Below are 72089 nucleotides of genomic sequence, written 5' to 3' on the forward strand. Positions count from 1 at the left end.
TCTATCAGTGTCCAACAGCCTTCTTCACCTTCAACCCCAACTCTGTCATGTGACGCCTTCAAACAATGCCCACAATATTCCCCTCCCCATCAACTTCCACAAAACTGGTCCTGGGAAAGTACAGATATCTATGGCATCCAACAGCATCTGGTCCACAGTATCACTAGGGAATTTAATAAATCATGAGAAAAGGATCTGACTTCCCTCGATCCCAGAAAACCACCAGGTTGGTTCCCAAGTCCCCATCTCTGTCACATTTGTTTATCACAAGAAGTTTTCAAAGACCTTGCAGTGACCAAAGGGAGCTTCTTGTCAGAGCTTTCATCACATTTCAGGAGTGTCCCATATTTGCTTTCAGTAAGACCTATCTTCCTCTCAAAGTGAATTATTGGCATGTCTTCATTGACAGTAAAACAGGAAAGTATTCATTAAAATCATCCATAAAAGTGGGAATGCAAGCTGGTGCAGCCACTCTGGAAAATAGTATGGAGGTTCCTCAAAAAACTAAAAAACACTACCCTACAACGTACTAATTACACTACTAGGCATTTATCCAAAGGGTACAGGTGTGCTGTTTTGAAGGGACACATGCACCCCCATGTTTATAGCAGCACTATCAATAATACCCCAAGTATGGAAAGAGCCCAAATGTCCATCTATGGATGAATTGATAAAGAAGATGTGGTGTATATATACAATGGAGTATTACTTTGTAATCAAAAAGAATGAAATCTTGCCATTTGCAGCTACATGGATGGAACTGGAGGGTATTATGCTAAGTGAAATTAGTCAGAGAAAGACAAAAGTCCTATGACTTCCTCATAGGAGGACTTTAAGAGAAAACAGATGAACATAGAGAAGGGAAAAAAAATAATATAAAAACAGGGTGGGGGACAAAATATAAGAGACTCAAATAGGGAGAACAGAGCATTACCAGAGGGTTTGTGTGTGGGGGGGGGGATGGGCTAAATAGGTAAGGGGCACTAAGGAATCTACTCCTGAAATCATTGTTGCACTATATGGTAACTAATTTGGATGTAAATTTAAAGAAAATTAATAATACAATTTTAAAAATGTAAAAAAAAAATTAACCATACAAGGCTTTAATGAAAAATTTTACAATAAGCACTTAAAAGATATTAAAAATATATTATTTTCTTAATATATTCCTCCTCTTACACAGAGTGTAAGGGTATAATCCATTCTTTAGAACCAAGCTAACAAAAAGCTTTCCTCTCTGAATAAAAAAACAGTGCCAAAGTAAAATATACTGACAATCACTTTATAAACAAATAAATACTTGGGATGAAATTCAGATACGTTCTAAGGAAAGTAGAATGATCTTATGATTAATTTTTTTCCTGAAGTAAAATTACATTTATGAACAATCCCTTATTATATATATGGAATTTTACTAATTATCTACATTACTTCCTTCTTTTAAAATGTTTATTTATTATTGAGAGCAAGAGAGCACATGGGCAGAGGAAGGACAAAGAGAGGGGACAGATGATCTAAAGCATGGTTCCACCTGACAGCAGAGAGCACTATACTAGGCTCAGATTCACCAACTGTGAGGTCATGAACTGAGCCAGTCCAATGCTCAATTGACCGAGCCACTCAGGTGCCCCTATACCTCATTTCTTATAGGGCACATACACATGTCATATAGAAGTTTTGATTCAAAACAGAGATGCATCTCCTATACAATTAATAGAGAGTGAAACACATATGAAAAAATCACAGGAACTTCCTACAAGATAAAGTTACAAAATGATGCAATTACTAGGAAATAAAGGTAATGATGGAGACTTTATTATAGGTTGTGAAATCTAACTTCTAAAGGTTCTAGCTCCCTTATGGCATTAATATGTAGGAATGCTAGGATACACATAGATACATTAAATTATTTCACCATTGAGCAATGGAACACACGGAGTGGAATTTTCAAATTTTAGTTAATACAAAGACAAATTAACTTTTGATGTGAAAAAAAAAGGATTATATTTTCTCATTTGAGGGACATGTTCTGTGATCTTATGAGATTACTGAGCCTCAATTGTGCACAATTCAGATAAAATCCTCTGGAACTTTGGAAATCCTAAACCAGAAAACATGCGATCTCTGTCTCCAGTGTTCCCAGGACTTCTGCATCAAACCCCAATGTGCCCACCACTACCTTGACACAATTGTCACAAGAAGCAAAACAGAATTTAGAAATGACTTAGCATAGAATTCCTCAGAACTACAGAGAGATCCTCTAGGGCTCTCACAGCAATGGAGAAGCTCTCAGATTATGGAGGTCCTCACCGTGGATATGGCGGACCTTCCCTGGAGCTGAGGGAGAATCCTTGAAGAATCAAAAAGCATGATGTGTTAGTTAGCAGATGTCCCTCTGTGAGAGGGAAAGACATAAAACTCGGCTTCACAAATGAATTTCTATTCAAGGAGAGCTACATGAACAACATTTTAAGATCTACCTTCCTCCTTCACATTTGGACCTCACCTGTGTCATGTGCTTCACTTCCACCTACCTGAGTGTGAGGCTACTGTCTCCTTTCTCTTCACACCCCACAGCTCCTCCTCTTGCTCCAAAACGATGACCAGGTCTGGTTTTGATACAATGAGACCTGTTTATCAGAAGAAAGGAATAGAAATACTGCTGGAGAGTCTACCTTTCAACTCAGTATTGTACTCAGCAGACAAGAGAGAACAATGAAGAATTCTAAAAAATGATTTCCCAAACACTGTTGCCCAAGAAAGAGCCCCTTTAGAACATGCAGGAGGAGCTTTAAATATTCACATCGTGACCTGCCTTCCAAGTGCTACCAACAAAATAAGCAGTAAAAGTTGGAGTTTAAGATGTGGGCCATACTGTCTTCTGCCACTCAATGTTTAGAATTGCCATCAATCTATAGAAATGGTGATGGCATCTTAAAAAAGGGAGGCTGAAGCTGAAAAGGAAACATCCTGAAGATATTTCTCTACATCTACAAATCCCTATTTCTCTCCCTTATTACAGGTATATAAATACCAGTCATACAAAGAGGAAGCTTCCAAGAGAGACTCTTCAAGGGAAGGAACAAAACCTGAGCAGGGTTTGGGAAATGTAGAAGGAGATATCCTCACCCACGAAGAGGAGGTGTCCATAGGTCTCTAATATCACATCCCTGAACAGTTCCCTCTGACTGTGATTCAGGCATCCCCACTCCTCCTGAGAGAATTCGATGGCCACGTCCCTGAAGGTCAGCAGTGTCTGCAATGAAAACCACAGTTATGAAGTGGCCATTGGCAGAGTTCATAATGGTACCTAAGATGCAAGAGGGAGTTAATGTCACCAGCTAGACTCCAAGAGTTGTTCTTCACCGCTTACCTACTTGTACCCACGGACCATACTCCATCATTTTACTTCACCTCTTTTTTCTACCTTATCTTTTACTTCTGGCAAAACACCCTATGGGCACAGTCTCCTGTCATGGAAACAGAAAACATACAACAAAATGTAACGACCGCCCTAAGGAAGAGCTTGGGCAGGCCAACTTTGCGTGTAACCCCCGACTCATACCTATGCAGATGGATGACTGGGTTAACTCATGGAGTGAGGACTGTTACCTTGACCCCCGTGTAATACCAAAATCTACACCCAAGGGGGAGCACAAACCTCATTTACATAACACACAGCCTATGTACAGAAGTGTTTTCTTAAGGCACGTGTGCCACCTTATGCCCAGTTCAGAGAAAATGACATGGCTCCACTTCCTAATTGTCCACCCAAATCTTAAATAAAAGGAAATTATCACGCCCCTCCCTCTTGCTCTGTGCATCTCTCCTTTGGAAGTTATTCCCTCTGATCTGCTTATTGGCTGCAAATCAAGGTTCCTGTATGTGACAACCTCAGGTGCTGCACTTTCTATCTACGACTCTATTACATTTGAGGATTTTAACACACAAACATGTCAAGTATGTGAATCTTGTTTTCATTTTCTGAAAATATAAAGCAGTAAATAGAAGGGTATTTCTGTGACCAAAGTGTGGAGGTAAATACAAACTTCCTTGGGCTTTCTTTCATTTTTTGTCATTTTATCATGTTTTGCTGTTTTCTCCTTTTTTTCTCCACCTGGTGATGAGACCCTTTCAGTGGCAGAACTTCAAGGGGACAGATGACTTTCTAATCACAGAAACTCCCACATGTCATCAACTCTAAAGACAACTGCCTTGCCTTTCCAACTCCTACTAAATTCTCAACTGGCCAACCTTCACTCATTGGTAGGAACCGATTCAGCAGGAAGAAACTACTGAAGAGGAGACCCTCCATCTTTAACAACCTTAAAGATGTAAGGGTGTAATTTGTTCAAGCGGGAAATGTAGCGTCAATTAAATTTCCTTACACCTTGCAGCCAATGATAGGCACCTGAGACATGCAGAATATGCCCTTCCTCAAGGAAATAACTGCATTCATGCCTCAAAGTTTACTTTTTATTAAATACTTGAGACATGCAGAATATGACATTCTTTCATCAATGGGCATCAAGGTAGGTGTAAGGATATTTAATTGACGCTACATTTGTTTTGGCTTTGTTCTCCTCACCAGAAACTACAAGCAAAGAGAAACCCAGAAGAATGAAGTTTCCAGCTAAAATGTGATGGCTTCTGCACATTGCTCAGTAAATCTAAGATCCTTAGCAAAGATAGGGGGGAAAAGGATGAACGTTATAAGGGAGAGATCTGGCAGAGAGAACCAGGCCAGTTAAAGAAGTGAACACGAAGTATAAGGAAACAAACTGCTATCAGTGCCTAAGACACACCAAAGGACACATGATCCCTGGTGTGTTCTGTTGGCCCCCAAACAGTGAATCTGATTGTCAGTCTAATTATGAGAGAATACAGTGGATTTATATAAACTTCAATCACATATACTTTCAGTAGAGGCTGCTTTGAGGCAAACAGGCTTGAGCACCAGGTAGTAGAGGAGTCCACAGGGCCCACCTGGCTGAAGAGAGGCAGGCCCAACAGGTGACCTGCCTTAAAATATCTATAGGCCCTAACGAACTAACAAATGGGTACTTACAACCAGGCAGCATTATCACATGAGGGCAAATTCCAAAAGTCACCATACAAACTCATCTTCCCCCAGCAAAATCAGCCCCAAGTCACTGCCTCAAGGCAGGAGCCTCTCCTCTGCTGTGCTTCCCACCACTCCCTTGAGGTGTATTCATAAATCTAATGTCTTATTCTGCTAGAGGTGAATTCTTTTCACCACTCATGCCCTCAGCTTCCACAGGACCAGTGACCCATATTTGGAAGCCCCCATCTGAATGGGAGAAGCACCACATTTAGACGGCTGTTTCCCTGTCCTGTATGTCTAGTATATTTTAAACAGAGTTTCTTTTTCACATTTTAAAAACCAAGACTTCCCACCTCCCCCCCCCCCCCCCCCCCACCCTGGTTTTTAACTTTCCAAGTTGTTCTGGGCCTTGTATCAAGGCTGTGTATTTTCTATTTATTTTTTAGTGCAAAAAGTTGGTTTCATTATGGCATAAGGAGAGGACCTGTGGGCACCAAGAGCCACAATGGGGTTATGAAGAGTGGCTGGTTATATACTATGGAGCTGGGGGAGGGAAAGGCAAAAGGGAGACTCTCATATGCTAAAGAGGACTCCTGAGATACTGGGGGCCTTGTATTTTTCATTTTCTTAATCGTGCTCTACAGACAGGTACTAAATGGGGAACTAAAGGGGAACGGTTCTTCTCGACTGAAATCCCACCACCAGACCCCATCAGCAACTGGAATCTTGGACTCAACAACTTCCCTTTTGGATCTGTCCTAAAGGGAGTGTTTCCAATACTTGCAGGACTTTACCTCAAAGTGACAAGTGTTGATGTCCTAGTGAAAGCCTTGTTTGAGAGCATAGAGTAGATTCCTGCATATAGGGGAGAAGAGTTCTAAAGACCCAACCTTGAGTATCGTTCCTGAGAAGGTTGTAAAGCTTTGGTGAAAACATAAGGCAGAAACACCACACACAGAAAAACCAACATTTGCAATTTATAAATGCATGGAATTTTAGGGGGAAAAGATGACACGGACTTCGACCTGGAACACCAGGCTTACCTGAGAGCTGGCCATTTCTACTTCTTTCCCCTAGTCCTCTAGACTTCTTTCTCAGAAGGTATCGGTGGAGAAATCACAGCTGCATCAGGAGAAAATGCCCTTAAAGGCACCAACAGAACGTCTTCACCAGAAAAGTGCTCACTGGTAGGCGGGACTTTGAAATGCAGGAGGACCAAACTTCCTAGTTTTTTGTGTCAGGAGTTTTTCAGAAACGGAGACTACGTACTTGGAGCCCAACCTCTGAGTTTTCCTTCTATAGTTTCAGTGGCTTCTACTCCCACAGACACCTATAAATTCTGCTACAGCAGAACTGTAGGAAACTATAGGAACAGTGTGCTGGGTGGACCTAATCCTCCCACACTCATGTAGAGGAGACTTTGTTACCTCTCCTTGAGCAAAAGCCTGCACTCAAATCTCATAAATTAATGGGAAGCCTTGCCGACTGACTCTGGCCTCATGGAGAATCACCTGGAGCACTGAATTAAGTCGACACTGTTGTTTCAATCCACACCAATTGACAGAATCTGAGGAGGGGGGCAACAGCATGGGTGGGTTTTGAAACTCCACACGGGATCCCTTTGGGAACCATTTGGGGAAGTAAGGAAGGCTATGGTTATTATCCAGGTTTAAACCTATTTCTTCTCCAGTGATCAGAGTTTCTGGACATTGGAAAAAAGAGACTTACAAATTTAAGAGCCAAACACACCTTCAGCTCTTTAGCCAGCCTTTTCCATGTCTTCCTAATTCCCAATGACAGAGCTCCAAGGAACCACAGGCATCTTCCTAGTCCCCCCTGTCAATTGGCTTGGAGAAACTACTCTGTGCCTTGGGCATAAACCTGTCTTTGTCCTTATTGACATTTGGGCTACACTCTTAGTGCTCAAACCCAGTGCTACCAGCAGCCCCTGCCTCAGAGAACTAAAACAGTTAAAAAAAAAAACCATGGGTCTCCCATAAATAGCAATGGGTCCCAGTCTATGAACTTATTTTTTGTATCTAGGCCTGTTGAGCATTACACACCCATTTATCCTTAGTTCACTTGCCCCAATTCATTTACTAGACTGAGATTTCTTTGGAAAATGTCATGCCAGAAGTTCTTTTTGCCACCAAGGGAAAATATCTAGAATTTGACAGTAGTAACCATATTTGGAAAGAAGGGGAAATAAATGACATTTCAACATGTTTTCTAAGCTCTGTCTCTGATGGCACTTTAGCTGAGATTAGTGGAACTGATCATTTAGTCCTATTGGATGAGCTACCAACCTTCTTGTGAGGAAGATGTTCAACTGATATTGGCACAATCCACAGTGCATCACTCATCAAGTTTCAAATAGGTCCTTCAAAATCTCTGCCCCGAATTACTCCATGAATATGGAAACCCAACAGGACATCAAGAACATAAGAGAGGAATACAAGGCTTAGGCCCTAGATCAATGGTCACACTCAAGCCATCTTGGGCCAGAGCTGCATCGAAGGCCAGGACTTTGGACCATGGCAGCCATGGGGGGCAGGGGCTGGAGAGCACAGGGTGGAGGTCCTGGGGGATAGGAGGTTCCTGGGAAGGAAAGTCCTGGCAAGGGAAGGGGATACCAGTCCCTGTATGACCCCTATTGTACCTGTGAGAAAACCCAAAGGCTGAGGATGGAAGTTTGATTAGGACCCTTGAGCAATAAATAACATTGATATCTATCTATATCTTTTGTTCCCAACATTCATGCACTAGTGATGTCTATTCCCATTGAAAACAGATTTTTCCTTGAAACACCCATGCAGTCCTTTTCAATATAGTCCATTTGATAAGGAGAGCCAGTATCTTTTTACCTTCTCTTGGGAGGAAAGGCAATACACCTGGTCAGTAATCCTCAGGGTTCCACAGAGGGTCCATCCTGTATGTGACAACCTTAAAGACTATATTGGATGATAGGAAGTTTTCTGCAGTGTCTCCCATGTTATAGTATGTACATAATTTCATTCTCTGCTCCCCTTCTGAAGGTTCTTTGCATGACACCAGTATACACCTGTGAAAACGTGTGGCTTTAAAGAGACATAAAGTGCCCAAAGAAAAATTGCAGTTTGCTCAAAACCAGCCTAGATATTCAAGGCATCTGCTGTCAGAACAAGGACTACATTTCAAGACATCCTGAAAATCAAAAACCTAAAACTAAGTACCAATTTTGAGACTCTCTGGGACTGTTTGGTCATTTCTGAAGTTTGATTCCAAAATTCTCTCATATAGTTGAAAGTGCATATGCTTTATTTAAACAGGACAAACCTTACCCTATTATTTGAAAAGAGGGATGACAGAGTAATTGAGACTTGAATGCAAAGTCTAAATCTATATAAGCTTCTCAAAGTCAACACCCATAAATCAAATAACACAGTTAACAAATGGGCAAAAGACATGAATAGACCGTTTTTGAGAGAAGATAGCCAGAATGCTAACAGACGCATGTAAAGATGATCAACATCTCTCATCATCACAGCAACACAAATCAAAACACTGATGAGGTATCACTTCCCACCTGTCAGAATGGGTAAAATTAACAACACGAGAAACCACAGGTGTTGGTGAGGATGAAGAGAAGGGAAATCCTGTTGCACTGTAGGTGGGAAAGCAAAGTGGTGCAGCAGCCATTCAGGAGAACAGTATGAGGTTTTAAAATAACTAAAAATGGAATTAGAGGTGCTTGGGTGCCTCAGTTGGTGGAGGGTCTAACTCTTGATTTTGCTCAGGTCTTGATCTCAGAGGCATGGGTCAAGCCCCACATGGGGCTCCAAAGTGAGTATGGAGCCTCTCTTCCTCTCTCTGCTACTCCCACACTCACACTTGCTCACAATATCCCTCAAAAAAATAAACATTAAAAACAAAGAAAAACTTTGTGTCAGTCCATGGTGGCCAAAATAGGAAACTTGTATGATTTAACTCTTCCTAAATTTCTTAAGACGTTTTTTTGCAGACTCGGCACATCATCTATACTGAATGATGATCCTTATACGTCAGATGTTTTGCTTTTAGCACTCATTGATGGTTTCAGCTGTGCATGCACAAGCTGAGGGACCAAGCTACTGATAGGAAAAGTATCACAAGTAGATAGTCTCCTGAAATAGCTACCAAACATCCTTGTCCTAGGGAGTGTCCTTTATACCCGGTAACTTTTTATACCCTGTATTCCATCATTACAATTTTTCTCTTTTTCAGTAGGGCACCTGGAAGCAAGTAAACAACTGGGGCTTAATCAAGGCATTTCCCCCAACTGTCAGGACATTTATCTTGAGAGACAATCACTATGTGTTCAGGCTCTTCTCTGTAGCCTGGAGAAATTACAAAACCTCCCCATCTCATGAGGAAAATATAGTCTGTTGTTCTTCCTGTCAGTGATTTATATATTCATGCCTCCAAGAGTGTTATGTTCAATTACACATCAGTGACCTTGTAAGTAATACTGTGAATAAAGTAATCTATTCTAGGGATGCCTGGGTGGCACAAGTCAGTTAAGCCTCAGAGTCTTGATCTTGGCTAAGGTCCTGTTTTCATGGTTTAAGTTCCAGCCCCACATCAGGCTATGTGCTGATGGTGTGGAGCCTGCTTGGGATTCTGTCTTCCCTTCCCTGTCTCCTCCCCCTCTTTGCTCTTTCTCTCTCTCTCTCTCTCTTTCTCTGTCTCTCTCTCTGTCTCTCTCTCTCTCTCTCTCTCACACACACACACACACACACACACACTGAATAAATTAATTAAAATAAACAAAAATGTAATCTATTCTAGTAATAAATAATAAATTACAGGCATAAAGTAAAACCTTTTATAATTATCCTATAAACAGCTGTTCAATTATGTTGTTAATGGTCCCAGAAATAAGGCCAGAATCTCATCAGTAATATAACAGTTTGTCCTGTAATATTGAAGAAATACTTTAAATTATCTTTGAATGCATAACTTTCAATATGAGAGATTATAGTTGCCCAGCATTTATCTGGGCATGGGGTTTGAAGACTGTTGCACAAAGACACTTTAAGTGTCCTTCAAGAAATACGGTTAAGGGAAACTGTTTCTGAATTTTAATGTGACTGACCACAGGTGAAGGTGTAGGGAAAGCTGGGTTTTAGGGAATGCAGGCATTCAAGACCAAGTGTTGAACATTGTGCCTTGTGTCCTAGGAGAAATGTTGACGTCTTGACAGAAGAAATACTTAAGGAAATCCATTAGCATGATTAAGTGTTTTCAGTTATAATTGTAATAGTGAACTGCCTAGGACAGAAGAAAATGCAGGTGATGTGTCAGCTGATACATATAAAAAGAATGGTGGTAGGTAGTCAGTAATGAATAGACATTTCCAGTCTGAGGAACTGAAATGGATAGATGTGCTGAAGTTCACTTGGTCTGTATTGAGCTTTGATGTCAATTGACTCTTTTGAAAATAAACAGGTTACAAGGATTGTGTTTGCCAGTCTCAGTTTTATTAAAAATGTTCACTTACTTGAGAGAGAGAGAAAGAGAGGAAGAGAGAGGGAGCGAGCGAGAGAGAGAGAGAGAGAGAGAGAGAGCAAGTGAGAACCAGGGAGGGGCAGAGAGAGAGGGACAAAGAGAATCCCAAACAGGCTCTGTGCTGTCAGAGCAGAGCCTGATGTGGGGCTTGATCTCACAATCCCTGATCTCACAAACAAAATCAAGAGATGCTCAACCAACTGAGCCACCCAGTCTCATGTCAATTTCTTAGTTCAGCCTGAACAACCGGAAAGGGACAGGAATTCTGACACCCCCAAAAGGGGATAGGACATTCTTGCTCCATGGGAGTTTCAGGAGCCAACCCATTCATCACCCTGCTTTCCATTTCTGAACATCTAGAAGTCAGTCAAGTTTTGAAAAGTAACTATACATAGACTTTGTGAAATGGAAAGAGGACCCAGCAGTGCCTTCAACTGTCTCTCTTTTGACCTTCGTCTGTACTTTCTAGCTGATTCCATTCTTCTTTCTAGGTCAGCATTTAGCTCAGGAAGAAGCCCCAGCAGGTAAAGCATCCCAGGATGGGAAAGGAAACTACCCCCTCCAGCACCAGGCACTGCCCTGAGCCAGCAGGACCCCACATGCCTCACAGCAATGCAGTGATTGGCCTGACCTTCATCACCTGCATGTACCACCACCCATCCTCCTACATTTTCTTTATATAAACCTGGAAGGATTTTCAGCAGGTTGGGGACAGTGTTTGAGATGTTAGTTACCTGTCTTCTCAGTGTTGGCCTCCGTGAAGAAAATCTCGTTTTATCACCATTCATCTTGCCGGTGTTCTTGCTGGCTCCGGGGGTCCCACACAGACCAGGTTTGGCCACTTGCCACTGACGAAATCCAAAGGCAGAGAGATGAGAGGTGGCGAAACACGAGAGGAAGTTATTTCAGGGAGGCTGACACTGCAAAGATGGCTGAATAATATCTCAAGGCCTGTCTCCAAAGTGCTGGATACACTTCCAGGTTTATGGAAGGGAAAAGGGGAGAGGTGGGTGGAGGGGCAAAAGGAGTCAGTATCAGCAGGTAGACAGTGAAGTCTGTCATTGTCCTGGAGTCAATCCAGGGTGGGGTCTTTCTGGCTCAGGGCAGTCCTTGAGGCTTAAGGGGTAGTTCCAGTTCCCCTGAGGGATACTTTGTCCTCAGGGTCTTCCTCCTGGGCCAGGAGACAAGCTGGAAGGAACCCAGTGAGGAAGTTTGAGGTCAAAATTGAGGCAGCAAAAGTCCTCTGTCTTGCCCTTGGATTTGGTCAGCCATGAGTGGCAGAACTGGGTCTGTCTGGGGCCACTGGAACCAGGTGCTCCTGCACCCTTGGGTCTTGCTTACAAAGTCATTACCACAATCTATCCAATAAACATATCCCTCATCTCTCATAGTTAAGATTGTGTGTGTACGTGTCTGTGCCGAGAACACTTACAATAGCCTCTCTTAGCAAATCTTAAGGGTATAATACACTAGTATTAACCATACTCACTGAGCTGTAAACATTCACTGCTTACACATCCTGCATTATTAGTGCTTTTTGCCACTTGACCAACATCTAAACATTTCCCCCATTCTCAGCCCCTGGCAACAAACATGCTAATCTTAATAAATAATTTGCCTTTTTAAAGATTTGCATGTATGTGATTTCATACAGTATATATTTTTCTGTGTGTGGCTTATTTAACTTAACAAAATATCTTCTAGCAACCTCTAAGTTGCTGGAAATGGAAAAATGTCCTTCTTTTCTGAGGCTGATACATATACCAAGAATAAATTAGATGAGGGACCTCTACTAGGAAGGAGTTAATAGCAGAGACAAACCTTTAATTTTTATTTATTGTAAGTTTTATTGATTTATTTTGAGAGAGAGAGAGAGATTGAGAGAGAGAGAGAACGAGCAGGGTTGGAGCAGATAGGGAGACAGGGGATCTGAAGTGGGCCCTGTGCTGACAGCAGAGAGCCCGATGTGGGGCTCAAACTAACCAACTGTGAGTTCATGACCGAAGCCAAGGAGGGACACTTAACTGACTGAGCCATTCAGGTGACCCCAGCGATGAACATTTTATAGAGTTATCTGCCTGGCAGGGCAAACATATGTTTGATAAACATTTGCTCTTTCCTTTTTCTTTGAATGCACTTCCTACTTTTTGAGATGTAAATCCCTATCCCCTCCTCCTTAATTCAAAATGGTATATAAGTATCAACTGCCTGACTTTGAGTCTCATCATCTTTAAGTTTCTCATAACTAAGAAATTATTTTTTTTTGTCTTGTGACCATGCCTTATATCAGTTTAATTGATAGGCTGGCCAAAGAATAGAGAACAGATGAAGGAAAATGTTTTATTCTTGTACACATTCATTCTGCTGTTAAAAACGACCTCTGTTCTTCAGAGCTAAAATATAATGGGAAGACAGAGTTTGGGCAAAAGAGGAATAATAGCTTTATTGTTTTGTCAGGCAGAAGAGGCTGAAGTAGGTTAAAGCCTTCAACCTTGCAAGCCCACCCAGAAGAGGCTGGGGTGGGGGGCGTTTATAGGGAAATAACGATCCATAGATTTTGACAGGAATTGTGTTTGTGTTGCCAGCCTTTGTCATCATATTTCCAGTGTGGGCCTTGGTTCCTTAAAGAAAAAAAAAAGGGGGCGGGGCGTAAGAAGGGATAAGGAGGGGTTTCTACAAGAGAAAAAAAAAACCCAACAGCAAGGCTTGCTGTTGGTTTCATGCCACCATTTTGTTCAACTTGATGTTTCTAAGGGGCTTCAGTTTCAGGCAACAGGACAAACGAAGTTAGACCACTTTATATTTTACTATGACAAACCAGTCAATATTTTCTAGGATGGCTACAATAAAGACAACAGGATAACACCAAATTTCAGTGAAAATAATGAAAAATTAGAAATCTCATATATTGCTGTAAGGAGTTTGAAAATACATTCACTTGGGAAAACTGTTTGGCAGCGACTTGCAAAAATAAGCTTTGCTACTGAAGGGGAGGGTTTTATCCTTCCAAAATGTGTCTTTTTGGCCTAAGGATTACTTTAAAGGAACAGACAAAGGAAAAGCTGTGGACCCAGTAGAGGTTTGCTTTTGAAAGAGCCATTTGCTTTTATAAAGAAAAGCTTCATTTGTGAGGGTGCCTCCCTCTTTTGCAGGGGAAAGAGGAAGAATGTGTAAATCTCCAGAAACTCTGGTCAGTGGAGAAGGCATGGATTTAAATCTGGAAAACGACCATAGCCATGATACTCTGTCTGGTCACCTCCCCAAAACCTTCCCAATAGGATCACTTGTGGAATTTCAAAAAATGATCAGATCTGGTGCCCTCCCCCTCAGATTCTGTCAATTGGGGTTTGTTGAAACGATGATGTTTTAGTTAAGTGCTCCAGATGATTCTAAGTGAAGCCAGGAAGAAGCACGAAGATTTCCCATTAATTTAAGAGAGGTGAGTGCACGCTTTGACTCTAGGAGAGGTACCAGAGTCTGCTCTATGGGAGCTGCAGAGGATCAGGTCCATGTAACAAACTGTGCCAATGCTGTAGCAGCATTTGTGGGGGTCTGTGGGAGGAGAAGTCCTGTGACAACAAGGAAGGAAAATTCAGAGATTATTCTCCAAATTGGAGCTCAAAGGTTTTGAATAGCTCCTGATACAAAGAACTAGGAGGTTGGGCCTTTTCTGCATTACAAAGTGCTGCCTGCAGGCGATCAGTTTACAGGTGGAGAGGCTGTGTTCCTGGCTTGGAAGACATTTTCTCCTGATACAGCTGTGAGATCTCCAGCAAAATCTTCGGAGAAGAAATCTAGGGGACCAGATGAAAGAAGAAATGGCCAGTTCACAGGTAAACTGTGCGTCCGAGGTCAGAGCCCGTGCCCTCTTTTTCTCTTGAAAGTCCATGCTAACTGAAATTGCAAGTGTTGGTTTTTCTAGTTCTGAGATTTCTGATCTATTTTTTCACCTAATTTTTAATCTTTTCCGATGATACTCAAGATGAGGTTTGTAGAACACTCTTCCATTGCATCGCTGAGCCTTCTCCCCCTTCTCCAACTCCAAATTAAAGTTATGCAAGTATTGAAAATATTCCCTTTGTGAACCAACTACAGGGGAAGGCGTTGAGTCCAAGATTCCTATTGCTGATGGGTCTGGTCCTGGGTTAGCACTCAAGGAGAATAATTCCCATTAGGTCAGATCTGGATGCTTTATCACCTCTCTGGAGACCAGGAGGAAGAAAGTGCACAAATACACAGGATGGATATGAGGCCCAGATTAACTCCAAAATTGTCTGATAAAAAGAAGACTTTTGCTCTTTAGAATGTAAAAAAGATACCCCATTTTCAGCTTATTTCGTTACAATTGATTTCATTACTGCTGATATGAAATGCTTTAACTTGGCTTTGTGCTCTCTGCTAGATTTCTCCTCTATAACGTTCACATTTCCCTTCTCATTTGTAAGGGTTTTAGGTATATTTCCTGAGTGATGTGCAGAAACCATCCCATTTCAACTGAAAACCTCTTCTGAGTTTCTCTTTGCCTGTAGTTATTGATGAAAGGAACAGAGGCAAAAGAAATACCGATAGGATTAAATTTTCTTACAGCTTGCCACCCATTGATAAACACTAGATATAGGCAGAGTATGACATTGCTCAAGGAATTCACAATTGCCTTCATGTGAATGCTTTGCTAGAGGCAGAAGGGAAGCTTAGCTTGAGGAGAGTCAGACTGGCAGTATTCTGTCTTCTTGACTATCTGGAAATGCTTTAGAAACTTCTTTTATCTCTATGCCTCCAACTTAAAGCATATCATCAGTGTCTCCTCACAATCCTACTGCAGCCCTTGGTGCCACAATTCCTCTCTCTGTGCTTTCATGAAAACAGCTTTTTTGACCAAAGAGGGCTCCAGAATCCTTTCTTGACCCTTTCTCCCAACCCACATCCCAGCAGTTTCCACTGGACAATGAAGGCCCTCACCTTTGTGTAATAGAGATATTGACTTCTGGGAATGGAGGTTCTAAATCACTCAGACCTCCATCCTGTAGATTGTTAGTTTACTCCACGCTCTTGATGCAAATCTATTCATCTATTTACTTTGTCTTTTCAGAACAAGGAAAGAAGAATCCCATAGTTTACATGCTTGCACCTTAGAATACTGAAGTAGAATAGAACAGAAATGAGGATTGAAACAAAAGCTTTTAGTGAAACAGCATATGGTGAGATCATCAAGCACAATGGTCAAGAAACTATTCAGATGTTGGATGATGCAAGACAGTTTATTGGAGTAGCACAGAGTCTGGACCTGTGGGCAGAGAGAGCTATACTGTGGCTTCATGAAACTTATATGTCCTGGGGAGGAGGGTACATGCACGCAGTATTAGATCACAAATATTCCTTTGAATTTTTTTTAAGTTTATTTACTTATTTTGAGAAGTAGATAGTGCACATGAGGGGGGAATAGGGAAAAATGGGGAGAGAAAGAGAATCCCAAGCAGACTCCACACTGTAGCAGCACGGAGCCCTATTCAGGGTTCGACTCAAACTATGAGATCATGACCTGAGCCAGAACCAAGAGCTGGAGGCTTAACCCATTGAACCACTCAGGTCCCCTTTCCTTTGAATTTCTAACTGTAACACTGTTTCTGGAGGATTTCTCTGGTGATTACCGTTCACTTCAATGTTAGTTATTGAGACATGTATAGGCAGTCAGGAGACCCCTTCAGAATGTAGCAAGCAGCAGTTACTGGATGCTTATTAAAACCATGCAGGCTGTAGGTCAATCTTCTGGGCTAAAGGTGAACATTTTTCTGTTTGTATCCCTCATCATACTAGACTCAAATAATAGCTGTTTTATGTATATCATTCAACGTGTTGGTGTGAATAAAAGACCTAAGCATCAGTATCCAAAACTAGATTTATGAGTTTAATGTCACTGAAAATGTTTCTTAGTTACCATGACCATTTTCTACTCTTCATTTTTTTTTTTTTTTTGGTTTATTTATTTTGTGTATGAGTGAGAGTGAGATCGAGAGAACACAAATGGATAAGGGGCAGAGAGAGAGAGAGAGAGAGAGAGACACAATTCAAGCTCCCTGTTATCATTGCCAAGTCCAATGTAGGGCTCAAACTCAGGAGACTTGAGATTACAACCTGAGCCAAAATCGAGAGTCATATGATTAACTACCTGAGCCACCCAGGTGGCCGTCCACTCTATCACTTTTATTGTGTATGTAACTACTTTATAAATGTATGGATATGTGCATGAAGTGTAAAAAGATCAACTTTGTGGGGACACATTCTTGTTTCCATCATTCTTTTCAGCTTTGACACCTGGTATGAACATTGCTTTAGGATCCCATCTGGATATCAGCCAGTGTGCCATTTTAGATCAACTCTAGGTCAGAGAACCTGGGTTAAAACCTAGTCTCTTCCATGTACTGGATGCTTGACACAATACTCAGAGAAATAGAAGAATAACGTGTTTGCTCTCATAGGTGATAATTCTTTATAATTATCATTTATTTTCCATTAATATATGAAAAATGGGTAGGTTCCTTCTACTAAGTAGGAAGTGCTCAGAAAGGCTTGTTGTTGCCTATTTTGCTATTCTAGTAGAACCTGTGTTTGTTATAAAACCCATTTAGTTCCAAGTATTCCAAGAGTTCTTGCCTTTGAGTTCTTGCTCTTTGTTATTTAAAGATCTATTCCCTGGCCAATAGGCTAATACCTTGTTAGAAATGCAGAATCTAGGGACACTTGGATGCCTCAGTCAGTTAAGCATCTGACTCTTGATTTCAGCTCAGGTCATTAGCTCATGATTCCTGAGATGCACCTCCAAGTCAGACTCTGCACTGACAGTGGGGACCCTGCTTGGGATTCTCTCTCTCCCACTCTGTTGACCATCTCCCCTCTCTGTCTGTCTGTCTTTCAAAATAAGTATATAAACTTAAAAAATAAAAAGCTTTCCAATACACCGTTGTGAAATTGTAATTCATATTAGAATATGCTACGTACATTGTAACACACCTTGACTTTCCATCTAAGAAAGAGACACCAGGTATACTATGTGATGTGAATATAGTATTTAAAAACGTGGATGCCTTTGTTGATGCCTTCATTTTATGAATTCGCTTGAATAAACACAATATTCATACTGGTTCTTACCTCAAAGTTAGAAAATACATGAAAGCATATTATTGTGTTGAAAAAGATCTTTCTGCAGAAAGCAGGAAACCCCTCTAAGTCAGAACCAGTTTTCCTAAAGTACCTGAAGAAACAGGAATTCACTTCTTGGTGAGTCACAGATAGATTCTATACCAGCTGGGGTTGTCACACAAAGGAAATGTGAATTTTAACAATTAAGGAGATCACAGGGAATCACGTCCAAAGCAGAGACCCCGGGAAGGGAATGGTTTCATATATAGTCAGGGTGGAGAATTTGAGGGAGAGCCCATCATCTTATGTAAAGGTGGGGATAAGGTTGCACTTGGGCCTGAAGAAAACAGTTGTATACAGGGGCGCCTGGGTGGCTCAGTTGGCTGAGCATCTGACTTCAGCTCAGGTCATGATCTTGCAGGCTGTGTGCTCGAAATCTTGCGGTTTGTGAGTGCGATCCCTGCATTGGGCTTTGTGCTGACAACTCAAAAGCCTGGAGCCTGCTTCTGATTCTGTGTCTCCCTCTCTGTCCCTCCCGTGCTCATGCTCTGTCTGTCTCTCTCTCAAAAATAAATACACATTCGAATTTTTTCTTTTTTAAAGCAAACACTTCTTTACATACTCTGAATGTTACATAGTAAATGAGGTTTGTGCTTACCCTTGGGTGGAGAGTTTAGTATTATAATGAGGTCATGGTAACAATCCTATTCCCTTGGTTGACACCACTGTCTACCTGCTTAGGAGTGAGTCAGGGGATGAGCTCAGACAGGGTGGGTATAAGCTCTTTCTCAGAGGACATTACCTTTTGTTGTATACCTTCTGTTTCCATCACAGGAGACGATAGCCCTGGGGTGTTGTTGCCTGAAGTAACAGATAAGGTTGAAAGAAGAAGTGAAATAAAATGAGGGCCTAAGGGCAGTGGGTATCAACAAGTAAGCAGTGAAGGTTAGGTCTTGGGGTCCAGCTGGTGACATTAACTCCCTCTTGCATCTTAGGTACCATTATGAATGCTGCCTATGGCTACTTGGTAACTGTGGCATTTGTTGCAGGGACTGCTGACCTTCAGGGATGTGGCCATAGAATTCTCCCAGGACGAGTGGGGATGCCTGAACCAGAGTCAGCGAGAACTGTACAGGGATGTGATGTTAGAGACCTGTGGACACCTCCTCTTCTTGGGTGAGGATAACTCCTTCCAGACTTCCCAAACCACACTCGCGGGTTTGTTCCTTCCTTTGAAGACTGTCTCTTGGAAACATCCTCTTTGCATGACTGGGATTCAGACCCCGGCAGTCAGGGAAAGAAGTAAGGGTTTGTAGATACAGAGAAATATCTTCATGAGGTGTCCTTTTCAGCTGTAGATTCCCCTTCTTTAAGGTTAGGTAAGAGCATCATCATCTATAGATGAGTGGTAATTGTAAACATTGAGTGGCGTAAATTGGTACTGCCCACGTATGCTCCCAACTGCTACTCATTCCTGTAGTGGTAGTACTTGAAAGTGAGGTCATGATGTGAACACTGGAAATTCCTGTTGAGTGTACTAAAGGGGCTGTTGGGCCACAGCATTTGGGAAATCATTTTCTAGAATTCTGCACTGTCCTCTCTTGTGTACTGAGCACAATATTGGGTTGAAAGGTAGAATCTGAGAAATAGTTACATTCCTTTTTTTTCTGATAACCAAGTGTCACTGTGTCAAATCCAGACCTGGTCATTTTTTTGGAACAAAAGAGGGAGCTCTGGAATGTGAAGAGAAAGAAGACTGTAGCCTCACCCCTAGGTTGCTGGGCATGAATGAAAAAGATGACAAAGGTGAAATGTAAACAGGGTGAAGCTAGACCTTAAAATGTGGTTGGAGTAGCTCTCCTTGAATGGAAATTAGTTTGAGAAGCCTAGTATTATGTCTGTCCCTCTCATGGCAGGACATCAGCTATCCAACACATCATGCTCTTACATTCTCTAAGGATTCTTTCTTCAGTTCCAGTGATGGTCCATCATCTCCACAGTGAGTGCCAGGAGACTCCCCTTGGAGCTTGAGGGTCTCCAAAGTCTGAGAGCTTCACCATTGCGTTGAAGAGCCTGGGGAATTCTCCATATTTCTGAGACATTCTATCCTAAACCATTGCCAATTTCTGTTTTGCCTCCTGTGAGACGGGTGTCAGGGTAGTGGTGGACATACTGTGTTTGGTGCCCACATCGCAGGAACACTGGGGACAGGGATCACGTGATTTCTGGTTTATGCTTTCCAATGCTACTGGGGCTTTAATTCTTTTCTTAAATTTTTATGTTAGTTTATTTTTGAGCGAGAGAGAGAGAGAGAGGAAGGCAGAGCCATTGTGGGGGAGGGGCAGAGAGAGAGGGGCACAGAATCAGAAGCAGGCTCCAGGCTCTGAGCTGTCACCACAGAGCCTGACGTGGGGTTCAAACTCACAGATCATGAGATCATGACCTGAGCTGAAGTCGGATGCTCAACCAACTGAGCCAGCCAGGCGCCCCACTGAGGCTTTCATCTTCATCGTACAACACTGAGATTGAGTACTTTCATCAGATAAAAAAGCACTTTCTAAAATGAGAAAATCTCATCCTCTGTTTCACTTCAGAAGTTCATTTTTCTTATGAACGATAAGAAATTTCCACTCTATGTGTTCCATTCCTCAATGGTGAACTAGTCTATGTGTATTCTCGCATTCCTACCAACATTAATGCCACAGGGGAACTAGAACATTGAGAACTTAGAACTCACAATCTGTAATGAAGTCTCAATGGTTACATTATTTCTTAGTAACTTCATCATTTCCAACTTTTTTTCTTGTATAATAGCAAATTCCTGTGTCTTTGTCATAAACGTTTTTACTTTCTGAGGGTTCTTCATGAGATTCATTTCTGATTCATTAGATCGAAATTCTGACATGGCATGCACCTCATGAGGTATGAGGTAGATCATTTGGGTTGACCTGTTGGTCGTGCAGAGTTTTCCTGATATCATTTAGTTACGTGTTCCCTCTTCTTCCTCCAGGAGTCTCTCTAAGATGATCATTTGAATTGTTTGCCATGCTTTATTGGCTTGATATTTGAATAAAATGGATATTTTCATGTTGGCATGTAGACACTGATTACATATTTGTTCTGGACGTTTATTTCACAGCTGTCATATGTGTCCTTTGAAGAATGTTAGGCACTTGATCCCAATGTGACCCATTACAGGTTCCTTATTTCCTGTGTGCTCTATGCTGGATCCCTCCACTAGAAGGTGGATATATTTTCTCTGTTATCATTAACTATCTTTACAGGAAGATGTACACAATCATCTCATTTATTCTGGAAGCTTCCTCCTTCATTTCACTTTGTTGTCTGATTTGGAAAATGAAGGATTTCTTTTATGTGTGCTGTAGGAATTGCTGTTTGAAGTAGAGATTGTGAATCAGGGCTCAGTCCTGTAAATTTCCATTGTATTCTGCCTGTGTGACCCATAGATACTCTTCCTTACCTCTTTTCTGTTGCTCCAGAAAAAGAAAATATGCATCATATATGTTCAAATGCCTTCAAATTGTAAAATGTAATCCAGCACAAAAGAGAGTTGAGACCTAGACTTTCAATGCTATAAAAGACTCAAAAACAATACCTATTTCTATTTGTGAGTGTGTATGTTTGTGGTGTTAGCAAGTCACAAAACCCTTCTCCCCCAATAGGTGTATAAGCTTTAGTCATCGAAAACATTTCTTAGTTTTAAGGAGAGTAAACATTTTATTCTATCAATTTTATTCTTTTGTATTCAATTTGTAATATTCGTATTTTATGTGGTATCCTCACTTTTCGCTTTATGTTACTTAGTTTGGTGGTTTTATCGTATTTGCGTTACCATTGTCATGTTGAAACTTTCTGTGAACCTTCTTATAGGATTATCTCTTTATAATGGTTGGTGTGTTTCTCTTAGATGAATTAAGTCAGATAATCTGGATAAAGACACATACTATACTATTACTGCAATATTGCCACATATTCTTATGAAAAACAATACTATTGTTCTTATAAGTTACTGGGATCGGTGAGTGAATTTATGCAAAACAGTTAGAATGGTCTGTACTGTGTAGTAAGTGTTCAAGGAGAATGGTTGTTTCTGTTCCATGATATGAGGAGTAGTAATTTGCTCATTATTCTTCAAGTTCAAAGTCCTCCGTGATTTCTTCTTTTTTTTTTTTTTTTGTTTCTTCTTGCAATATAGAAGTGTGGCTCTTGAAGTGAGGATGTTGGCATGAGTTTTAGGCTTGTGAGAAATGTAGAAACTCAGGCCCCACCTAAAAATCCAAATCAGAATGTGAGTTTTAAGAAGATGCTCTGTTTTCATACACATTGACATTGAAGTGCACGTGTAGGTCACCATCACTTTTTCCTTATTCTATGTCTCTGTTTTCTTCTGTAGTACATTATTTTGATAAGTGATTTTATAGTATGTTGTAAATCAGGAAGTGTTGTGCCACCAGAGTACTCTATGTTTCAAGATTATTGTGGGTATATATTATCCTGCAATACCCATGTGAATGTTCCATTTGGTTGTGATCTTTCTGCCAAAAATGTCATTGGGAATTTGATGGAGGTCGCAAGAAATCAGTAGATCACTTAGAGTGTACTGACAGTTGAATAATTTTAAGTATTCCCATGTAAGAACATGGATGTGTTTTCACTTCTTTCGATTCTTCACAATATTTTATAGTTTTCATTTCACTAGTTTTGACCTCTAGCATTATTATAAGTCTTAAGAAGTTTATTCTTTGTGAAAATAATGTAACTGTAATTGTATTTTTGGGGGAATTGTTCTTTGTTGTGTATAAGGAATGAATTTTTGTGTGTTGGGTTTGTAATCTCCAATTTTATAAAATTTGTGTGAGTTTGAATAAGTTTTTCAAAATGAGGAATCTTCAGGGGCACCTGGGTGACTCCATTGGTGGAGTTTCTGACTGTTGATTTTGGCTCAGGTCATGATCCCAAGGTCATGGGATCAAGCCCTGCCTCAGACTTCACACCGCATGGAGCTTGCTTGAGAGTCTTGGCCTCCTTGTGCCCCTCTCCCTAGTTGCACAAACTCTCTTTCTCCAATAAAATAATTAAAAATAAAAAAAAATAGGGATTCTTCAGAGAAAAAGAAGATAGTATTGTGACAACTAGGAGTACCCTACCCTCATCACATCCCACACACACATCTAGATAACCACTAAGGCATCCTAAGTATCCCAAAAAGCAACCTTAAGACTGAAAGAGGAACTACTCAGCTAATGAGAGAGAAGAGGCACATCGAAGATTGTAGGAAGTATAGAGATTTGGTTGGGGGAGCAACAGATTATAGTGCTGCTGAAAGCAGGAGCTGTGGTTCTGGAGTAAGGTAGGAGAGTGGAGCCCAAAGGAGAACGCACAAGGAGAACATTTCCCTAGTGTCATTGTCTTGGAAAATGAGAAGGCCTGCATTTTTTGTGTTCTTGCAAGCAGTGTGGCTTCAAGCCTCGAGTTTTCAAGATCAGCAAGCCTGGCTGAGAAAGATTCTAGAGGGCTCTGCACTGCTCCTGAACAGAAGGTAGGCCCACAACCTGAGGGTAGACAGCATGGAAACAGCAATGTGAAGAGCACTTGGGGCACACATGAGTGAGATTATTTGATATCCTAGGGGCCCTTCAATGAGGTGCATGATGGCAACAAATGAGCTGGCTGGTTCTATTTCCTTCCCATCCTCCTCAGCAGGAACACAGAGCACCCTGAGAGAAAGGGCACAGTGGGGACACTGGCTGTCTGCCTTGCTTACAACAAGCCTGAAGCCCCTATCCTCTGGTGGGACTGCCCTTCTCAGTCAAGCCTGACTCAATCCCAGCAAGGCTGTCCCCTCCCCAAGAGATTTGCTTAAGCTGTTTCCCACACCTCATGTGACCACACAGTTCTGTAGAGCCTCAGTTCTGGTGGAGGTGATGTCAGGTCTCATCTCACAAGCAGCCCATAGCATAACTAGTTAAAATTCAATCCATTGAGGACAGGGTCCAAACCCTGGAAAGGAGAGCCTCGGCAGACCACTGGCCAGAACGATAGAGCAGGAGACATAACTGGATGTTTTAACATACAGAGGGTGCCAGAGACTTAGACAAAATGCCAAGATGGAAGATTTTATCCATAATGAAAGAACAAGTTATGGCCACAGCCAGAGTTCTAAGTGAAACCTTTGTCAGTAACATTCTCAATAGTAAACCGAAGGAACTACATTATGGATGCTCACTGGGCTTGTAAAAGACAACAGCAGTGAGGCTCTTAACACAGAGACAAGAGGCTTAACAAAGGATGAGAGATGCAGAATGCAATAAATGAGATGAGAAACACATTGATTCAATGAACAGCAGGTTGGAGGAATTAGAGCAGCAAATTAGTGACCTTGAAAACAAAATAATGGAAAATAGTGAAGCTTAAGGTGGATAGAGTGACAGACAGAGAGAGGAGACTTAGGCACATGTAATAGACTTAGGAAATCGGGCTCCATCAAAAGTGATAACATTTATATTACAGGGGTCACAGAAGACGATGAGAAAGGGGGTTAGAGAAGTTATTTAAGGGAATAATAGCAGAAAGCATCCCTAATCAGTTGAAGGAAACAGACCTGCAGACTCAGGAGGCACAGAATTCCATTGAAATCACCAAAAGGAGGCCAGCACCAAGACATCTTGGAATCAAGTTTGCAAACGATGAGAATGACAAAATCTTAAAAGCAGCAACGTGGAAGAAGTATTTCACCTACCATGAACAAACCATAAGGTCAGCTCAAGATTTCTCAATAGAAACTTGGCAAGCCTGATGGGGGGACAAGGTAGATTCAAAATGCTGAATGGGGAAAATATGCAGCTAGGAATACTGTATCCCGGAAGATTATCATCCAGACTAAAGGGGAGAGAAAGCGATTTCTAGTCAAACAGAAACTAAAGGAGTTTGTGGCCACTGGAAAAGCCCTCCAAAACATGTTCAAGGATAGTCTTGAAATGCAGAGGAGTCAAAGGGGCTCAGACTCACAAAGTGTCAGATCAGGAGCCACTTGAAAACCAAGAGTCAGACAATTAACCGACTGAGCCCACCAAGCGCCCCCAATTTGGTCTCCTTTTATGTATTTTTTCTTGCCTAATTGTGAAGAGTCCCAGTACTGTGTGGAATGAAAGTGGGAGAGTGACTTCATTACCTTGTTTCTGATCCTATAGGAGGAGCTTTTGGTCTCTGCATTGAGTATGTTAGATTTCAGCTTTTCACACATACATGATCTCTATTAGGTTGAGTAAGTTTCCTTTGATTTCTCCTTTATTGAGTATCTTTAATCGTGAAGTGGTGTCCAATATGCTCACTTCCTGTCCTGTATCAATTGAGATTATCCTCTCTTTGTGATCTTTAGTCTGTAATGTGCAGTCCCAACTCAATAGTTTGCCATATGGTGAAACGTCCTTGAATTTCAGGAAGAATTCCCACTTGATTATGTTGTAAAATGGTAAAATGTGATTTTGATTCAGTTTGGTTTTTGTTTATTTGCTTTGAGAGGGAGAAGGAGGAAGAGGAGAATGGGAGGGGCAGAGAGTGAGGAGGAAAGAGGATCCTAAGCAGGTTTCGCAGTCTGCAATGAGCTGGACATGGGGCCTGATCTCCCAACTGAGATCATGACGTGAGCTGAGGTCAAGAGTTGGGTGCTTAACTGACTTAGGCACCTAGGCTCCCCTATTTGCTTATTTTTATGGTGGACTTTGCATGAATATTCCCCACAGATAGTAATTCATATTCTTGTATACTTGTCACATCTTCCTTTGGCTTTGATAACCTGTTAATGCTCATATGGTCAAGTGGTTTCATAATCTCCCTTCTCTTCCCTCCCTGGAAATGTTTGGGGAGATTTCTAGTACGTTGTCATGTGTGTCTATGAATGATCCTGTGAATTCATGTGGCACAGGACTTCCTTGTTGGGAGTTTATTTATTACAGTTTTAATCTACTTAGTAGTTGTAGATCTGTTGACTTTATTCTTTTTTTCTTTTTTTTGAGTGTGAGAGAGTCAGTGAGTGGGGGAGCATCAGAGGGAGAGAGAGAGAGAATCTTAAGCAGACTTCTTGCTTAGGGCAGAGCCTGATATGGGGGTCCATCACATGACCCTAAGATCATGACCTGAGTCAAAATCAAGAGTTGGACACTCAACCAATTAAGCCAACCAGGTTTCCCTTTCATCATGTTTTTTAATCCATGATGATGTCACGTAGGTTATACCTTTTTTGAAATAGGTACTTTTATATATTTTTTGGATACATATTTGTTAGCATGTTATTATCCTTTTTCCCAATTATAATTACTTTTATTTCTGTGATATCACATGTACTCTGTCTTGTTTTACTTCTTCACTTCTGATTTTAGGTGAACTTCAATTTTTCATCCTTAGTTGATGGTGGTATAGGTCTGTAAAATTTTTGGGTTATTTGTAAAAACAAACTCGTCCTGTTGTTTTATTCCTACTTTTTCTATATCGTATTTTCATCATTTCTGTTTGAGTTTTAAATTAAATGTCCTTCTAAATTTTGGATCATAAAGTACTTTCCTGATTCTTGTGGCATAGGAATGTGATTTGTGCTACACCATTAAACAACTACAGAAGGATCTATTAGGCTATGTCTTCAGCATGTTGTGTGTAAGTTTCTGTGTCAAGGAAGAATGAAGTCCTGATGAATCCTTCTCAACCATCTTCCTGACGTTCTCTGATTTGAAGGTTGTATATTAGAAGTTGTCAGTACATTCATGTGAGAGTAGTAATTGGAATGATGTTCCTTTTTTTGTTATTTGCTATCTTTCAGCTATATCTTCACATGGCACCCAGAACCTCCTGCCAAAACCATGCATAGAAACCTCTTCACAAAATATGTCACTGGGTACAGGGAAACATCATGCCTTTGAGAATTTACACTTAATGATAAACTGGGACAGTAGTAGAAAGAATGAAGTGCATCAGAAATTTCATGAAGGACGTGGTCCAATTGAGAGGACTGCCCATAACAAGAACTTCACAGCCACAATCAGTGAAGGACATAAAACATCTTGGAAAACCGCCCTTTTTACATCCACTATTTGTGCAAAGCAGTGTGCATCTGTAAGCAGAAGTTCCAATCAAACATGCAAACATACATATTTGTGCAACGAAAATTTGGAACATTTGGAAAGTTACCTCGTCCACGCTGAAAACAATGCTTTGAACCATTGTGAAAGTGGGATTGGATTGACCTTTCAGTCAAATAGTTCTAAAACTCAAAGATTCAAAAATGAAGATGAAAGGCCTAGGACGTCTCAATTTGGGAGGTGCTTCACAGAGGAGGTGACCCTACAACATTACCAGTGCATTTTCATTGGAGATACACTGGCTCAATACAGTGGATCTGAGACACAGTCTAACCAGGGATCCCATGTTATCAAATGTCTGAGGACTCCTCTGCAAGAAAACCATTTTGAATCTAATAAAGATGAGGAAGTCTTTTACCCAAACTCCAAATGTACCAATAGTAATAGTACACAGAGGGGAGAAATTACTTCTAAATATGATGAATGTGGGAAAGCACTGAAGCAGTCCTTCAGTATTGCTGATCATCAAAGGATTCGTGTGGGGGAGAACCCATACACAGGTAACGAATCTGGAAACATGTTTAGTCAATCATTAAGTCTAAATACCTGTAAGACAAGTGGTACTGGAGAGAAAAGGTACATTTGCACGGAATGTGGCAAAACCTTTGACAGGCACTCAACACTATCTCAACATCAGCAAACACATACTGCAAAGAAAATTGACAAATGTGAAGAAGGTGGTCAAACCATTAAGGATGGGTCATCACTTCACGCACACAGTCAAATCCATACTGCACAGAAACCTTACAAATGTCAAGAATGTGGCAAGGCCTTTAACCAGCAATCATCCCTTACTCAGCATCACAGAATCCACACTGGAGAGAAACCTCACAAATGTCAAGAATGTGGCAAGGTCTTTAGCCAGCAATCATCCCTTAGTCAACATCACAGAACGCATACTGGAAAGAAACCTCACAAATGTCAAGAATGTGGTAAGTCCTTTAAATGGCACTCATACCTTAATCAACATCACAGAATTCATACTGGAGAGAAACCTTACCAATGTCAAGAATGTGGCAAGGCCTTTAGCCAGCAATCATCCCTTACTCAGCATCACAGAATGCATACTGGAGAGAAACCTTACAAATGTCAAGAATGTGGCAAGGCCTTTAGCCGGCAGTCATCCCTGAGTAAGCATCATAGAGTGCATACTGGAGAGAAACCTTACCAATGTCAAGAATGTGGCAAGGTCTTTAGCCAGCAATCGTGCCTTAGACAGCATCACAGAATGCATACTGGAGAGAAACCTCACAAATGTCAAGAGTGTGGCAAGGCCTTTAGCCAGCAATCATCCCTTATTCAACATCATAGAATGCATACTGGACAGAAACCTTACCAATGTCAAGAATGTGGAAAAGCCTTTACCCGTTCCTCACTACTCACTCAACATCACAGAATTCATACCGGAGAGAAACCTCACAAATGTCAAGACTGTGGCAAGGCCTTTAGTGAATACTCAACCCTGACTCGGCATCACAGAATCCATACCGGGGAGAAACCTTACCAATGTCAAGAATGTGGCAAGTCCTTTATCCAAAACTCACACCTTAGTAAACATCACAGAACTCATACTGGAGAAAAACCTTACAAATGTCAAATGTGGCTAGGCCTTTAAGGTGTATTCACAGTTTACTTGACATGAGAGAATTCATGCCAGAGAGAAACCATACAAATGTCAAGAATGTGGCAAGGCCTTGAGTGAGTACTCAATCCTTACTCGACATCACAGAATTCATACCAGACAGAAATCTTACCAATGTAACAAATGCAGCAAAACCTTGTTTTCTGTTCTAGCCTTATTCTGCATCACAGAATCCATACCTGAGGGAAACCTTACAAATGTCAAGAATGTGGCAAGGCCTTTAGGTTGCAGTCACCCTTATTGACCATCACAGAATTCATACTGGAGAGAAAGCTTACCATATAAGGCATGTGGCAAGGCCTTTACCAAACACTCAAAACTTACTCGACATGACAAAATTCATACTTGAGAGATCCTTACCAATGCAACGAATGTGCAAAAGGTTTTAATCACCAATCACCCTTTATTCAATATCACACAAATCATCTTGGAGCAAACGTTTAAGACAGAGTTTAAGACTGTGAGAGAACTTCTTTTTATTTTTATTTATTTATTTTTTTTATTTTTAAAAAATTTTTTCTTAGAATGAGTAGGAGGGAGCAGAGAGAGAGACACGCAGTATCAAAAGTAGGTTCCAGGCTTCGAGCTGTCAGCATAGATAGCTCGGAGCCTGAGGCAGTGTTCGAACCCACAAGTCGTGATATCATGACCTGAGGTGAAGTTGGATGCTTCACCGACTGAGCTACCCAGGAGCCCCAAGACTGTGAGAGAACTTTTAAGGACTGCTTAATGCTACTCCACATCACAGAATCCACACTGAAGATTAACGATTCACAAGTAAACTATGTGGCAAGAGTTTAACCAATGCTGATCCCTGATTTCTTGTCAGAGAATGTGTTATAGAGACGATTTTACACATAGAAAGAATCTGGGAAGCCCTTTAATGGTGCTTAAGCCTCATTCCACACCACCAACTTCATACTTGAGAGAAACTTTAGAATTGTAGAGAATGTGGTGAAACGTTTCACATGGCTCAAGCCTTACTCACCATCACATTGTTCATACATAGGAGGAACATTGCAAATGTGATGAATGTGGCAAACCCCTAGGTGGAAGTCCTAGCTTATTCAACATCATAGTTCCCATATCAGAGGAAATCTCTAAATGTAAAGAGAATGACAAAGCTTTCATCTGGAATTCAAATGTTTAGTCAATATCTCCAAATGCATGTTGAGTTGAAACCATACAAACCTAATGCATGAGGAAAGCCCTTCTTCATAAATACGCCATTTGGAAAACAGCAGAGAGTACCAAAAGGAAAGTAAGTTGAAAGAAGTATTTAAAAATATATTTAACTGAACATAACATGTCAACACGTGTTACCGGATTCACAGCAGAAAGCAATAAGTCAGTGTGCTCAGACATTATATCAAAATACTTATTATGAGGAATAATACAAAGTTAAACATTTAGATAATGTATACGCTATTATGCTTTAAATGATAAAAGGGATGGAGTTTTGCATAGGTATAATCTCAATGTTTTTACATTAACCTTTTTAAGATTTGTGACTAGTAAACATCAATATACTTCTTATTCTCAAATCACTTCAGGAAATTCATTTATTCCTAGTGGGTGTTTGAATGTATGTGGCTGAGTGTTGCTACATCAGTGATATGAGTTCCCTTCTTTCTTAGGTGGGACTCATACATATGTAATTTTCCATGGAAGGTGAAGGAGAAGAGTTGAATAAAATCTAAATGGAGATACTTTCTGTGCCTCTAACCTTGCTGTAATTATCATGAAAGAGGTGTTCAGGACACCATTGTCCATTTATTTCAACTAAAAGTGTGTATTACAAATAACATGTTGTACTAATTGGTCTTTAAGGAAAAAGAGGGTCAGTCCACTCAAAAATGTGAAGCAGCTTCATGATAGCAATAGCTACAAGTACAGAATATCGACTGATATGATTGAAAGGAAGAAATCTTCACAGATATCAGAAAGAGAATAGCAAAACCTTCCTAAAATGGCTAGGATTCTACATTCACATTTTTGAAGAGTCAACTCAGGCCTGGAATAAGTTCAGTAGGCAAAATTAAGCTGTACATAACTTAAAATAGACTGTCATGTCTTCTGAATCCTCATGGTAACCACTGAGCAAAACTGGTAATTGATACCCAAAAGATAAAGAGGAAAGAATCAGGGTTTACTATTCTTGAAACTCATCAGATCACAAAGGTAAAGAGAAGATGGATAAGGATGGGAGGAAGAATTCTAAAGTAGCAAGAAAACCATGAAAAGAATGACAACAGAAACTCCTTGCCTGTATCAATACTTCCTTTAAATATAAAGGGATTAAATTCCCCAATCAAAAGATAGACATTGGCTGAATGGAAAGGAATCCAAGATTCAGTGCTATGCTGCCTTCATGAGACTCACATCAGCTCTCAGAACACACTCAGCCTGAAAGGGCAGATATTCAAAACGATATTGCATACAATCGGAAACCAAACAAAATGGGGTAGCTATGCTTCAGACAAAATAGACTTGAGTGCAAGGACTATAATAAGACATGGCAAGGGTTAGTATTAAACAAAGGGGTCAGTTTGTGCAGGGTTTTTAGTTAATGTTTGGCATTTAGTTTTGTTTGGCAGAAGGCAATAAAGTTTGCTCCCGTTTTGGTTTTGGAGGGCAATAATAGTATGGTTTTTTAACTCATGTACTGACCACATTGAAAAGAAACACCTTTTCCCATAAGTGTTGGTGATGTTTGTGCAGATGCCTGAATTGTAGTTGGTGTAATGTTTCTGAACATCTGTATCTTATGACTCCTCGAAATGGCTACTTGTTTTTCAAAAACCGATTGCTCTGTTTAGAGGGTTGCGGAAAAAAAAAAAAAGAAGGCTAAATGACAAGTTTGATGTGTGTGGGAAAATACTGTTGCAATGAAAATCTTGGTAATTTACTGCAAAAGCAGCCAATAGTTGATCGAAACCAACTTGTACAGGCTAATACATCCTTCCCAGAGTATTCACTTTTTGAACATTGTACTATTATACCTTGCAATTATTTTCACTCACATATTATTTAATTTTCGTTGTTATCTGCTCTTTTAAGCCATCAAGCAAGTTATTTTTTGTTTCAGGCAGGGTACCATAATACCTCACAGTAAGATTTCTGATATTTCTGGGCAGTTGTTTGTGTACATTTGCAATGATGGGTTTTTTATGGATCACCGTGTCAATATAGTGGATTTATTTAAGTTGAGTTCTTTCTGAAATGTGCATCTTCCCATAAGGTAACCTTGCATTTAATTCACTTGGTTCACACTTTTTAGACTACCCTATATGTGACTAAAGTTTTTATACATTCTATGTCTATTTACTACATAGAAGACATTCACTCCTTTAATGTAGGAGAAAGGTAGCTATCCCATGTACTTAGGATTTCTTTGTGTTGCATTACAGCTGTAGGTTTGTATATGTGTGTAGCATTTGTATTGACAAAACATTTAGTTGTGTGTTGCTTTTTGTTCCACGAGTTACATAATACTCTTATTGTGCATTGAATTGTTGTGTTGATTTGGTCACATTTGGATACATACGCATCACTTTTTAAAATCATTTTCTTTTATAGAGATATAGTAAACGTTTATAGTTTTTTGAAATAAATATAAGCTGCTTTGCTAAGAACAAAACTGAAAAAATAAAGGAGTCAATTCCACCAAAGGAAAGAACTTGTATAAATATTTATCCTCCTCCCCCCCCCCCCCCCCATAAAAGCAGCTATGTATGTATACAGCATGTATTAAGATGTGCAGGACTTCAGCACTGCACTTTCAATAATGGATTGAGTATTCAGACACAACATCAATACAGAAACATCAGACTTCAAGGACATTCAGCAGACGGACTTACAACGTTGCATCCAACAGCAACAGAAAACACATTCTTCACACATGCACACGGAACATTCTCCAGTATAGATTATATGTTGGCACACAAAACAAGTCTTAATAAATTTATGACTGAAATCCTATCAAGCATCTTTTCAACCACAATGGCATGAAACTAGAGGTCAGGTAACAGGACAAAACTAGAAAACGCACAAATATGCAAAAACTAAGCAACATACCCCATTATTCATAATAACTAAGACATGAAAATAACTTGTGTCCATAGTCAGTTGCATAGATAATATGCTGCATATATACAATATAGACTGGCTAAAATGAGCAATGCTGCAGTGGTCTCTTATTCTAAGCACACTGAGGAATTACTGTCTCACAGTTCTGGAGGTTCTTAGAAGTCTGAAGGGAGCTGTTGGCAGCTCAAGAATTGAGTCTTTGTTCTTTCTAACTCCTGGGGACTGTCAGCTGTCCTTGGCCTGGCTTGGCTTGTCGATGTATCTCCATCATTGCCTTCATCATCACACCTTGTTCTGTGTGTGTCTTCATTTTTCTTTTCTTATAAGGATACCAGTCATTGGAGTAAAATTGACCCATATCTAGCATGACCTCATTTTAATGTAAAGACATCTGCCAAGAGCTTACTGCCAATAAGGGTACAATTACAGGTACTGAGGGTTAGCACTCAGGCATATTTATTTGACGCACACTATGTAACCCACACTAAGGCTAAAAGGCACTAAGTTGTGAAATGTGACTGAGGGGTTAAGGTGCACTACTGGTTTTAGGTTGGGAGTGGAGTGTAGGCAGGGAGAGTAAGGCTGGGCTATATGTGTTGCAAGAATAAGATGGTAAAAGAAGTCCTAGGAAGGAGGGGAATAATGGATGACAAATTAATTGGCAAATGGAGTGAAGTGACAAGGTTGGGTAGAGAGCATAGAAACTTTTTGCCAATGAAGGATTAAAGAAGATAGGGATGGAAGGGAGATAGTTGCCTGTGACTGGAGTCCTGGGAGTATTCAGTGCTCCAACCAGAGAGAAAGAGTGGAAAGAAAAGATGATGCCTAGGAAACATCATGGGCACAGGGAGTTAGCATGGGTGGGTGGGGACCTTGAGAGCTGGGAGAACGGTGGGCATCAGGAGGCTAGAGGGCTCACGAGAAAGAGTCAGGAAGTGTAGCGTTGGGGATGGTAAGTGCAGGGTCATGAGGAAACTAAAGACTCCTGATAAATGTTGGCTGGCATATGAGAGCAGTGGACATAAAAGACACAAAAAGTGGGCTGATGTATTGGAATGGGGAAGGAAGAAAGAATGGAGAATGTAGTATTTAGGGGCAGTGGAAGGGGAGGAAATTCGGGATGAGGGCTCTGGGATCACGTGAAACGTGCTTTGTTGGTATAGAGGTCTAAATACACCTGATGGCATAGGGCTCCCTGCTGTCATGCAGAGCCAGCTTCAGATCCCCTGCCACTCTCTCCTTTTGCCTCTCTCTTGCTCATGCTCTCCCAAAAGCAAACAAACACGCTATTTTATTTTTTAAAAGAGAAAGAAATACATGTGTCGGGGTTCCTAAGTAGGTGGAGTGTCCAACATCGACACAGGTTTTGATCTAACGGTTCACGAGTTTGAACCCCACATCAGGCTTGCTGCTGTCATGCTGAACCCACTTTAGATCCTCTGTCCCTCTCGCTTTCTTCCCCTCCTCTGCTCACACTTTCTCAAAATTAAATAAACATATACCAATTAAAAGAAAGTTCACCTGGAGGTCTGAGAATAGCAATGAAGAAGACTAGAAGTGTCATTTGCAGGGAAAGAGTCAGGTTACATGGATATCTAGAGACTCCAGGAGTGGAGAGATTGAGGTCACAATGTGGGACACAGAGGAGAAGAGGGGTGGAGCTGGGGGAGATGACAATTGCAGGGTCCCTTTGTACATCATGGATTCATTCTCATTAAGTCTGATTTGCACTTGATTCACAATTGTGAACGGTTTCTAAGTTCAGCCCACGAGACAAAAACCTTACTTCTATAAAACACCCAGTAATCCTTTCAACTGAATAGACAGTAAGGACCACAGTTGAAATCTTGAGTAAACAGTGAGACTCAACACTTTTTCTCTTCTTCGGACATAATACGCATAAGGTGTGCCCATGGAGATCATGTGGAAACCATGGTAACAAAATGGATTCTGCCAACAACCTGAATGGTCTTGGAAGTGACTGCGCTTGTAGAGGTTCCCAAATAGATCCAATGCCTCATGAACCTTGATTTTATTTTATATATTTTTATTTTTTTAATATATGAGATTTATTGTCAAATTGGTTTCCATACAACACCCAGTGCTCATCCTAAAAGATGCCCTCTTCAGTACCCATCACCCACCCTCCCCTCCCTCCCACCCCCCATCAACCCTCAGTTTTGAACCTTGATTTTAACATCAGAGTGCCCTCCACAGAAAGGTGAGACAAGTCCACTGAATTTCAGACTTATTAACGACAGAATTATGTTTTTATAGTTCCTAAATGCATGCAATTGATTGTGGTAGTGGTAGAACACAACTACACCTAGGCATGCCATTAATTGTAAAATGAAAATGATAAAATCATAAAATATTTAAATCAAGTAAAAATCTCCATTAATTACCTACATCAATAATAGATCGATCTTCAAACATAACAGTTTTAGGTTGAGGTGGATCCTGCCTACTATGCAGTTTCACAGTGTATGTAAATTGCATTTGCAATTGTATAATACAAAGACACTAAAATAGTTTGCACTTGGTTCAATGTTTACATAAGTATTGTCACATCGACTTAATCCAATGCTTTCCTTAACCATGCTACATGAAGGTGACATTTTCACACAGGTAAAAATGGATCTACTGCAACACAGAAACACCTCATATCCCAAGGTAATTGTAAAGAAAACCTCCATGTGGAAACATTCTTTTTTATACAACTGCATGGTTGAATGTATCTGTCTTCTGTTATCACACACATCTTGAAATGTGGATGTTTGGTTTGTATATATGTGAATTAATTGGGTGGTTCTGGGACATGGGATTGTTGTACCATAAGAACCATTCTTATAATGGGTGGACAATTGCTAAATCACACTGGCAAATGGATTTAAAAACAAACAAACAAACAAACAAACAAACAAACAAGGTGCCCTAGTGTTTCAGTCAGATGAAAAACTCATTGGAATTTGGAGCCCAGCTCATATTCCCAGGGTTGTGGGATCCAGCCGTGTGTTGGGCCCCACTCTGAGCATGGTGCCTGTTAAGACTTTCTCTATCCTCTGCCACTCTTCCACTGCTTGCACTATCTCTCTCAAAAAACAAAACAAACAAACAAAAAAAAAAACGAAAAAAGAAAAAAGAACAAAAAGAAAAGAAAAACAAAAAACCACAATGACAGCAACAACAAAAAACATAAATCTGGTAGTATCCTACCAAATGTGCTTCCACTGTGAAGTAAATTAAATAGGGAAGCCATAACCTGAGGAGGCTCTAATGCCATGGCAGCCTCTGTAATGAAACCACAACTTAATTCTCAGTTATTGCACTTGAATGGAAAAAAAAAATATGAGCAAATAATTGCAGTCAGTTAGGACTCCCAAAAAGAAGGGAAATGCCTAAGATATATCCAATCAACCACTGCCCTTGCTTTGTTTCCACATGGTCTCTGTAAAAACCTTACTACCATTTCCTACAGATGGAGCATGTCTATTTGCATACAAATAAGAAAGACAAGTTAAATGGTCAAATTAAGTCTTGAAAATTGGAATGTACTTCAGTTCATCTTTTAACTCTACACAGTACCCCTTTTCATTTTGATCGCTTTCCCACATGGCTTGAACACCTTGCCCCCTTGCAACTTGGGCAGAAGACTCAGCATGACACCTTTCCCAGCCTCTCACCATCGTCTTTGCACATGCACCTAGGACACCAGTGTGACTCTGCCCTCCCTTGCCCAGATTTCACCCTTGGGTACCTCCTGCACAGACAGAGTTTCCCCAACAAATGATGCACACGCACACAGAGGATGGTTGGCACCAATAGATCCTCCAGGGCCAAAACCTGCATTCATGTGCTCCTTTGCCCACCATCCCAGGTCTCCAGGCACTAGCCTTGAATCCCATCTCAACCAAGCCCACACACCTGAGTTCACATTTTTGATAAACTGACACCAGAGTCTATGTCCAGACCAGTCCTCCCTCTGAACAATGTTGTAACCACATCCAGATTTTTTCTTCTTCTTCTTTTTAATGTTTATTTATTTTAGAGACAGACAAAGAGTGCACGTGGGTTAGGGGCAGAGAGACAAGGAGACACAGAATCTGAATCAGGCTCCAGACTCTGAGCTGTCAGCACAGAGCCCCAAGCAGCGCCCAAAGCCACAAACTGCTAAATCATGACTTGAGTCAAAGACGGATACTCAACTGACTGAGTCACCCAGACCCCCTTAGCATACCAAGAGTTTTTGATGCCCCCTCCCAATTCTGTCTTTCCTGTTGCCAAAACTTCCCACATGTTCACAGAGAGAATGCAGGTGAAGCCCTCCAGGACCCAGATGAGGCCCTTCCCGCAATGCACAGGACCACACAGAAGGATGGGGAGTGGGATCTGGTTACCCAGGACCACATTGTGTAGTAGAAACTCATAAGCCAACCATCAGTCCCACCTCTCCAGTGGAACTTCTCACGTCCCCAGTTGCCGGTTTCATACTTCAGGCTTAATGTTGTGGGTACACAGCTCAGCTGCCCCAGATTATGAATTGGGAATAGTACCTCTGCCTACATGGGGCCTGAAGACCCTAACAGAGACTGGTCCCTTCAGATTCTGTCAAAAATTACCTCTTACGCCACAAAATTGTTCTCCACAGCTCCACTGCTAGTCTCTGATCCTCCCTTTTGAGAACAGAGTTCCTGACTTTTCTACCTGCTGGGCCGCCCAAGTTGGCATTCATACTTTCCTGACATTCAGACTCACATAGAGGAGAGAAAGGACTTACAGTTTGGGGAGGCAGTTTCATCTTTATGGTTCAAACTTTGCTCCCAAGTTAATATGTTGCATCTCATCTTCTGGTTCTGGGCTGTCCATTGACAGTCACACATTAAAATTGACCAAATACACAAATGCAAATGATTGACCCATCAAATTTTCCTCAGAGCCTCTATTTCAGCCTTCTTTACTATCTCCCACTCTGCTGTGTATACTTGTGCCCTTACCTCCAATATTATTCTTAATATTATTTTTAAGATAATGCAAAAGAAGAGAAACAATCTCTACTCCCAGGAAGGCTCACCCAGCAACCAAACCCTCCTCGATAAATGAACATACCATACTCATTTCCCAGGGTTTTAGAAGGAAGAACTCACATAAAATACGATTACCAACCCAAGGTAAAAAAAATTACCTTAAATTCAAAAACCTGTTTGCTTCTCAAAGAGAATATAAACTCACCCACAAATAGGTAAAGACAAGAATACCATATGACAGCCTACCCAGGATGAAACAACCTTTGACAAATTACCATGAAAAGAAACAAACAGGGTATGTCATATACCAAAAATGTACATTTAATACTGACACAACAAATACACATATAATGTTATTGACAATTGAAATCTGACTGATTCCTATTTGGATTAAAACTGATACAGTCTTCTGGGTGCCTGGGTGACTCAGTTGGTTAAGCATCCCAAGTCAGCTCAGGTCATGATCTTAGAGTGTGTGCGTTTCAGATCCACACCTGCATGCGTGCTGAGAGCTCAGAGTCTGGATCCTGCTTTGGATTCTGTGTCTCCCTCTCTCTCTCAAAAGTAAATAAACAACAACAAAAAAAACCCTACAGTTTCTTCAAAAGCACTCAGTTGAAAATTGTTATCCAAAAGCATAAAAAATAGTTGAAATCTAAAAATACAATTAATTAGTGTAGTGGCTACTATCATTAAAAAGGAAGGTTTATAGAGAGCATTTGACAAATATAGCATCCTTTCTTGATAAAAACCTTCAAGAAAGTACGGATAAAAGGAACATACTTTAACAATCAGAGAGGCCATATATGAAAGGCCCGCAGATAACATCATCCTTACTGCAGAAAATCTGAGAGCTCTCCCCCTAAGGTCAGGAACACAACAGGGATGTCCACTCTCACCACTTGTTCAACATAGTACTGGAAGTCCTAGCCTCAGAAATCAGACCACAAAAAGAAATACAAGCCATCCAAATTGGCATGAAAGAAGTGCAACTATCACTCTTCACAGAAGACATGATATTCTATGTAGAAACCCCAAAGACTCCACAAAAAAACTGCTAGAACAGATACATGAATTCATCAAAGTTGTAAGATATAAAGTCAAAACACAGAAATCATTTGCATGACTATACACCAGTAATGAAGCAGCAGAAGGAGAAACCGAGAAATCGATTCTAGAGCGCAAATGTCCATTGATGGATGAATGGATAAAGAAGATGTGAGGTGTGTACACACACACACACACACACACACACACACACACACACAGTGATGTATTACTCGTCAATCAAAAAGAATGAAATCTTGCCATCTGCAACTACATGGATGGAACTAGAGGGTATTATGCTCAGCGAAATTAGCCAGTCCGAGAAAGGCAAATATCATATGACTTCACTCATATGAGGCATTTAAGATACGAAACAGATGAGCTTAAGGGAAGGGAAGCAAAAATAATATCAAAACAAGGAGGGGGAAAACATAAGAGACTCTTAAATGCAGAGAACAAACTGAGGATTACTGGAGGGGTCGGGTGGGGGCATGGGCTAAAATGGGTAATGTGCATTAGGAAGGACAATTGTTGGGATGAGAACTGGGTTTATCATAGAGTATGAATCACTTGAATCTATTCCTGAAATCATTAGAGCACTATGTGCTAAACTGGATGTAAAATAAAAAATGAACTTAAAAATAAAGAGATAAATTCTATTTAGAAGTACACCAAAAACCGCAATAAACCTAGGAATACACTTAACCAAAGAGGTAAAATATTTGTACTCTAAAACTATAGAAAACTTCTGAATGAATCTGAAAATGACACAAAGAAATGGAAAAGCATTCCATGCTCATAGCTTGGAAGAAAAACTATTCTTCATATGTCTATACTCTGCAAAGCAATCTATGCATTCAATGCAATCCCGAACATAACAACACTGATATTTTTTTCAGAGCTGAAAGAAACCATTCTAAATGTGTATGGAACCAGAAGAAAACATAAATAGCCAAAGTGTTGTTGAAAAAGTAAAGGAAAGCAGGAAGCACCACAATTCTGGACTTCAAGCTATGTTATAAAGCTGTAATCAGCAAGACAGTATGGTATTGGCACAGAAACAGACAAGTAGATGAATGGAACAGAATAGAAAACCCAGAAGGGGACCCACAGCTATATGGTCAACAAATCTTTGACAATGCAGGAAAGAATACTCAAGGCAACAAGACAGTCTCTTCAATAAATGGTGTTGGGAAAACTGGAGAGTGACATGCAGAGAAATGAAAGTAGACCATCTTCTGGGGTACCTGGGTGGCTCTGTTGGTTGGGCATCTGAGTCTGGATTTCAGCTCAGGTCATGATCTCGTCTTTCACGGGTTGTAGCCTGGTAGCCCTGTGTCAGGCTCTGTGATGTTGGCGTGGATGATTCGTTTGGAATCCTGTCTCTCTCCTTCTCACTTTCTTTCCCTCTCACCGCTCCCCCGCTCATGCTCCCTCTCGCTCAAAGTAAATAAATAAACTTAAAAACTGGACCCCTTTCTTATACCATACACAAAGATAAATTCAATACAGAAGAAAGACCTAAATGTGACACAGGAAATAATCAAAGTCCTACAGGAGAACACAGGCAGCAACCTCTTTGACCTCAGCCACAAAACTTACTAGACATGCTGGCAAAGGGAAGGAAGACAAAAGCAAAAATGAAGTATTATGACCTCATCAAGATAAAAAGCTTCTGCACAGTGAAGGAAACAATCAGCAAAACTGAAAGACAACCTAGAGATTAGAAGAAGATACTTGGAAACGACAGCTCAGATAGTGGGCTAGTAACCCAAACCTATACACGTTATCAAAACCAACACTCCAAAAATAAATAACCCAGATAAGAAATGAGAAGACACGAACAGACATTTTTCCAAAGAACCCATCCATAAGGCCAGCAGACAAATGAAAAGATGCTCAACATCACTCATCATCAAGGAAATACAAGTCAAAACCACAGTGAGTTGCCACCTCACACCTGTCAGAATGGCTAAAGTTAACAATTCAGGAAACAACAGATGATGGTGAAGATGCTAAGAAAGGGGAACCCTCTTTCACTGTTGGTATGAATGCATTTGGTGCAGCCAGTTTGGAAACAATATGGAGTTTCCTCAAAAAGGGAAAAATAGAACCCCCCTATGACCCAGCCATTACACTGCTAGGATATACCCAAAGAATACAAAAATAGAGATTCGAAGGAGCACATGCACCCCCATATTTATAGCAGCACTATCAACAATAGCCAAATTATAGAAAGAGCCCAAATATCCATGGAGGGTTGAATGGGTAAACCAGATGTAGTATATATACATAGTGGAATATTACACAGCCATCCAAAAGAAGGACATCTTGCCATCTGCAATGTTGTGCATGGAACTAGAATTAATTAGGATAAGTGAATTCGGTCAGCCAGAGAAAGACAAATGAATTCCCTCATATGTGGAATTTAAGAAACAAAACAGATGAACATAGAGGAAGGAAAAGAAAAGTAAAATACAGTAAGAGCAGAAAAAGAGGCAAATCTTAAAAGGCTCTTAAGTATAGAGAACTGAGAGGTGCTGGGAGGTGGTAGCGGGCTGGGCCAAATGGATAATGGCATTAAGGAAAGGACCTGTAATGAGCACTGGGTGTTGTATGTAAGTGAGGAACCACTGAATCCAACTCCTGAAACCAATACTATACTATATGTTATGTAACTTGAATTTAAATAAAAACATGGAGTAAAAAAAGATATTTTAAAATAAAGCTATTTTCCATTCCCAAAAAAGGAAGCTTTCTTATTGAATCACAAAGCAAGAATAAGGGGAATTGTAACAAAAAATCTGAATAAAACATATACTATTTTAAAAGTATCCTTTCATATAAGTATAGACTGAGACTGTACACTCAAAAAACCCATGCATTTGAGGCACTAGCATATGTTATATGACACGAATTGCTCAGAATGGGGCGCCTGTGTGGCTCATTAGGTAAAGTGTCCAACTCTTGATTTCTGCTCAGGACATGACCTTGTGGTTCTGGGGATTAAGCCCCACAGCAGGCTCCTCACTGAGAGGCTGGAGTCTTCTTGGGATTCTCTCTCCAACACCCTCTCTACCCCTCCCTGCCCTCTCTCTTAAAACAAAGAAACATTAAAGAAATAAATTTCTCAGACAATCCATTATTACTGAGCAATGGGTTGTAATAACTGAGACTGAAATTGGAAGTAAAGAAATGGGTGGTAAGAAAATTTTTATGATAAGCCTTTAAATGACATGAGAGAATTTTTTATTAAGAGATAATCTCACTGTTACACAAAATGCCAAGGGTGTTATTCATACTTTGCAAGCAACAGCAACAACAGTAAGAAATTTCTGCATAAAGAAACACTATGATTGTTGTTAAATATGCTGAGTAATATATATAGAAGACAGTCACAGGAACTTCACGAAATAAAACTAGAATATACTACTTGTTAAGAAATACGGTAAAAAGCAACTTCTGTCGCTTTTGCTGAGGGCAAAATGGAACTTAGAAAATGGCTAGTGTAGAGTTCCTCAGAAAATTGCACAAATTTCCCCAGACCGCCAAGAGACATAGAAAAGTAGACAGATCCTGCCAGAGGCCCTCACTGGTTGTGGAAAGTTCTTTGCCCCTCACTTTGAATATGATGGAAAAGCAGGGGAGAAGAACGAGAATCTCATAGGATGTAAAAGCTAGGTGAGTGTTAGGATTGTCTGTTGGTGACAGAAAGATCAATGAACTGAAGCTTCTTGAAAATCATTTCCATTCAAACCACATGGCAAGGTGCAGTCTCCTCCTTTGGACCGAACCTGTGTCATCTGCTGATTCATTCCCACCAATCTGGATGTAAAACACTTTGTCTTTACATCCCAGGGCTCCATCTTTGCTCCAAAATGGTGACCAAGTATGGTTTAGATAGAACAAAATCCATTTATTTTAAAAATAGGAATATGAGTTGTGTTGGAGAATCTTAAATTTCCAGCCCAGCATTACCCTCGGTAGATAGAGGAGAGAGGGCAATGTAGAATTCTGGAAAATTATTTCCTAAAAAAACTATTACTTGAAGAATTTGAATTGAATGCTTTCATGGCAAGTACAAGTTCTACTGGTATCTGAATTATGACAACAATCCATTTTAAACATTAAGTAGTCACTAGACAGCCTTGTAATAATTCTTTATAAGTTAATACAAAACAATAAATACGAAAATAATTTGAGACCAAATATATAATTCCTTTGGCTTTTATGACAGTATTTTGCCAAACAACCAACAAATGGAAAACAAGCATTTACCAAGGTTATCTGACCTAGAGTTTATTTAACATGATACACAGCTCTGTATGCAGAGAATACCTTAAAGCAATGTTCCCTAGGGGCCGAGGATAGGTTGCCCCAAGATGAGTAACTTTGGCATAAAGGTTTTTTGGGCCAAAGACAACTGATACACTGTAGGCCCAAGAGAATTTTTTTTTTTTTTTTTTTTTTTTTTTTTTTTTTTGGTGTTTAAGTAGATGCCCAATGTGTGGCTTGAACTCACCACCCAGAGACCAGGACCGGAGCAGAGAATGCACACTACAGGTCATATGTGGCCCCAGTCCCAGCTGTGTCAGCCAAAGAATATGCAGCTGAAGCTCAAGAGATAGCAATGTAACCCCACTAGCTTACAAGCAGTTAATCAGCACTACCCTACAGATTGAGCTACCAGATGCACCTAATAAATCCTTAAAGAAAAAGAAGAGAGATAGGTTTGTAATTCAAAGTCTTTTGAGATGGAATACACCTCTGGGGTATCAGGTAAAGTGGCAGCAGAAGTTATCAAGTAACATCTGCTAACATGGCCTCACGGGTCTCCAATCAAGGACATCCAGTTTCTCAGTGATCCTCAACCAAACCATACCCTTGAGCCCTCTAAGCAACAGAAATTGCTAAGAAACAAAATCAAAGTTTCAGGCAGGTTTTTTTTCCTTAGTGTCAGCAGGCTAGGATTATTCTGTTTCTTAGATGTTCTTGAAAAGACTTAATGTTTTCCCAAATATTCAAGAGAAATGTATTGCACCTCTGAGCTCTACACAAGCATGTATGTGCTTTGCTCTTGAATGAAGAATGGTCAGAGTTGAAGATTTATTTTACATATTTATGCCATCTGGACAGCAATGGCCTGAAGAGAAGTCACCAACCTAAACAATATTTGGTATTAAAAATGGACTCAACAAAATTTACTAGGAAATGCTGACATACTTTATATATACAGATTGTTTTTTAAATATATCCCATTATATAGAGAACCAGAAATAATGCATTTATAATGCAAGGAGTTTTTAGGACCCTAATAATTGTGACTCTTTTACATTTGTCGTGATATAGACACATCACAAATGTCACCTGTCCAAAACTTTACGCATCTGGTTTCAACCTACAAATATATATGTCAGGAAAATTGATGTGAAAACAATTGTTCTATATTAAAGGCACACAAAAAAATTTAGAATTAGGTTGTTATGAACACACACAAGGGTAGTTTATTTTTATTTTTATAATTTTTCTAAGTTTGTTTCTTTATTTTGAGAGAGACAAACAGTGCAAGATGGGGAGGGTTTGAGAGGGAGAGAGAGAATCCTAAGCAGGCTCTGTGCTGCCAGTGCCAAGCCCAACTGGGGCTCAAATGCATGAAACTGTGAGTACACGACCAGAAATGAAACCAAGACTCAGACTCTTAACTGACTGAGCCACCCAGCTGCCCCACAAAAGGTTAGCTTAAAATGACAGAACCTATCACAAAGTTACCTTTGAGAAGACTATGAAGGAAAATGTGAAATGTGTCTTGACTATGGTGCTTTCATTTTGGAGTGAGAGAAATAAGGAATCTGGCTGGAAGGACTGTCTTGGTAAAGAACTTTTTTAATTACTTGGTTGTTGTTTCATCATCAACTCATTTTCCTGAGGACTAGTCCTCTTCTGTTTATAGCAGGTTTAAGAATCTGAGATGTTTTCTCCTTCTGGTTCTCTCTGTGTGATGTTTCAGTTGCTTCTTGGCTAGCAATGGGGAAGTGTTGCTGATCTAGCTCTCCTTGTGCAGCCTGTGAGGCTGCATATTACACAATTGACTGGTGTTCAATTAAGACCCTACAAAAAGAAAGATGATTTTCCTTTGTAATAGTCCATGGCCACAATACACTTTACAATCAGGAAAAGCAAAGATTGCAGGTCTGTGGCAGAAATGACTTTTCCTCCTAGAAACTTAACATTCTTCACAGTGTTTCCAACATAAATGCTTGATGCATTCTGTAGATGAGATTCTGACTGAATCCAAAGACAAAGGGCATTAGCTCCATCATTAGACGGGGGCAGAGTCAACACTACCCAATAGCCATCCCACAAGAATTCCCATTCACAACACAAATAATTTAGTTGCACTCTCACAGGAAGGAGAGACGAAAGAGCCCTTTAACATACATAACACTGTGAATTTAGGCTGGCTAAGTCCAGAGAAAACCAAGACACAAAATACAATCAACCGACTCCAGAAAGATACCTGAGGGAACAAGATAATTCACAGGTGAAAATCCTTAAGTAGTGCTGAACATCTAATTGCACTAGGATTCAAAATAAACCATCACAATGGGGAAAAAGGATGGGGAACCACCTTCCAACAATCTGGTGGGACTCGTGTTTAACACACACCGAGGACATGTTTGCAAAAACTAAATAAATAGAAAAGGATCCTAAGGATGATTTCAATGCTCAAGTGGCCTAAGTGAGGTCCCTTGAAATACTTAATCTGTGTACTTATGCAACCCACCTTCAGAGAGCCATCTAATCAGCTAGACAAATGGAGCCGGATACATATTTTGAGTGCTCCTTAGAAGCTTTTAAGGAAAACACTGACAAGATAGTATCCACACAGGTATTAAATAAGGAATCTGCTGAAATAGTGACAAAAACTTTCCTCAAAAATATCAACCCCTGTGGAAGTACTTTCTACTGCCCCAGCATCTTTTTATATGTGAAATGGAATGACAGGAAATGAGGCACTAACGTCAAACCCTGTGTCAGAGAACAAGAATTCTTGTCTCCCCAAAGGTCCTTCTAGCTGGATGAGAAATCCAATGGACATGAGACAGATTGACAGGAGAAAATCAAATTTAATACACATATGTACAGGAAATCCACACAAACATGGAAATTCCAAAGACTGTCTAGCAAGATGAGGTCCAAATATCATGGGGAACTAAGGAAAAAGGGGTGGGGGCCTGAGGCTTTAGAGGAAAGCAGTGCACTTCACGGGGCGATCAGAAGAGCACATACTGGGTAATTAGATGTTTGTCCCACCTTACAGATGGGTCACTGAGGTAACTTTGGCTCTGTTAATAACTCTTTTTCTGGGAAGACTCCCCAATTTAGACTCTTCTGGGTGGTTAAGGGGGAAAAGCTTCTCCTGAACCAGCAGGCTCTCAAGTACCTTCATGTCAAAGTATCTGCATGACAAAGTGGCCATCCTGGGGGTGAGGGGACTGGAAAGGCTGTCCTAAACCCCTTCCATTCCCCCATATGAAACTTCCCTGGAAGCTGCACATATTAAAATTGGCCTACATTGTTTCACGTCACTCATCTAGCATTTTAGTCCTGACGATGGATCTGTTTAGTCAAACTTGTTTTAGGAAGCCACGATGAAGGTGCCTTTTCAAAGTCAGCCCTGTGGTTCATGTAATGTTATTCAATGAGCCATTTCTATGAAAACCAAAGAAGACAACCATGCTTCATGATGAGATCAACTCTTAAGCCAGTTTCTGACTTCTCAGAGTAGCCAGAGGCACAGATGTCTAGATGTCAGACTTGAATCATCTTCAGATACAGTGAGGGCAAGTAGGAGCAACCCGAAGGATCTTCCTGGTTTATAGTTCGAATGCCTCTGGTAATCTTTTCTTTTTTTTTTTTTTTTTTTTTTTGTTAAAATAATGACTACAATTTATTTATTTTTTTTTTATTTTATTTTTTTTTTATTTTTTAATATATGAAATTTACTGTCAAATTGGTTTCCATACAACACCCAGTGCTCATCCCAAAAGGTGCCCTCCTCAATACCCATCACCCACCCTGCCCTCCCTCCCACCCCCCATCAACCCTCTCTGGTAATCTTTTCAGTGGCTCATACAGCCACAGCACAAAGATTCTCTATACATGAGCTATTATGACGATTTCTTTCCATCAAGTACTTATCTGAAGTTTCCAGAGCTTCAGGACAGAAGGCAGTTTTGTCCTCAAATGATTCCAAGACAGAAAAGTAGGAGAAAATAAAAATGTTACTTTAGGGGGTGGCGGGCGCATGGGTGGCCAAGTCCATTAAGTGCCCGAATCTTGATTTTGACTTGGGTCATCACTGCACAGTTGCAGGGATTGAGCCAGCTTTGGGCTTTGCCCTGACTGACAGCAGGGAGACTGCTTGGGATTCTCCCTCTCGCTCTCTCTCTGCCCCTCCCTCACTTGTGCACCCTAACTCTCTCTCTCTCTAATTCAACACAGATTTAATAAAACGTTCTTCTCAGTATTTGTAGCCAGGCATTGGAGGACACAAGAAGAAGTCTGGATCTGGTACAATTTATGATGAATACTATTAAAGTCTAAATCTACAAAGATGTGTTATTGAAACATTTTTGTCTATAATCATTCTCAGTTTACCAAGTAGAGCCAAATTAACAGTAATGGGATTGCAAACTCAGTGTATTTGGAGAAAAAAACTTGACCTCCTTATTTATATAAGTGCAGCCACAATAGAGGTTTGACCGATAGATTCTTTAAAACCAGCTTTCCTGGAATTTTTCATAGGAAGTCACTACATTAAACTTTTAATAGCCTCTCAAGGGCAGAAACGAAGCCAAATACTTGCCATCGGTTTTGCCTGCAACACTTATAGATTTGGGTGACTACTATATTCTTGAGGTCTCCAAAACATCCCAAGACTATTGAACCTATTAGGGAATAAAGTTCTTGATTCACCTGGGAAGGCTTCCAGGGATTCTGTAAGCAAGGAATCATGCTCATACTTCCAAGGGGGCTTGAATGGGTCCATGGAGTCCATCAGAGATCCTTATAGCCATCTCCTCATTTCTGAATCGATTTCGGATTTTCTCAGCTATGACATTCTAGTCAAAGTCTTGGTTACCTAACAGTGTTTCCAACTGCGTCTTGTCATACATAGAAAAAGATACTTATTGAAATTACACAAACACATGTATTGGAATAAACATATAAGAATAGGCACCGAGAGTTTCTGAGATCTGAAAGAACCAGGTAGGGAGAAAAGATTAATGTTTCCATTTGTTTACCAAGTTATATTCTGTGCACTTGCTGAAGTCAGTTAACCTAAGAGGAAAAGTTTCCCCAATCAATAAACAACAAAACACTTCCCAGAGGTTTTTCTTTAACTTCCAGGTAGTTAACATAGAGTGTAACATTAGCTTCATGTGGACTATATACTGACTCAACAATTCCATAGAACACCCAGGTCTCAACTCACAAAGGACCTCATTATTCCCCATCGCTTATTTAACCCATCTGCCTACCCATCTCCACTCTGGTAACCATCAGTTTCCTGTCTATAGTTAAGTGTCTTTTTCTTGGTCTGTCTCTCCCTTTTGTTATTTTTCTTTCCCATTGCTCACTTGTTTTGTTTCTTGATTTCCACATGTGAGTGAAATCATATAGGATTTGTCTTTCTCTGACTCTTTTCAATTAGCATAACACTCTGTAACACCACCCACTCATACAAAAGGCAAGATTTCTGGGGTGCCTGGGTGGCTCAGTTGGCTGAGCTTCAGACTTCAGCTCGGGTCATGGTTTTGCACTTCATGAGTTCATGCCCCGTGTTGGGCTCTGTGCTAACAAACAGCTCAGAGCCTGGAACTTGCTTCAGATTCTTTCTCTCTCTCTCTCTCTCCCCCTCCCCTACTCATGTTGTCTCTCAAAAATAAACAAATGTTAAAAAATGTCAAGGTTTCATACCTTTTTATGCCTACTAACATTCACATACACACTAAACATTTATTCATTTAGTCAGTGAACAGTTGTGCTAGACTGTTGGAATCAGAAAAGCTCACTGCCTGTCACTGTTGAACTGCTGCTCCAACAAATCTGGGCCATGGACAGAGCAAGAGTACAGGACTATACTCATCATGGGGCTGACTGATGACAGGAAGGTCCCTCACAACAATGAATCGTCTTTCTTGAAAGGTCACCCATCTACACTGGATCTCACTTTCATTGGAGTTATATCCTGGGATATTAGTGCTTGAACAACCACAGCACACGTCCCACTGATCCCATTACAGCATCTAGAAATCTTCTTCATCTCCAAAATCTACTGTGCCATGTGACATTTTAAAGCTACGCCCAAAAAAAAAAAAAAAAAATAAAATAAAATAAAATAAAATAAAATAAAATAAAGCTACGCCCAAAACGTTTGCATCATCTAATACCCCTCCTCCATCCACTGCCTCTGATCTAGGCCTGGGAAAACCAGTAATCATTGTCATCTGACAGCTTCTGGGCCTCAGTAAGACAAAGGAATTCAGAGCAATCATGGAGATAAAGGAGGACATCCCCAGTCTTCAGAAATCTACCACTTTTGCCAATTCCTTATCTCCGTGACACTTATTCATCCAATGACACCAGCAAGAGCTTCCTGGGACCCTGGGTGACTAAAGGGAAACACCTCCAGGTACTTCCCTGCATTGGAAAGAGTCCTTCACATTTTCTTTTCATAGGTCTTATCTTTCTCTCTGAGGATGATGGCTTCATCATGTTTTACTTCTATTCCCATCCCACATTCCAGCGCTACAGGTCTGAATATCCACAGCCTTACATCTCTCTCATCTCAACTAAGCAGCTAGTGAGGACACTCTCACCACAACACAGGCACAGAAGAATGTTTGTCATGTCTACAAATCTGGCACCAAAAATGAACAAACATAGCACAGGAGATATGGAGACAACTGGAAAATAAAACAAGTAGAAATTATGTTTCTATATGCATTCTCAGTTGTGCAACCTGGGACAGGTGTTTCCACCACACGCAGAATCCACTATGCTAACTCTTTACCTTGTATATTTTCTATGTCTCATCTGGGGCTACATTATCACTACTATTGGAATTTGTTTCTCCTACTTATGGGGTATCTATTACACACCCAGTACTAGCATATGTGCATGTTTGCTTCATATGCACATGAAAACAACACCCACCCCCCCCATGACGGGGGCACATAGCTGTCTTAGCTGTCACGGAGGCATGCTTTAGACCCCCTCCCTAAGCCCAGATTTCACCATTCAGACTAAAACAGGTTTAAGCAACCTCTGTGCCTTCTGTAGTGGACACAGAGGGGAAAGCACTGGAAGAAATTAGACCCGGTTGCTCACAAAGGCAGATTAAAAACATCTTATCAAAAGTTACATTATCTTGTGAGTCTGTAGGGTGTTGTCTAGGGAATGTACTAGTGAGAGGGGCTGGTGTCAGTCAAGGCCCTGTAAAACTCCTGGCTAGGGGCACCTGGCTGGCTCAGTAGGTTAAGCATGTGGCTCTTGATTCCATAGTTAATGGGTCTGAAGCCTGTGTCTGCCCGTGGGCTGACAGCACAGCCTGCTTGGGATTCCCTCCCTACTACATTGCCCCTCCCATGCTTATACTCTCTGTCTTTCAGAATAAATAAATAAACTTAAAAACATATGTACTGGCTGTGCAAAATGAATGCCAAATAGGGTTTCATGGAGTACCTTGAGTAAAACGTCAACAGTAACCCTGTAGAATCTATGATATATCCATAATAATATCACAATATTCACAAAGAGGAGTAATACTCAAAGATGAGTATCATGGATAAACGAGGGGAAAAATAATGACACATTATGTAAATCCTAAGGCCGCGGAGAAAACGGATTACTGGGTATGTTATGCCGTTGTGTTAGGAAATGAGTTATAGATTCCATCAGTTAACCTACAAGCTCAAATACAAGAGGATGGGCTAACATTGCTGGGGGGATCCCAGTTCATTCACTACACATCCATGTTAACACATTAAAAACCATTATGTTTTATTAATTAAAATATATTAAGTTCACACAGACCAATTTATGCATTTCAAATCCACTCAACTCAACAAATCGTTGTTCAAAATATAGAATACAAGTGCTAAAAAAGCATTCATTTGTTGACGTAATGACATGGAAATAGTGATTTCCATAAGTGTCAGGCCAGAGACAAGTGTTGAGAGATGTGGATGTACAATTTATGCCATTTGGGGGAAGAGTTAGCTAGGCTCTGGCTGCCATCTATGAAGATGTCTTCATTGCAGCCACATCAACTCATGTGCTCTAACTATTGCTGTTATAAAGATCTATCAGTTCACTGGACTGCCACCTCTTTTGCCTTTAAGACCTTATCGTAAAACATTTTCTTTCTAATATTCAGGAAGTTTTTAGAGTTAATAAATGGACAATGGTGTTCTCAACACCTGTCTCATGACAACTTACATCAGTGGTATAACCACAAACAGCATCTCCATTTAGATTTGTTTCAGATGTGCATCATACTGTCCTTTATCACTGTGGAAAATTAGACATGCCCGCGTCCCGTCTAATGAAGAAGGGCATCTCATACCTTTGATGCGACAACAGTCAGCCACATGGTTTCACACACCCACTAGGAATAAATGAATATTCTGAAGTGATTTGAGAGTAGGAATACATTAATATTTGCTACTTACAAATCCCAAATAGGGTCAATGTAAAAAAAAACCACACATTTTGAAATTAAGTATACCTATGCAAAAACCTATCCCCTAGATCTTTTGAACCAGAATAGCATATATGTTTTCCAAGTGTCTAACTCTGTATTATTCCTTAAGTATTTTGAAGCAATGTCTGAATAGAGTGACTGGTGTACTCCTTTCTACTTGATTTCTGTGACATTGACATTTGATGTTCAATGAAATAGTTTTGTAAATCTACCTTTCCAGTTACTTTCTTATATGCATCTCTTGTGTTTCCTAAAGTGTATATTTAAAGTGATGGTCTTTGTTCATTCATTAAATTTCTAGGGTTTGCATCTAGGGTGCCTTTTGTGATATCGAGCACAGATTGAATTCCAGGTAAAGGCATGGCCACTTTCCATTTCACACTTTGCCTCCTATGTGGTAACTAGATTGTGGAGTAAGTTGTGACTTGCAGGGAGAGCTTGCACATTCTTTACATTTGCATGGCTACTCTCCAATAGGAATTCTCTGATGTCCTGTAAGGTCTGGGCACCACTTATAGGCACTGATTTACATTCTTTTTACATTATCAGGTTTCTCTCCAGTGTGAATTCTGTGATGTTGAGTAAGGATTTAGGGCTGGGTAAAGGCCTTGCCACATTCCTTACATTGGTAAGGTTTCTCTCCAGTATGAATTCTGAGATGGAGAGTAAGGATTGAGTGCCTGGTAAAGACCTTGCCACATTCCTTACATTGGTAAGGTTTCTCTCCCGTATGAATTCTGAGATGGCGAATTAGAATTGAATGCCTGGTAAAGACCTTGCCACATTGTTGACATTTATCAAGTCTTTCTCTAATATGGATTTGCCCAGGTCTATTTAGCGATGAGCAGTCCTCAAAGGCTTTACCACATTCTTTACATTTGTATGATTTTTTTCCAGCATGCATTTGTTGATGTTGAGTTGGTGTTGACTGCCAATGAAAGACTATGCCACAGTCCTTACAAGTGTACCCTTTCTCTCCAGTACCAATTGTCTCATGTGTATTTAGTCTTGGTGACTGACTAAACACACTTCCAGATTTATAACATGTGTATGGGTTTTTCTCCTCACAAATCATCTGATGATCACCATCAGAGGACTGCTTGAGATCTTTCCCACATTCATTATATTTATAAGGATTTCCTCTCATATGTGTACTCTTCTGTATAATACGTTTAGATCTTTGAGAAAGACTTCCTTACCTCTAATACATTCAAAATGGTTGTCTGGCAAATGAGTACGCAGACATTTGTTAACATTTGAGCCCTGGTTAAATGTTTTCTCAGATTCACTGCAAGGAGCAATTCTATGTCCATTGAAAATACTCTCATAGTTTTGTAGGGTTGTTTTCTTTGTGACGTGCCCCTCAAATTGACACCCCTTAACACTTTCTTCTTTATCTTTAAATCTATGGTTTTCAGAAACAGTTGACTGAAAGGTCATTCCAATCCTATTTTCAAATTGGTTCAAATACTTATTTTCTACCTGAATGAGGTAACTTTCCAGATTTTCCAAATTTTCTATCAACAAATATTTATGTTTGAATTTTTGACTTGAGTGTTTGGTTACTGAAACACACTGGTTTGTAGAAGTAGCTAACTTACAAGGGGAGGTTTTGCAAAATGTTTTATATCCTTCACCATATGGGGCAGTGAGATTCTTCTCATGGGCAGATGTCTCCATTTGGAAATGCCCGTCATGATATGTTTGATGCCCTTCATTCTCCCCATCGTTGTCCCAGTCTATCATTAAGTGTAAATTCTCATAGGTACTATGTTCACCCACTGACACTTTTTGGAGAGAAGGTTCTAAGCATGGCTTTGGCAGGAAATTCTGGGTGCATTGTGAAGATACAGCTGAAAGATATCAAATAACAGAAGAGTAAAATCATCCCACTTACTACTCTTAGATGAATATACTGAGGACTTCTATTATGCAACCTTAGAATCAATCAGAAAACGTCAGCCAAATGTTTGAGAATGAATCATCAGGACTTCATTCCTCCATGGACACATAAACTTGCACACAAGACACTGACCATATAGCCTAATAGATAATTCTGTAGTATTGTCATTCTATCGTGCAAATCATTTTCCTATACCTCGAATAATCAAGAAAAGTACCACATGAGCCCAAAATCACCACAGAAGGAAACTTAAACATAAAAGTGAAATCCTTAAGACAGGATACAGTAAAACTAAGACCATATCAACCATAGGAAGTGTTGGCATTCAGAAAAGATGAACAAAATTGATAGACCTTTCAATCAAGTCAGAATGAAAGAGAAAAGACTAACTAAAGGCAGCAGTGAAGTGAAAGCAGACACATTATAACTGATACGACTGAAATAAAAATAATTATGAGTGGCAATAGAGGATACTTATATGCCCACAAATATATACCAAGAGATGAATAAATTTTTGAATAAATTCACAAAATGGTAGAAGTACCTGTACTCCATCCTGAAAAAAAAAAAATCACTACTGCTGACAACTATGTAGACTTAAAGAGTAATAAAAAACATGCAAAACAAATGAAAAACAAAAAAATCAAACTAACTCCAAATAAGGAAAAGTCCTATGTCCGATGAATTCATTGGAGAATTCAAACAAACAGCTCATGAGAAAGTACTTTAAATCTCTTCAAGTATTTCCAAGGAGTGAAAAGAGAAAATATGAAAATACTCTGTGGTACCAGCATTGCCAGGTTACCGAATCAAAGGAATACACTACTGTAAAGAAGGCTACAAACTCCTAAGGAAAAAAATAATCTCTGTTCACAGATGATATGATCTTTAGAAAACTCTAAAGAATCCTTATTTTTATTTTATATTATTTTGGTCATTGCTTGTTTTATTTCTGGTAAGTTTTTCACTACTTTTGATTTTCCTATTTTTTAAAGTTTTAAATTTTAAAAATTTATTTTTTAAATAAATGCTTCAAATAATGAAAACATTGAAGTCAACAACATTACACCAAAAGGATCGAGAAAAGGAAGACTCTTAGCTGAAATTTAGTAGGAGAAGAAATAACAAATGGAAATCTGAAATCATTTTATTCAGAAAGATAAATCAGAACTAAATAAAATAGAGACCAGAATAAAAAAAAAAAAAACATAACATTGAAAGTAATGCCCAGTTTAACCAGAAAAATAACAAATTGATAATGCTTCAACTATATAAGCAATTGTATCCTAACAAGTAACTTAGAAAAGAAATCCTCTGGGGCTCTTGGGTGACTCAGTCAGTTGGGCATCCAACTTCTGCTCCGGTCCTGATCACAGGGTTAGTGAGTTTGACCCATGGGTCAGGCACTGTGTTCAGAGCTCAGAGTCTAGAGCCTGCTTCTGATTCTGTGTCTCCCTCTTTCTCTGCCCCTTCTCTGCTTTCTCTACTCTCTCTTTCTCTCAGAAATAAATGAACATTAAAAAAAAATCCACTTAATTCCTAAAAATGTTACTAAGATTAAATTGTGAACCTTAAACCCACAAATTTAGAAATCTTCTTATAGGTAAAAGAAGAATGAAAGTTGAATTCAGAATCAAAAATCTCTCAGCATAGAAAAGCCCAAGATGACATGCATTCCATGGTCGATTCTGACATTTAAAAAAATAATAACTAAAGGTAATCTTTTCAAAATCCTATAAAGCATGGAAGATCAGGAACACATTCAAAACTATCCTGTGAGGCCAGCATTACTATGACACCAAGCAGGATAAACACAATAGAAGAACAAAAAAGTCTTGTTTGTCTGATAGAAGTATTGCCACTCTGACTTTCTTTTGACATCCGTTGCATGCTATGTGTTTCTTCATTTCCTCATTGTCAATCTGCAGGTTAGTTATGTCTGAATGAGTCTCCTAGAGGAAGCATATATTTTTTTGTTTTTATCCATTTTGCTACTCCTGGATCTGGAAGTCTGTTTCCTTCCAGGATTACCAAGATTTCTGCTATTATTTCTAGAAAGTAAGATTCTTCCCCCTTTTCTCTTTTTCTTCTGACTGCCATAATACAAATATCATAACATTTGATGGTGTCTCTGAGTTCCCCAAGTCAATACTGTTGCATGATTCTTCTCCTGTCTTTTGCTTAGAGTCATTATTTTTCTTTATTATTTTTCTTCTAGGTGACATAGTCATCCCTCTGTTACTTCTAGCCTGCTGCTCACTGCTAAGCCTGTTTCCAGTCCTTTTTTTTTACTGAAAAAAAAAAAACCTGTTTATTTTTTTGAGAAAGATACAGAGAATGAGAGCAAAGAGAGGGAGGGAGAGAGGGAGAGAAAAATCCCTCTCAGCCTCCATGCAGTCAATGCAGAGAACAGGTTGGGGATATGTCTCCCAAACCGTGACCTCATGACCTAAGCCAAAATCAAGATTTGGATGCTTAATTGAATGACCCACCCAAGTGTCCCTCAATCTTATTCATTGCACTGTTCTTCTCTGATTCTTTTTTAGTTGTTTTAGCTCCCTGGTAAGGTTCTCACTATTCTTTTTTCAACCCAGAGAGTATCCTTATGAATTTGCCTTCAATTCTCCATCAAGCATGTTACTTATAACTGTCTCACTTAAGTCTCTCTTCACGGCCATATCTTATTCTTTGACTTTGGACAAATTCTTCCATCTTGGCATTTTGTCTAAGGCTCTGCCTTCCTCTGTATGTTAGAAAAGACAGTTAAGTCTCCCATAGATCATTTAGGCCAGTGACCTACAGATGCTCTTCTTGACTGCTATGGACAGTGTAGGGTCCCTGGCCTGAACATGGTAAGTCATAGCTAGATGCGCTGTGGTCTTCTTGTGAATTGAGACCTGACATCAACTTCACCAGAACTGAGGCCCTGCAGAACTGTTTGGTCAGGAAATGTGGTGTGGGCAGCAACTTGTGCAGGTCTCTTGGAGCAGGGACTGACCTCACTGAGAATGAAGCAAGCTTGGCAGAGAAGGGCAGTCCCACCAGAGCATAGGGAGGTGGGGGCTTAGTGTAAGGAAGGCAGACATTCAGTGTCCCTAATGAGCAACTTCCTACAGGTTGCTCTGTGTTTATGCTGAGGGGCAGGGGAGAGAAGGAGCTCCAGCTAGGTCTTTAGTTACTCTACAGATATCTCAGTGAATGTTGTGTGTCCAGGAAGTGCTTCTAGTGCAGTGAATAATCTCCCGCCCTGTGGGCTCCAGGCATTCTTCAGATGGTTTTGCAACATTGATTGATCCCAAGATGTTTGCCTGCCTTCTTTCCAGAAAAATAACAGTACCCTCTAGGTTCTATCCCAGCCAAGCTGATGATCTTTAAAACTCCAGACTTTAAGACAGTTAGCTGCCAGAGCTCATGAAATTCAGCCCTTCTCATTTTCCCAGCCAATGGTTCTGTGGAAATGTTCTCCTTATGCTTTCACATGTGTGTTTCTGTCTCACATGACCTCCTTGACCATGGCTCCCTGCTCTGTGCAGCACTGCAATCTTATTCCCCCTAAACCATGCCTTTAAACTTTCTACTGTCTTCAATGTGGCCTCTTCTCTCCCTTAAGTTGGGGGCTTTGTTCTGTCAGTGTTCAGACACACATCTGGGAATTCTGGAATCATTTGTCAGTTATCTAGTCATGTTCATGATATGTGAAGAGCCTAGGGTCCTGCTACTCCGCTGCCATTTTTCTCCACTCTGAACAATCCCTATGTATGAAATTCATACACCGTTTACAAATTTGGAGAAGACAAACACAAACATAAAACATAGTTGTGTTTCTACACAACAAAGAACAATCCCTAAAATATGGATATAATACATTTATAGTAGCATCACCAAATATAAAACGCTTACAATTTGACATAATGAAAGAAGTCAAACCTAGTTTACACTATAAAATATTGTGTAGGAATAGAAACAACAAATGGAATCACATCCATGTTCTCGGACTGGAATACTTAATGTTATTGAGTTGTCAATAGTACTCAAAGTGCTCTACTCATTTAATGCAATCTCTATCAAAATCCCAAAGTCATTCTTGGCATATCTACTAAAATCCACCCAAACATTCATATGGATATCACAGTGTAATATTTACCCAGAATAAACCCAGAAATGAAAGGCACCTTGGTGGCAAATGCTTCCTAATTTAAACCATATTATGGAAGATGGAGACATAGGAGGGCACTGGGCTCACCTCATCCCACTGATCACTTAGATTCCACCCACACCTGCCTAAATAACCCAGAAAGCCACCAGAAGACTAGCAGAATGGCCTCTCCAGAGCCAAGCATAGACAAGAGGCCCAAAGAAGAAGAGAAGAAGGGTGGAGAGGCGGTGCACATTACACGGACTGGCAAGAGGGAGCCTGGGCAGTCAAGGGGCAGCCCACCGGGCAAGGCAGAGCCCCCAAAGTCTGGCTTGCAAAAGCAGAGGGGCTGGACTCCATGAGTTCTGACAGCCAATGGGACTTAACATCTGGAATGTTAAAAGTCAACAGCTCTGCTCTCGGCGAGCAGTAGGGCGAGAGGACACCGGAAGGGAGTGTTGTTGAGCCCCAGAAGACAGAGCTCAGCTCAGCAGGGGAACAAAGGCACTGGCAAGAGCCATCTCCCTCTCCCATCCCGCAGTAAAATTCCAAAAGGAACCACTTCCCCTCACAGAACTTGCTTGCACTGTGCAAACACCCAATGCTGTGCTTGTGTGGGTCCATGCTCCTAGGGTCCTGCCTCCCTCCGGTGCTTCAGGACCCCTCCCGCAGGGGACCACCCAAGGCAAAGTGAGCTAAGCCTGCCCCTCCTGCCCCTGTGCACCTTGCAGATCCACCCCAGCTAATACGCCAGATCCCATCAAAGCAGCACCACAAGCCTGACAGTGTGCAAGTAGCCCAGACAGGGTCACACCACTCCACAGTGAGTCCTACCCCTGGGAGAGGGGAAGATAAGGTACACACCAGTCTGACTGTGGCCCCAGCAGTGGGCTGGGGACACACATCATGTCTGATTATGGCCCTGCCCACCAACACAAGTTACTCTGGACAGCACAGGGGAAGTGCCCTGCAGTTTGGAGCTACCACACGGACTACCCAAAATGATGAAACGAAAGAATTCCCCTCAAAAGAAACTCCAGGAAGTAGCGACAGGTAACGAATTGATCAAACACTAAGCAATATGATGGAACAAGAATTTAGAATAATAGTCATAAAATTAATCACTGGGCTTGAAAAAAGCATAGAAGACAGCAAGAATCTATTGCTACAGAGATCAAGGGACTAAGAAATAGTCATGAGGAGCTAAAAAATGCTATAAATGAGGTGCAAAAGAAAATGGAGGTGGCCGTAGCACAGATTGAAGAGGCAGAGGAGAGAACAGGTGAATTAGAAGACAAAATTATGGGAAAAGAGGAAACTGAGAAAAAGAGAGAGAGAGAGAGCACGAGCGATTTCTTACTTGAGGAAGCTGAGAAAAAGACAGAGAGGGAGACAGGGAGAGAGAGGGAGAGGGAGAGAGAGAGAGAGAGAGAGCGCAATTTCTTACTTAACACATCCCCAAAGGCAAGGGAATTAAAAGCAAAAATGAACTATTGGGACCTCATGAAGATAAAAAGCTTCTGCACCGCAAAGGAAACAATCAACAAAACTAAAAGGCAACCAACGGAATGGGAAAAGATATTTGCAAATGACATAATCAGACAAAGGCTAGTATCCAAAATCTATAAAGAACTCACCAAGCTCCATGCCTGAAAAACAAAAAAAAAATCCACTGAAGAAATGGGCAGAAAACATGAATAGATAGTTCTCTACAGAAGACATCCAGATGGCCAACAGGCACGTGAAAAGATGCTCAATGTCGTTCCTCATCAGGGAAATACAAATCAAAACCATACTCAGATATCACCTCACACCAGTCAGAGTGGCCAAAATGAACAAATCAGGAGACTATAGATGCTGGAGAGGATGTGGAGAAACAGGAACCCTCTTGCACTGTTGGTGGGAATGCAAACGGGTGCATCCGCTCTGGAATACAGTGTGGAGGTTCCTTAAAAAATTAAAAATAGCGCTACCCTATGACCCAGCAATAGAACTGCCTGGAATTTACCCAAGGGATACAGGAGTGCTGATGCATAGGGGCACTTGCACCCCAATGTTTATAGCAGCACTTTCAACAATGGCCAAATTATGGAAAGAGCCTAAATGTCCATCAACTGATGAATGGATAAAGAAATTGGGGTATATATAAACAATGGAATACTATGTGGCAATGAGAAAGAATGAAATCTGGCCTTTTGTAGCAACGTGGATGGAACTGGAGAGTGTTATGCTATGTGAAATAAGTCATACGGAGAAAGACAGATACCATATGTTTTCACTCTTATGTGGATCCTGAGAAAATTAACAGAAGTCCATGGGGGAGGGGAAGAAAAAAAAAGAGGTTAGAGAGGGAGACAGCCAAGGTATAAGAGACTGTTAAAAACTGAGAACAAACTGAGAGTTGAGGGGTGGTGGGTATTGAGGAGGCACCTTTTGGGACGAGCACTGAGTGTTGTATGGAAACGAATTTGACAATAAATTTAATAATAAAAAATAAAATAATAAAAGGATCGGTCTTCTAAAAAATAAAAATTAAAAAAATAAACCATATTACGAAGCCATAGTTATCAACATAACATCCTTCAGACATAATGACAGGCATAGAATAACGGACAAGTGTTGGTGAGCTAGACCTGACTTCTCCAATGTTAATGTTTATGACAATGAACTGAAGATCTCATTAAATTCATATTGTGACTTGGATTTCTGGCTGAGGTGTGAGTTTCCATATTTCACTCAAATTGCAAGTGACACTAACATAGTCATTTCAAGAGACATGATTTTAATTCCAAAAGAAAACAAAAAGGGAAAAAAGAAAAAAAAAAGGAACAAATCATGATGACTTTGAAATTTAAGATTATTGTGGAAAGTACAAATTGTAACCTTGGGAACAATAACCACAATTTTTCTTGGACATTTCTTACATAGTACAAACCATTCTAACACTTTTTCATAAATTCCCCCATGAATCCACGGTGACCGATGAGAACATTAGATGTGATTTTCATCTTTCACAAGAATATGTTGGAAAAACTGTAGTCCTAGTGGAGCTTGAGTTTTAGCTCAGAATGTCTGACTTTGAATTTGTCTAATGGAACACACAGACCACTATACAGAGGAAACCCTAAAAGAAGGTTCAGAGTAGGTTTCAAAGTGAAAGAGGTAACACAAACACGACTGAACCACAGACCTCATCAACCAAAAGAGCAGAGCAAGGATACAACACAAAATATGAAAATTACAAATCAAATAAAAAAAAAAACAAATGTGATATAATTAAACTGTTTTGGTCACTGAAACCAAAAAATGTTTTCAGGGGCTTAAAATGTGCAGATCTATTTGTGGTGGAAGCTTTTTGTGTTCCCCCAACACACCACAGAGACCAACACTCACATTGATATAACCCACAGTTATTGTTTGTGAATTCCCTAGGGTTTTCAAACTTCTTGCCCCATTGATTTTTTCTGCTGAATCATATTTTACATATTTAAGACAGTTGCGTATATATGATGCATATTTTTTTTTCTAGAGCAACAGAAAGGTGATAAGGAGCAGTCCATCTGTGACATGAGTATAGAATCCAATGGAAAGTTTCAGCAGCAAGGCCTGACTGATTTACAATTTCCACTTCCTACACTAGGATCTCCAGCACACAGGAGAGTTTTAATTTTCTAAAGAGACTAAAAACAACATGACTCACAGAAGCGAATTTCCAGCTTCAATGAGGTGATTTATGCACATCTTTCAGTAAATCCTCCCAAGGAATTTAACGTTACATGGGAAAAAAATATTAACCTATCATGGAGGGATCTTGCAGAGAGCACAGAGAAAATGAAATACAGAGACCCATAATGATTCACAGTTGTGTCAGGTACCTAGCATTCTTGAAAGGACATATAATAACTGCTGGAAAACACATGTCCAGAGCAGCAAGTAAGTAAATTACAATCTAAAAGGAAACATGAAAACATGTTGACAGGAACCCTAGTCCTCCTGCTGACTGACGTCCTAACTTTTTTTCTTTCAAGGATGATGTTCTTGTATTCCTTCCCGAGAGTACCCAGAGCAAGGTACCTCTCCATACAAACGTTATTCATCCAGTAAGGTAGAAGAGGAACAGGCAGAGTCCCCTACCTCATTTATCTCTAGGAAAGAACAATAAAAACGTGAATCCTTTCGAGGTGGTAGAAAAAGAGAGGGAAGAGGCACACCTCAAGTGGGAACCAACAGGTTGAATCAAGTGTCCACGAAATCCAGCTTGAGTTCATTCATGGGCACTAAGTGTGTTTACAAAATGAAACAAAACCACACAGTACTTCTATAATCAGAAGCACACTGCCCCTTCTAGGCTGTAGAACGTAAGCCCCAGATAAAATTCCAGGCCTGCATCACAGGAAATGAACAGTTTCAAAGGATGCTTAAACATGGGGAAGAGGGGGCGCCTGGGTGGCTCAGTCGGTTAAGCAGCCGACTTCGGCTCAGGTCATGATCTCACGGTCTGTGAGTTCGAGCCCCGCGTCGGGCTCTGTGCTGACGGCTCAGAGCCTGGAGCCTGTTTCGGATTCTGTGTCTCCCTCTCTCTGACCCTCCCCTGTTCATGCTCTGTCTCTCCCTGTCTCAAAAATAAATAAAAATGTTAAAAAAAAATTAAAAAAAAAACACGGGGAAGAGGACAAAATAGGTGAGCCTAAGGCCCTTCTCTTTCCTCTTTTCATTCAAGCTGCCTCCACCCTTGCATGGAGAATTTGGTCATCCACTTTTATTTCTCCTCCTTCTAGTCACCATGCCAAACATATTCTTGGAAATAGTTGCCTCTTTTACCTAGCAGTGCAGGTACAACAGCTTCTGATTGCAATGTTGCATTTCTTAGCTTGGAGCCCATCGATTCCATAACTTTTAAAAATATCAAGTTTTCCCTGTCCTTTTAATAATTCCCACAGCTTCATGCTACAGGATGTCTTGTGTTTTCAACTCAGGTTTCTTCCCAAAATCTGACTAAAACGAGCTTGGACATAAAGTTTAGTTGCACTTTGGTATTTTCCCAAAAGAATTCACTTATACAGAACAGCGTTCAGAAGACATGTGCCCATTATTACAGGCACTTTAGGAGAGGAGAGATGAGACAGAGCACCCGGCAGGGCAAGCAGTTTGAGAAGCTCTCACAGAAATTACTGTTCTTCATTTATCTCCTGGGATGCTCAGTCAGTGAGGACTCCAGACTCCTCTAGATGCTCATATTCACTTTTCCACTCAGCTACGCACACTCTCCTCTCTCCCATGTCCTACCTGTCCTCCAGCAATTTACCTTTATCTCCATTTTGATAAAGAGAAATTAGTCTTCCTAAGTCTGCATGAACACCTAGGAGGAGCATGATTTGGAGAGTAAGTTAGCTTTCATTATAGACAACTTCTTAACAAAATGGTTTAACCTATACATGTACATGTGGATTGGTATCTACTTTTTCTCTCTTTTTCTCTTCAAGTATACTTGACGCACAATGTTACATCAGTTCGATGTACAACTGTGTCATTTGACAACTCTACAGGGTTAATTATGCTCACCACAAGCGAGCTACCATCTGTCACCATACACTGCCGTTATAATACCACTGAATGTATCCCCTGTGTTGTATCTGTTATCACCATGACTTATTGATTCCCTAACTGGAAGCCTATCCTTCGCTATCCCATTTACCCATTTTGCCCATTCTCCCTCCCTGTTCCACCATGGTAACGAGATGTTTCTGCTTTTGTTGTCCTTTCTTGCCATTTGTAACAATGTACATAGACCTAGAATGTATTCTGCTATGAAACATAAGTCAAAGAATGAATAGTATGTGATATCACATAAATGTACTAATAAATAACAAAACAAATGCACAAACAAGAGGAGAAGCCAACACATGAATATCTACTTTGTTTGATAAAGACCATGGATACTCTCAAGACCTATAAAAATCGCATGATTCCACACATTCCATAAGGTAACAAGCTGGTCTGTAACTATTTTCCAATCCTGGCTGAAGATAGGAGACTCCTAGATCAAGATCTAAGAATTGTATGGCTCATGACAGCAAACACCATAAACATCTTGATCACTCTAATATCACCTGTCAGCCCCCCACCCCCAACTCCTACAGGTAGATGCTGCACATACCATGGGTTTGTGAGACCCTGGGCATAGGAAAACCCGGTATCTTCAAGGAATATCTAGCTCCTTCTAACCAGGTACCATAGAGCTAATCTGAATGATCTGGAAATCACCCAAAATGCACATTGTAGCACAAGGGATACACTCCTAACCACTCTATAAACATACCAAAATTTGTGCATCCAAAATCATGGCAGACATCTTTTTATCCAAAAGCTATCACTGTGGTTTAGATTCCTTTAGAGACAGTGATGAATTAGTTGTCTATACTCGTGTTTGGCACTAAAGTCTGTAGAACTTAACCTACACTCAGTAAAGAGAGAGATAATGGGAAACAGCTATCAGCTTGCCAACATTTTACATATGCTATATTCTGTAACATGAAATTATTGCTATTGCCAAGACCCTGCAGGCCATTCTGCTATGGAAATAGAGAAATAAGCATTCATGTCAGCAAGGAGGCACCTTGTACGTTTTTGAGTTCAAAACTGATATTGAGAATGTAGTCTCGTGAGATTTGTAATCACTACTAGAGGCAGAAAAAGATAGAGAACTAACAGAAGTCTCTTCCAAGACGACACTGATGTTAATCCATGTAAAGAAATGACTTGTTCAAGCAAATGAAGACAGCACGCTAGAATATTTTCAGAATACACTGCAATTTGTTAGCCACGTTGGAGGAAAAACAAAATAAAGATAGAAAATCTCTGTCCGTACACAAACCACCTAACACGGTTATTTTGAATACATTTCTGATTGAAATTGGAAAGATAATGATATGCTTTGAAAAAGAAAAATATTTGTGCCTGTGGTCTCTACATGAGAGGATTTCTAAAAAAGATTTAAAAAAACCCACTAGCCATCAAAAGGAATTATAGAGGACCAACATTTATGTTTCTTGATCTCAGTGGCTTACAGATATATGATCAGTTTGTGAAATTCCATTGAGATGTTCCTTTATGATCTGCACATGTGACTTCATTGAAAACAACAAACTCCTCATCAAAAAATAGAAGTCAATAGATAAGTATCAATGTACACACAGTGACACATTGAAATTAAATGTAGAAAGTAATGTCACACCGTGATTAGATTTTAAAAGCTTGCTTCAAAAAAGGGATGTTTTTATTTCTACCTAAAGCAATATGTTGCTGAGTATACCATGCCCACAGAAATAGAATGATACGTAGATCTATTTTCTGAACATGAATACAGGAAAACACAACAAATAATAAGAAGTAGATAAGGTGTAAGGAAAAAACAAACATGGTAAATCCAAACCCCAATATCTTCAGTAGAATATGAAAGATAAATAAACAATATGTTCCTGGTAACACAAAACTTTGCTTGAAGATACTACATTGAAAATTTCCTAGAACTATACCTAAAAGAGGATGATAAAATTGGAAAAATAAACAAAAAACAAAACAAAACATGTAGTCATAACCAATCAAACAAGCAGCAAGGCAATATATCATATAGAATAATCTTTAAAAGGAAGGAGTTTGTCCCTGTAGTATTACTGTTATTTTTCAATATCAAGTTACACTCTTTCAATATTCTATTACATGGATAACAAACAATTTTCGTGTATGTGTGCATATTTATACACACACATACATTTGCATTAAGCATACAAATATAAATACATGTATATAGGGAAACCTTTCTTTTCTTAGCTCATAAGACATAAAAACATTCATCACAAAGGAGTGACATCACAAAAACGGTGACAGAGCTAGTTCCCACTCAGTACCTCTCAGAGTAAGTTCAGCTGCCAACTATTCACATTAGACATCACTGAGGAAATCTCAATACCCCAAAATAACAGGTGTTGAAAAGGAATTCTTGTCCTTCCATTGAACCAATGCGAAATGTGAGTAGAACATGCTACCCTACTTTATTTTATTGGTTTCTACAACTGATAGATATCCTCTTCCTACTCAGGTCCGAATGGGTGTAAGGACAGCCCAGGCTGTGAAACATCATAGGGACATCGAGCCTAAAAACTGGGTAGGCTGTTTAGAGCAGAAATATGCTCAGTGCCGGTGACTGGTAACCAGCTTCCCTAGGAATCAGTGCTCTGAACATGGTTCGGAGCATAGACTAGACTCAACACAGGGCTGAGTGGATGTGAGGAAGGTCTCTGCCAGCTGTGGGTCAGGATCCTTGGAAGGTCACCCATCAACAATGGATGAGACCTATGTTGGGCTTATATACCTCGGATGCCCGTGCTTTGAGGAACTACCCACATGCCTTGCTGGTTCTGACTATTAGTGTCCAGTAGCCTTTGCATCTTTAACACCAACTCTGTCATGTGACATCTTCAAGCAATGCCCACAATGTTCCCCTCTCCATCAACCTCCACAAAACTGGGCCTGGGAAAGTGCAGTTATCTATGGCATCCAACAGCATCTGCTCCACAGTACCACTAGAAAATTGTTTAATCATGAGTAAAGAACCTGACATCCCTCAATCCCAGAAAACCACCAGGCTGGTTCCCAAGTTCCCTTCTAGGTCACATTTGTTCATCACAACAATTGTCCTATGATCTTGCAGTGATCAAAGGGAGCTTCTTGTCAGAGCTTTCATCACATTTCAGGGGTTTTCCATATTTGTTTTTGTAGGATCTATCTTCCTCTCAAAGCATACTATCCTAATGTTTAATCTGTCCTCATAACTCTCTCCATACCAATTGCCTGAAGAAATCCTGTAGACAATTGATTGTTTTCCTGTTCCTTCCATTTAAGTGGTGATAAGATTGTACTGAAATATTAGAGATGGGTCAACTGATCCAATTAGCAACCATTTCCCATTATATTAAAAAATTCTAGAGGTGCCTGGGTGGTTCAGTCAGTTTAGCACCTGACTTCAGCTCAGGTCATGATCTCATGGTTTGTGAGTTTGAGCCCTGCATCAGGTTCTGTGCTGACAGTGAAAATCCTGCTTAGGGTTCTCTCTCTTTCCCTACTCTGTCCCTTCTCCATTCTCTCTTTTTGTCTCCCTAAGATGACGAAATAAACTTAAATTTTTTTGAAAACTATAAGCTACTAAGAAACAAGAAGAGCCTGCATGGATTTCATGTCAGGGAGAGAATCTATCTAACACAGGAAAGAAAAGTTGTGATGGCTACATCATTGGAATGGAGACGAGGAGACAGACAAACCAGAGCAGATTTGGAAAGAAAATGAGAAAAATTTATCCTTCTATAATTCAAAGTCACTTGTGCAGCCTAGGTCAGATGTCCTTCCCCATAAGAAGAATTTATGCCAATGCTTCAGCCTAGATGTTTTTTTTAACCTCTTATCTTGGGCTGCATCATCACTCTTAACAGAATACTGTTTTCTTCCTATATTTAGAACATCTACTAAGCCCTCAGCACTGTGCATATTTGTTTCCTTCAAATAAAGGTGAACACAACCCATGACTCATGAATCTCCAAGTTTTCACCTCATCAAATTTTTTCACAAAAGTGAATATCTTGGATGAGGTCACTCCCAAGAAGGGAAAGGAATAGTAACTAAAGAAATCTTATTCAGTGTTCCTCTCCCATTGAGTAGGAAGGAAATGTATCAAATAAATTACATGGAATTTAATATACTCCCTGTAGAATTACTCCATATTCAAGTTAACATTTGAACACCACGTCATTTCATGCAAGAGAATCTTAAAATCCCTGAGCTACTCATAGAAGCAAAAGTTCATGAACATTGGAACGTGGAAATAGAATACATTCTACAAGAATATTAACCAGGTAGACAAGAGAGGATTTGCATGGGGAGATTCTCAAACCAAGATATGCAGAGATTTAGGAGACATAAATTCATCACCAAAAATGTAGAGAAGTATTCCTGTTTTTATAAATCCATAACATTTTTGGTTGTCAGGAAATTATCAGTTTTGAGATTTAAATAATCCTCATTTCAACAAATATTCCCATTCCTTCTGAAGATCTTGGTTTGCATACATACACATTCTTCTTCCTTATTAGTACTGTTATTCCAAAATCCATCTTTAGCTTAACATAATATATTGCATTCAGTGCATTTCAAAACTGTGAAAATCTGGGTTCAATATGCTCACAAAAACTACACTGAAAAAAAAAAAAAACAAAACAGAACAAAACACATAGGTTAAGACTTCAAATAGTGACTAAGAATCTGTAGAGAGGTCTTAGATTTGTAGTGAATTTGTTTAATCAGCAGTTGTTAAGTAGAAGCGCTGAGCATTATTTTGTGAGCCAAGGATCAATAAACAAAAAAGAAACAATTTACTACTCATAGGCCATGGTGAATGTGTACAATGTCATGAGGGGCAAGATGTAGAGGTTAAGGTTGAGTGCAGGCAGAGAGAATGTCAGGAACTGGGCAGATGCCTTTTTGGGGGTGCATGGTTGGAGGACAGTGGAGCTCCTGGGCTAAGTCTAGAATGTACAGTTAACCTCAAAATCAGTGGAGAATGGCAGATGCTTTCTGCAGGGGTCCTCTCCAAAGGATGTGCAAGGTGAATGAATATACTCAGAGTGGACACTCATACAAATGATTAGAGAATTCCTATCAGGAGCTTCTGTTTGCTTGTGACTGTGGGGCTCTTATCTAGTGAGTTTGCTACTGGGTGGAGCTAGAGTCAGTTCAAACCCACCTCCTGCAGCCAGCCTGTTTATACAAAATGGATTGCAAGGCAGAAGTATCAGGAAATTGTTCAGCTACATTCTCAATAATACTCTTATATGATCGTTATTAAAAGCTCCTAATGCCCCATCACTTACAAAAAGGAAGGTAGAATATGTAAACTTTGGGAAAATTAAGTTCAAATAACTTGAGGTTTAAGGCCACTGGGCAAAGAGATCATTAGTGATAGCATCCCACTGCTTAAACAAGTACCAGTGACTCTTGAATAATGCAGGGGTTCAGTGTACCCACCACCCATGCAGTTGAAAATCCGTGTACAAGTTTGACTCCCCAACACATCAATTTTAATAGCTTACTACTGAGAAGAAAAGTAGTCAATTAAAATATACTTCACATTTTATAGGTGTTCATTATGGTATTCCTACCATCAAGGAAACTCATCAAAAGAAAATATTAAGGAAATCAAAAGGAAGAGTACATACATTTACACTACTGTACTATAAATAAATCTTCCTGTAAGTTGGACTCACACAGTTCAGACCCATGTTGTACAAGGGTCAAGTGTACTTTGTGTTCCTGTTTACCTGCAACCTTGATGAAGATGGGGCAGGCTAAGGTTGCAGCAGGACACCACTTCTTTCATTATAAATCAGAGTTAACATATTAAAATCCATTCTGGCTTATTAATGAACAGATATTAATTTCAAATGTACTCTTAAGAAACCACTGCAAAATCACTGTATGATCCTTGGTCAAAATGCACATTAAAGTCTTTCAAGAACCATTCTTTTTCCCCATATGTATTGATTTGTGAGTTGTACTTTCCATGATGTTCGAATTAAGGCTAATTATTGAGTAAAAGTAGATTGATAATCATCTTTCATCCCTTTACAGAAGACTTAGCTATACTTTCCTCAGATATCTGAAAATCTCTTTATTTGAACTACATAACTAATATTCTTCATTTATAATAAACGCTATTATGAAGATACACTCAGATATTTATGAGCTGCTACTGTATTTTTTCTATACACTGACTGGCAAAACATTTAAATTCAGAATGTTTCTGTCTCACTTGAATGTAAAGAACAATGCCCTGAACACTTCTTGGTGACTGATATCATTGTTATATATCAATCCCAAAAAGCATCCCCATGTAGACTTCCTTCACATGTAGTACCTAACAGTGTTCTTTTTCTTTTATTTTTTTTCTTTTGTTACCATTTGCTTCAGGTACCTTTTTTTTAAAATAAAGTTTATTGTCAAATTGGTTTCCATACAACACCCAGTGCTCATTCCAAAAGATGCCTTCCTCAATACCCATCACCCACCCTACCACTCCCCATCAACTCTCAGTTTGTTCTCAGTTTTTAAGAGTCTCTTATGCTTTGGCTCTCTCCCACTCTAATCTCTTTTTTTTTTCCTTCCCATCCCCCATGGACTTCTGTTAAGTTTCTCAGGATCCACATAAGAGTGAAACCATATGGTATCTGTCTTTCTCTGTATGGCTTATTTCACTTAGCATCACCCTCTCCAGTTCCATCCACGTTGCTACAAAAGGCCATATTTCATTCTTTCTCACTGCCACGTAGTACTCCATTGTGTATATAAACCATAATTTCTTTATCCATTCATCAGTTGATGGACATTTAGGCTCTTTCCATAATTTGGCTATTGTTGAGAGTGCTGCTATAAACATTGGGGTACAAGTGCCCCTATGCATCAGTACTCCTGTATCCCTTGGGTAAATTCCAGGCAGTGCTATTGCTGGGTTATAGGGTAGGTCTATTTATAATTTTTTTAGGAAACTCCACACTGTATTCCAGTGTGGCTGCACCAATTTGTATTCTCACCAACAGTGCAAGAGGGTTTCCATTTCTCCACATCCTCTCCAGCATCTATAGTCTCCTGATTTGTTCATTTTGGCCACTCTGACTGGTGTGAGGTGATATCTCTGTGTGGTTTTGATTTGTGTTTCCCTGATGAGGAGCGACGTTGAGCATCTTTTCATGTGCCTGTTGGCCATCCGGATGTCTTCTTTAGAGAAGTGTCTATTCAAGTTTTCTGCCCATTTACTCACTGGATTATTTGTTTTTTGGGTGTGGAGTTTGGTGAGCACTTTATAGATTTTGGATACTAGCCCTTTGTCCGATATGTCATTTGTAAATATCTTTTCCCATTCTGTTGGTTGCCTTTTAGTTTTGTTGGTTGTTTCCTTTGCTATGCAGAAGCTTCTTATCTTCATAAGGTCCCAGTAGTTCATTTTAGCTTTTAATTCCCTTGCCTTTGGGGATGTGTCAAGTAAGTAATTGCTACAGCTGAGGTCAGAGAGGTCTTTTCCTGCTTTCTCCTCTAGGGTTTTGATGGTTGCCTGTCTCACATTCAGGTCCTTTATCCATTTTGAGTTTATTTTTGTGAATGGTGTGAGAAAGTGGTCTAGTTTCAATCTTCTGCATGTTGCTGTCCAGTTCTCCCAGCACCATTTGTTAAAGAGACTGTCTTTTTTCCATTGGATGTTCTTTCCTGCTTTGTCAAAGATGAGTTGGCCATACGTTTGTGGGTCTAGTTCTGGGGTTTCTATTCTATTCCATTGGTCTATGTGTCTGTTTTTGTGCCAATACCATGCTGTCTTGATGAAGACAGCTTTGTAGTAGAGGCTAAAGTCTGGGATTGTGATGCCTCCTGCTTTGGTCTTCTTCTTCAAAATTACTTTGGCTATTTGGGGCCTTTTGTGGTTCCATATGAATTTTAGGATTGCTTGTTCTAGCTTCGAGAAGAATGCTGGTGCAATTTTGATTGGGAGTGCATTGAATGTGTAGATAGCTTTGGGTAGTATTGACATTTTGACAATATTTATTCTTCCAATCCATGAGCAGGGAATGTCTTTCCATTTCTTTATATCTTCTTCAATTACCTTCATAAGCTTTCTATAGTTTTCAGCATACAGATCTTTTACATCTTTGGTTAGATTTATTCCTAGGTATTTTATGCTTCTTGGTGCAATTGTGAATGGGATCAGTTTCTTGATTTGTCTTTCTGTTGCTTCATTGTTAGTGTATAAGAATGCAACTGATTTCTGTACATTGATTTTGTATCCTGCAACTTTGCTAAATTCATGGAGTCTATCGGATTTTCCATGTATAATATCATGTCATCTGCAAAAAGTGAAAGGTTAACTTCATCTTTGCCAATTTTGATGCCTTTGATTTCCTTTTGTTGTCTGATTGCTGATGCTAGAACTTCCAACACTATGTTAAACAACAGCGGTGAGAGTGGACATCCCTGTCGTGTTCCTGATCTCAGGGGGAAAGCTCTCAGTTTTTCCCCATTGAGGATGATGTTAGCTGTGGGCTTTTCATAAATGGCTTTTATGATGTTTAAGTATGTTCCTTCTATCCCGACTTTCTTGAGGGTTTTTATTAAGAAAGGGTGCTAAATTTTGTCAAAGGCTTTTTCTTCATCTATTGACAGGAACATATGGTTCTTTTCTTTTATTAATGTGATGTATCATGTTTATTGATTTGTGAATGTTGAACCAGCCCTGCAGCCCAGGAATGAATTCGGCTTGACCATGGTGAATAATTCTTTTTATATGATGTTGAATTAGATTTGCTAGTATCTTATTGAGAATTTTTGCATCCATATTCATCAGGGATATTGGTTTGTAGTTCTCTTTTTTTACTGGGTCTCTGTCTGGTTTAGGAATCAAAGTAACACTGGCTTCATAGAATGAGTCTGGAAGTTTTCCTTCCCTTTCTATTTTTTGGAATAGCTGAGAAGGATAGGTATTATCTCTGCTTTAAACGTCTGGTAGA

General features: G+C 40.0%; 1 protein-coding gene across 1 annotated transcript; it reads left to right on the forward strand.

Annotated features, from left to right (window-relative positions):
• The first annotated feature begins 12836 nt into the window (after positions 1-12836).
• Positions 12837-29007, forward strand: LOC144614698 (uncharacterized). The gene is made up of 3 exons (XM_078439366.2): positions 12837-14424; positions 18778-18904; positions 26562-29007. The coding sequence occupies exons 1-3, from the start codon at positions 14398-14400 to the stop codon at positions 28493-28495; spliced, it is 2088 nt and encodes a 695-aa protein (XP_078295492.1). The 5' UTR covers positions 12837-14397; the 3' UTR covers positions 28496-29007.
• The last annotated feature ends 43082 nt before the right edge of the window (positions 29008-72089 follow it).

Source organism: Panthera onca, chromosome E2 (assembly GCF_046562875.1).
Source record: "Panthera onca isolate mPanOnc1 chromosome E2, mPanOnc1 haplotype 2, whole genome shotgun sequence".
Taxonomy (NCBI): domain Eukaryota; kingdom Metazoa; phylum Chordata; class Mammalia; order Carnivora; family Felidae; genus Panthera; species Panthera onca.

Bases quoted from the DNA above. Each gene is read 5' to 3' on its own strand.
- LOC144614698 (XM_078439366.2), top strand. From the start codon at position 14,398: ATGAAAGAAGAAATGGCCAGTTCACAG. The intron at 14,425-18,777 runs GTAAACTGTGCG...CATTTGTTGCAG, and splicing joins AAGAAATGGCCAGTTCACAG to GGACTGCTGACCTTCAGGGA. The intron at 18,905-26,561 runs GTGAGGATAACT...GCTATCTTTCAG, and splicing joins TGGACACCTCCTCTTCTTGG to CTATATCTTCACATGGCACC.